Genomic DNA, 72,089 nt, shown 5'->3' with positions numbered 1-72,089 from the left:
TTGTGGAAGCAGGCATATAGAACCCCTTAATCAGTATTTTGTAGAAGCAGGTATATCGCACCCCTCAAACAGTATTTTGTGGAAGCAAGTATATAGAACCCCTTAATCAGTATTTTGTAGAAGCAGTTATATCGCACCCCTCAATCAGTATTTTGAGGAAACAGGTACTGTATATAGAACCTCTTAATCAATATCTGGTGAAAGCAGGTAAATCGCACCCCTCAAATCAGTATTTTGTGGAAACAGGTATATCAAACACCTTAATCAGTATTTTGTGGAAGCAGGTATATCGCACCCCTCAATCACTTTTTTGGGGGTCAACAGGTATATCACACCAGTTGCAATTAGTTGTTCCAATAGCGTTTGTCCCTCTATATAGCTGCGGTATCGCAGCAGAACCTCACACAACTTCTGCACAATACAAATGCACTATAATATACTTTCTATGTTAGAAAGTATATTATAAGTATATCACACCCCTCAGTATATCACACCTATCGATAGCACACCTATACTAGTCCTTAAAAGGACTTTTGTGGTCCTATTAGCTAGCGTTTGGTGTCCCTAATAGTCTGTCCCCGCTCCACAAAACAACCTCTCCCTACACTGGCAAAAAACAGAATATAAAATGGCTGCCAGATCGGGTTCTGTTATAGGGTGTGAGTGTGTCCATGTGCTGAAACGTCTCAATTGGCTGTCCTGTCCCACCTAATGGATGTGTAATTGGTCAAAGTTCGGCGCAATGCCAAATAATATGGCGCATACGAACATTGCCATATGTTCGCATGTTCGGCGAATTGTGAACGAGCAGTTCGCCGCGAAGTTCGCCGCAAAACGACCGCCGGGTGAACCGCAAGACCATCTCTACCAATCATCAGCAGATGGGCAGGGAGAGCAGGAGATTATGAATAACCATGACTCTTCTCAAGTAGATTTGACTCTTTTCAAGGCCTGGGCTGCAATGATTATGATGCTGGTTCTCAGAAACCACTTACTTTTATTTAATGATTGACACACCGCTGAAATCAGCATTTTATTCTGCCCTTAGTGGGGTCAGCATAAAGTTAATGACAGGTTATCTTTAAGGGCATCCCAAACACCACCAGGCAGGAGCTCCCAGAAATCTCAGGGTGTGCCCTGAGGGAAGAAAGGGTGCTCCCTCCATTTACTGCATGGCTCCAGGGAGCGTCAGAGTGTGGACAGCCACAGTGAACTACTGCTACATCTATCTGGATTTAGACTTGTTCACATCCTTCTGTCTCATTGCAGGCAATACATGTGAAGCAGGCACTCTGACGCTTTCTCAAGCCACCACCTGTGAAAGCGATCAAGACTGTAGTAAAAGTCCAGCCAGCCTCTGAGACATCTAAATAGAGCAAATGTGAGCTAGAAGGTTGTCATGTAGGAGCTAGGGTAAACGCAGGCCAGAGGCCCTTCCCCTCCACCTGTAACAAAACTTCTGCGCCTGCATAAGATTTCAATATGAAGGTGACATCATAGGCTAAGGGGACGGAGTTGTGAGCACAAGGGTGTGGTACTGGCAGCAACTGAAGAGGTGGGCTTGGGCTCTTGGAACAGCCGGACTTTGGCTCTTTGAAATATTGATAACGTCCTGTGGGACACTTTGCGCCTCATTTGCTTATTGTTCATTTTCTGGAGGTTAAAAGCGATGATAATGCTAACAAAGGTATGGTCTGAGTGATGATTGAGGGAACTGCAGTGCTTTAGCATTTGCTACAGGAGTTTTCTGATAATGACTAATCCAAATGTCCACTAGATAATGCTAGCCACTGAAGGGGAAGTGTCTAGCCAATCATTCTGAAAAGGTTATCCCTGATTAGTCAACCCCTTTTATTAAGTCCAGCTTCACTTTGGCGCTTTCTGTTCCTCATTGTTTGACAAATCAATTTACCACAAAACAGGTGGAAGTAGTCCTGTATAAGGGATTTTCCTATCCTTAATAAGCAACTAATACAGAAAGAGTGAGTCATTTACAACCAGTGCAAAGAAAAACTGTGATCTAACTTTGGTGCTAGACTAAATAAAATGATGGTTAATGAAGAATGCTCTAGGGACAGCTGAGAACTCCACAGTGGAAAAAAATTAACCAGGTTTAACCACTCGTGAAATTGGTCCTGACAAATAAGGCCGGCTTTTTTAAGTAACTTTTAATTATTCAGTTCAATATAATTACAAATATAACATCATAGTGATTTTCTAAGAATAGGATTAGTGGAGGATTTGATGATTTTCATTTTTAAGCTAAGGCTACATGGCAGACTGCCGAGAAATGCTGTTTTAACTTTGATTTAACACTGTAAACTACCTGGTAGGCCAAATAGTTGCAATGCTATTCGGAGGTTACTATACCTTTATCTGACAGCCATGTCCAGGACAACTGAAGATACATGATGTAGAAGCATTGCTACAGAAATGTATGGCTCTGTTTGCGGTGACCCAGTGGATTACTGCTAAAGGTTATTTGATAAAATTTTAATGTCATGACAATATTAAAAGCACGTATCTCTCTATGCATTATGCAAATGGCTGCCTATGGACAACAAACAGTTAACACTAGTAGTCTGGGTAAGGTTGCCATGGAGATTGGTTGGTGCTACTTCCTCTGGTTAGTAAGAGTGTGTAGTCAGAAAAGAAACAGTCAAGACGTATATGTGTGTGCTCCTGCTAAGTAGGCTTCCCGACCAGCGCCATACTGCTACGTCGCGCTGATTGGATGGATGCAGGAGCTGTGCCTGCCCGATCAGCAGCAGGGGTCTGGCAGTCACTGATATCCAGTCCCCTGCTGTATATGCTGGCATTGGTAAAAATACTGATGCTGGCGCATTAACTCTTTCTGTGCCATGGTCAGCGCTGACCGTGCCATGTGCAGGGTGTGTGGAGGGAGATCGATCCCTCCCCGTCCCCATCGGGTCCCAGTGCTGCGGTGATGGGGACCTGATGGCTGGGACGCCAGCCTGATGCCTTCCTTAGGCATCGTGGCTGCCTTCCTGTAAGTCAATAGATCCACAGGATTTACTTTATGCTGTTGAAGATAAAGCAGGGCGCACCGTAGGGTAATACCGTTGGTAGACAGATAAAATAAATGGTTCCAGTACAGGGCTCACCTTTGATGGTTGTGCTACCTGTAGGCACAACTTTAGTAAAAGCTTGTCAAGACTGTGTACTGGAGTCACGATTCGCTGGTGGATCTGCAGCCGAGGAGGGATGACTTCTTGTCGGAGATACCTGAGGTCTCCAAGAAGTGGTAGGATACAGAGGTAAATAGATAAAATATCCCAGGGTGCAAGAATCCAGTCCAGATGGTGATAGTGAAAAGATACTTTTATTGCAGAAGTACAACGCGTTTCGGGGAGTAGTTCCCCTTCATCAGGTACATAACACTGCATAAAAAGTATCTTTTCATTTTCACCATCTGGACTGGATTCTTGCGCCCTGGGATACTTTATCTATTTACCTCTGTATTCCTGTAAGTCAAGCAGGTTGTAGCTGTATTACAATGTGTAATACACTTACAGCCAATGCATTACAATACAAATTAAAAAAACTAACGTTTAAAAAAAAGTTGAAAAAAAGTGTTTTACATAATAAGTAATTAATGTTCCAAGTAAACAAAAAAACGCCCTATTTCCATAATTGTTTAACCACTACAGGACCACCGCACGCAAGATTGCGTCCTGGCGCGGCCCTGTTATTCCTCCTGGTCGCGCGGATGCGTCCTCTCGCAAGACGCGAGATTTCAGGCAGAGCCGGCCTGCACATGCGCAGTGCGGGCCGGGAATCATTAAAGGAGTATTTCGTCACCAGCCTGCCAGCCAATGATCAGCGCCAGCCGAAAATCGAATCAGAAGCCATATAACACCTTATATTTATAAATATAAGGTGTTAAAAGGCTTGTGGGCTCCTCTGCTGGTCATTTTCGTCGGTTGGTCCCAGCAGAGGAGCACACATCACAGTGAGTACACACCAAACACTACACTCAGCCCCAGATCACCCCCAATTAACACCTTGATCACCCCTTGATCACCCCTGTCAATCACTAGTGAAAGGGAAAAAAGTGATTAGTGTAAACTGTCACTTTTTTTTTCCACTAGTATTGACTGTTAGGTTTTAGGATAGTTTAGGTCCCTTTGTTAGGTAATAAACACTAATAAATGACTCACAAAAGTGAGTGCCCGTGCCAAGCCTGCACGTGAAATGAAACACCAAAAAAGGAAATGGGGCCAGCACAAATAGAAATAAATATAACCTTTATTACAGTCTCAACACGAGACCGGATATAATAAAATACAAGTAAAAGACAATACTGTGGTGGGTATGGGACACACAGGAAGAAAAGCAACACCACTAGTAATATACATATAAATATCAATCTAGATATCCAGGCTAGTAGAATCATATAAGTATAACATAGTATATAAATAAATAACAAAGACCGGATATCCAAAATGGCAGGCAGAATCACAGATAATGAAACCGGATGGAGATCCAAAAACCGGATGGAGATCCCTTTGTTAGGTAGTTAGCGTCGGTTAGCGCCCAGCCCACCGCACCGCAGTCACTGATTCGCTGATTAGCGTATCGCTAATCACCATTGGTACTTTTAAAGTATCTGTAAGTGATCAGAACTTATCACAGTCAGATCTATAATAGTACTAGTGTCACCTTAGTTCGCCCTCCACCCAAAACGCAGTGTTTGCCCGATCAGGCCTGATTGGTCGCCCACATGTGCGTTCACCCATGCCCGCCCCGCATGTGCGTTCACTGCACAATCACTTTACAAGTGCTGCAGCGATAAAAAAATCCGTTTTGATATTTTTTATCAATCGCAGCGGCCTCCGGTACTTCGCTAGCCTCCCATTTGTAAGATAAGCTTGCTTTTTTTCTTGGGTAGTCTCAGGGAATACCCCCTAAATTTAGTTGACCAAATGGCAAGTAAGGGGTATTCTTCTGAAGAGGCCTACAGGCTTCTGACCCAGTCGGATGAGGAATGGGAACCCTCATCTGACGAATCCAGCGGGTCAGAATATGAACCTGTAGAAAGCAGTGGCTCTCTGACCCAAAGTTCGGACGAGGAGGTTGAGGTCCCTAATACCACCAGGCGTACCCGGCCCTGTGTTGCTAGACCACAGGTTGCGCAGGATCCGCTTCAAGGGCAGCAGAGTGGGGCTGGCGCTGTCGGATTACGTGGTGAGGCATACACCAGCAGCACAGCCCATCCTGGACCTAGTACCAGCACTGCCGTACAACATGGTGAAGTGGCGAGCACCAGAAGGGCAGTTGAAGCTGGTACGGTGGAAGCGCTCATCTCCATATTCATCTGTATCGCTGTCCTCAGGACAGCGATACAGATGAATGGAGCAGGGGTGAGGCGTCTCCCTTGCCCATTCCTCTGATAGGCTACAGGCCTAGTGCTTGTAGCCCATCAGAGGCCGGTGCAGGCGGAGCGATGACGACATCGCGTGCGCCGCCCGAGCTGTACAGCGCGGGACACAGGCCGGAAGAGGCCTGCATCGCATCGCTGACAGCAGCATGGAGGTAAGTATATGAGTTTATTGATTTTATTATTTAATTTTATACTATACTGTGGCAAGAAGGGGTGACTATGGGGCCATATATACTGGCACAATATGGGGGCCTATATACTGACACAATATGGGGGGCACTATGGAGAAGAGGGGAAGCACTATGGGGCCCTATATACTGGCACAACATGGGGGGGCACTATGGAGAAGAGGGGAATCACTATGGGGCCCTATATACTGGCACAATATGGGGGGGCACTATGGAGAAGAGAGGAAGCACTATGGGGTCCTATATACTGGCACAACATGGGGGGGCACTATGGAGAAGAGGGGAATCACTATGGGGCCCTATATTTTGGCACAATATGGGGGGGGCACTATGGGGCCCTATATACTGGCACAATATGGGGGGACACTATGCAGAGGAGGGGAAGCACTATGGGGCCCTATATACTGGCACAATATGGGGGGGTCGGCACTATGGAGAAGAGGGGAAGCACTATGGGGCCATATACTGGCACAATATGGGGGGCTTATATACTGGCACAATATGGGGGGCACTATGGATCCCTATATACTGTCACAACATGGGGGGCACTATGGAGAAGAGGGGAAGCACTATGGGGCCCTATATATTGGCACAATATGGGGGCACTATGGAGAAGAGGGGAAGCACTATGGGGCCCTATATACTGGCACATTATGGGGGGCACTATGGAGAAGAGGGGAAGGAGCACTATGGGGGCATCTACTGGGGGCCCTATATACTGGCACGCATTATAGGTGGGCACTATGGAGAAGTGGGGGACAAGAGTACTATCAGGGCATTATATAGGGGCATTTAATACTGGCACCCATTTTGATGCCACTATGGGGAAGGGAGGAAAGGAGCATTATGGGGGTATCCATGTGGTGCAGTCTATAGGGGCATTTTATAGTGCCACATTATGGAGGGCACTATGGATATGGGGAAGGAGCACTATGGGGGCATCTTCTGGGGGGACTATATAGGAGTATTTCATACTGGCACAAATTATAAGGTCACTATGGGCACCTAAGCTCAACTGGTGGCATTAAGTTTTTTTTGTAGTGGCACACAGTACGGGTCATTGGAACACATGAGGGCACTCTGGGGACATTGGCTCTACTGGGGGCACTAAGAGGAGGTATTTCTATTTTTACTGCCACACAACGGGGCATTTTTTGTACTGGTGCACATTATAAGGGGGGGTTCTACTGTCACACATTATAAAGAGAATTATTACTATCGGGGCATTATGGTGGGCTTTATTACAACTGGGTGACTATGGGAGCATTATTACTTGTGGGACACAATTACTGTTGGGGGCACTGTAGGAGCACTATTACTACTAAATGCACTCTGGCAAATAAATAATTACTATTGTTAGGACTTTGGGAGCACCATTACTTTGGGGGCACCCTGGCACAGCATCAGCTTAGCACAGTTCTTTTTGCAGTATAGTTTTTGGGAGCACAGCTTCTCAGTATTGGGGGTGCATGATGGGATGTTAATTGGAAGATGATGGAAAAGTAGGAAACTAAGATGTCTGTCAAACTCTGCAGAGACGTGAGGTGGCTGAAAGAAATTATCACGGTGGTCTGGTCTGAATGGAGAAGATGAAGAAAGAGAACATCTACATCAGAGGAGACGTCACTGGATATAAGAGGTAGGGGGCGCTGTATTAGACTACTTTCACATCTGCACTAGTGATCCTGGCAGGCAGTTCCAGCTGAGAATTCACTGGATCTGGCACTGCTGGATGCAGACAGAATGCCCGCCAGACCCATTAACTATAATGGGGTACGGCAGAGATCCGGCCACAATCTGGGAAAAATGAAGAGAATCAGCGGGACATAAACCGATGCATGCTGTGCTTTGTGTCCAGTCGATTCCTTGCATTTTCTGCCGGATTAGGTGGCCGGATCGTACTAAGACCCCTAGTGTCACCTGGGGACCCCCAAAGAAGCTTGTGTGTTGGCTGAAGCCTTCCTATCTTACTGGTGGCTGGCCCTGCCCCTCAATTGTGCTCCCGGGTTTGTCTCTGCCCCTAGACTGCAAGGGGGTGGGGCCTGTTGGGGGTCATGTGATTGGGCTGCTCAGTCAAAAATGCCCGGGCCTATTTTTTGTCCCAGTCTGGCCCTGCTTACAACTACTGGGTGTCCAAGCTGGACACGTGGACCGAACTTGCACTCTATGCCTTAAAGGTGCTGGCCTGCCCTGCCGCCAGCGTATTGTCTCAGCGTGTATTTAGTGCTGCTGGTGGCATTATAACAGATAAGCGTATCCGCTTGTCCACTGGCAATGCTGACAGGTTGACTCAGATAAAAATGAACAAAGCCTGGATTGCCCCTGACTTCTCCACTCCACCAGAGGAACACTGAGCTAATGAGGAACAAACACACAATTTAAATGTATGCTTTAAAAAGTACTCAATCCACAAGATTCAGATGCACCCTTTTCACCTCCAAAAAAGGGTATATGTTTGAATCTTGTTTTCTCATCCTCCTCCTCCTTTTCCATACAGTATATATGCCCTCAGTACAATGTTTTATGGGGTTCGCTCACCTTCATGCCCTCACCTCCAATGTTTCATACGGTCTGCTCACCTGTAGGCCCTCACTACAATGTTTTATGGGGTTTGCTCACCTTCAGGCCCTCACCTTCAATGTTTTATATGGTCCGCTCACCTGTAGGCCCTCACTACAATGTTTTATGGTGTTCACTCACCTTTGGGCCCTCACCTCCAATGTTTCATACGGTCTGCTCACCTGTTAGCCCTCACTACAATGTTTTATGGGGCTCGCTCACCTTCATACCCTCACTTCCAATGTTTTATACAGTCTGCTCACCCTTAGGCCCTCACTACAATGTTTTATGGGGTTCGCTCACCTTCATGCCCTCACCTCCAATGTTTTATACGGTCTGTTTACCTGTAGGCCCTCACTACAATGTTTTATGGGGTTCGCTCACCTTCAGGCCCTCACCTCCAATGTTTTCCAGAGTCATCTCAACAGCAGGCCCTCAACCATAATGTTTAAGAGGGTCAGCTCAGCAGCAGGCCCTCACCTGTAATGTTTTAGAGGGTAACCAGCAGGCCCTTGCTCCTAATGTTTTTTTAGGGTCACCAGCAGGCCATTAATTATAATTTTTAAAGGGTGTGTATGATGCCCTCCTTTATGTGTAATAAAAGGTGCATTGGAGTGCCAGTTCTTTGTAATTTTTGGCAGCCCTTTTCACTATTACCACATACAGTAAAGTGACACATTTCAGATTTTCAAAAAAATGGCCTGGGCAGGAAGGTGAAAACTGACCCGGGGTAGAAAGGGTTAAAGTGAAGCCTCATCCTGAAAACACCATTCTTAAGACTTAAAGGCTATATACAACTTTTGGGCATTTTTTATCAGTGCATTGTACTCATAATGAGGTAAAAATCATTTGTTTCAATTGATCTTTATTAAAAAATATGTCCTTTTCTCTTTACAGAGCTGAGATGCTGTATTAGCAGGATCTGAATTTTCTCTCTCTTCCATCAGGCAGCTAGCTGACGAGCTCTGCTCTCCGACCTTATAAACACTCATCAAGGGCTCATGCACACAAACGTAATTTCTTTCCGTGTCCTTTATTTTTTTTTGCGGACTGTATGCAGAACCATTCACTTAAATGGGTCCTCAAAAGTTACTCTGTGTGCATTCTGTTTCCGTATGTCCATATTTCGTTTCCGCAAAAAAATAGAACATGTCCTATTATTGTCCGCATTATGGACAAGGATAGTACTGTTCTATTAGGGGCCAGCTGTTTCATTCCACAAAATACAGAATGCACATGGATGTCATCCATATTTTTTTTTTTACGGTCGTGTGTATGAGCCCTAAAGCTCATTCCTTTTCTTACTGATAAGAATGTGGCTTAAATAACTGTTTATGACATCTTAGTAATATAGAGATAAGGTTTATTAGAATGCTGGCACAAAGTGAAAGTAGGATTCACACAGCTTTTTTTCACAATATTTTTAATAAAGACCAACTGAAAAAAATTATTGTTAGCCCAAAACAAGTAATCATAAGAAAATGCCCCTGAATGTGTACATAGCCTTTAACAGCTGCCAAAGAATAACATAACTGAGAGACTACCCCTTAGAGAATGGGCATTTATAGACGGCTTAGAACCATCAGGGCCGTGAATTGGATTCAAGCAGTAAGGTAACGCTTGTTTATGGCATTAAGACTTCACAATATTTTTAATTTTGTCATGACATCTTCACGTGTGTGGAAAAAGAAATGTCACCAAGGTGTTTGCATTTTCATTTTCATTTGCTGGATTTGCCTCCCATAAGAAACAGCCATTCACTGTATTCTGTTATCTTTGCTCAGGGAGGGAAAATTCTTTCGAAAGGGCTAAAAGTCAGATAAAATAAATAAATAGATGCTCACTAGTCCCCTGCCACTACTGTTCAATGCTTACTGAGTTCCCACTGGGCTCCACTTCCTGGTGCTGGCTTGACATGCAGGAAATGCCTGGAGATGCCTGTTTAGCCAATCACTAGCTGAGGGGGGTCACCCCACTGAAAAACCCTGACGCATCGACAATGCTTATTTGAAAACTTTCAAATTCTTTGTGATTTCTACATGTCAAACTTTCAGCTTTTCCATGTTTATTTATTTATTTATCTAATAAAAAGACAATTGAAAAAAAAATATCTATCTCGTAGGATTCTAATATTCATACAATGTTTGCAAAACAGAAAAGTAAGCAACTTACTGAAGTCTATGCTGCAAAACTGTCAAACAGCACAAAAGTTCACTAGCCTCTTAAAATATTCCAGTAGGCTAACGTGGGATGATTTTCCATCATGACAAGGGTGGAAGACAAGGCTTGTAAAAGCAGGTGACTGCAAGAAGCATTTCACATGATTTCCAACTAGTGGGTTTAATGCAAATGATTTACCAGAAAGTACTTTTTAATGTGCTGTCATGGGCGCTAGGGGATGCAAGGGAAGGTATTTAGTGTATGCATAAAGAATTATTCTAACATTGACCGACACACATTTCTTACAACAGATTAAGTAACCCTTTCTCAGCCACATTGTTCTGTGATCCATTGGATTTGATTAGATAGGGGAATGGCTCACATATGAAACAGTTAATATGACTTGAACTTTACAAGCTTAGAAGGACATTGAGTGCCTGGGGCCTACGCTTTATGGCACTTATTTATCCTCTTCTGCGCCAGTCATATAGAGCAAGAGGTTATTTCATTAAAACAATGACTTTCACATATGTGTCCAGAATTCTGGGTCAGTGTTTTTTTGCTGTACGTGAATCATATTGAATGCAGCAACTATTTGTATGGAATAATACGTTTCAAGATGTATTTTTAGATACTTTATTTTACTTTATGATTTACTGTATGATTAACCTTTAATGTTAGCAGTTTCCCCAGGACGCTGCAATAAATATGTTTCAGTGACTTGAGAGACACTGGTACGGTCAATGAGATATGCTCTTGAACCTACATGCCCGGATTTACTAATCCTATAGATGGTGTAAGCTTAGACAGACTGTCTAGACTTCCACCAGATTTATCACAGTGAATCAGACTGGATGATAAATTTGGTGCAGAATTAGACACTTTTATTTACCTTTATACAAATTATCGGTTGACTTACATTGAAACTGAATTTTAAGTCTGAATTGTTGTGCAAAATGACACAATAGGCCACCTCCTTGCCCATGAAGCTCCATCCTCTTTCCCAAGTCAGAAAGAAGTATTCAAACTTTACTTGCACCAAACTGCAGAAATTTAGAGCACTTTTTATACAGCTTTATCTAACAGGATAAATCAGTGTGAAAAGTAGACAGCTTTTAGACAGCTTTAGGCACATGCTGTCACGGCTGAGGATGGGGAAAACCCTCAGCAGTGCGATGCCAGAAGATGTTATTGGCTGCTCGGCCAGGATGACAGAATTAGAGAGCAGGTCACCTCCTATCCAGTCCCTAACTTGACCCTGAATCCTAACCATATGAGCCAACCCTGATGGTGGGAGGGCTCATACACCGGAACCTAATAGTCCCTGCTAGCCCTCAGTGTGGCCCTGAACTAGGAGCAGGTTAAGACGACCTGTTCCTCCTAGGCACTGAGGAACAGGAGTCTCACTGGCCAAGCTGCAAGGAAAAGGGGTACAAAAACAGACCTATGGATATGGCAGGTGAACTGCACTAGTTCCACCTACCTGCCACAGCCTTGCTGTCACGGACGGTGTACAGGAAACAAGACAAAGCAACATGCATATATGACTGAGTGGATCCAAAGCTAAGGAACCAAAAGGGAGACCCCTGCACAAGACCTGAGACTATCCCTGGCTGCTCAGCCTATGCAAAGATCCGAAAGGTGGAGGTTTGCATATCCACGTACCTCGACTATATAACCCCTGAACACCCTACAATAGTGAGGGGACACGACCACCGGCTCCCTACTCCAGACACGGAGGGAGTCAGGGTCACCTGGGATCCAGCAAACAGAAAATAACAGATAAATGTTCAGCACTCAACTTTGTAGCAGACAGGAAAACAAGGTCAGCATGCACACACACTCCAGGAGGAAGTATAAGCCGCCCAGCAATGCACCATGGGGAGGGATTTAAAGGGAAGCAATCAGTCCAACTCCATGACAGCTGAGAGAGGCTAACGAGATGAGGAACTGAACAGCACAACAAAGAGAACTCAAGGAGGAGGTTCTGAAAGGCCTCTGTCAGAGTTTCTCAGCTGTCTGGTTGTGACACTTGCTGACTGGATCCCTGTGCTGACACGCTGATGTCTACACCATACTTAAATGGACACAGCCAACACACATACACACACAGGAACCCAGATCCATAGCTGCATTAAATAACAAAAGGAATACATCAACTGAACATATATACATCTAACATTTATGACCACAAGGGTGGCCCCCACTGGCAGATAGGAAAACACCAGGAGGATGACTCCAGCGAGCATGACTGAAGTACCCCTCAGATACTGGCAACAGCTAAGAGCTAAATAGCCCCAAGTAGCCACACCCACACTCAGACACACCCAGTGCACACACACTAGGAAGGAAGTTAACCCTTCCAATACCAGGGAAGGGAAGAAAGCCACTTAAAGGGGACGTGCACCCATAAATAAACCTTGTGCACAGAAACATTTATGACCACAAGGGTGGCCCCCACTGGCAGATGGTAAACCACCAGGAGGATGACTCCAGCAAGCATGACTGAAGTACCCCTCAGATACTGGCAACAGCTAAGAGCTAAATAGCCCCAAGTAGCCACACCCACACTCCGACACACCCAGTGCACACACACTAGGAAGGAAGTTAAACCTTCCAGCACCAGGGAAGGGAAGAAAGCCACTTAAAGGGGACGTGCACCCATAAATAAACCTCGTGCACAGAAACAGAAACCAGGCACACCTAAATAGACAGGTTGCCAGGTGCAACCGCATGCACAACATAGCAAGCTGCCTCGCAACAGCTCAGGCTGCTATGCTGCCACATAAACAATGTTGCCAGCGGCAACCACAGGTGAGGCAAAATACTTCAGCCCTCACCTGTAGTTGACAAACAGACCTAAACCGCAGTCAACTGCATGCAGTTACAGGAGTCACGACCATGACCATGGTCGTGACACATGCACATTGGTAAATCTTGGCTATGGTGTAAATAATGTTATACTTAGGGATTAGCGAATCGACTTCGGATGTTGTAGAATGCTGTACGGAGCACGTGCTCTGTACAGTATTAGAATGTATTGGCTCCGATGAGCCGAAGTTATTAGTTTGCAAAGTCTCCCGAGACTTTGGATAATAACTTGAGAAATTAATTTCTACTATAATTTTTTTTTTACCAAATTCGAGTTCACTTTCAAATGGTACCTTGGAACCGAACCCGAGTTTGGTAAATGTTTTTTTTTAAGTAGAAATTAATTTCTCAAGTTATTATGTGAAGTCTCTAATATAAAAATTGCGGCACACAGGATATTGGCTTGCGATTTTGGTAGTTTCATTCATGCGATATCATACAAAATTAGTGATCCAGTTACATTATAGGCTCAATTAAATAACCACTCTTGATAATGACCTTCTTCAGCGGTCTTATTATCTGTGATATAATTACATAAATCCCATTAATGATGTAACCAGATGGACATGATTACAAATTTTTAAAGAAAATTCTAGAAAATTATGGAAAAATTGTAGATGTACAGCATGAAGGTGAAAAGGATATACACTAAAAATAAAGATAGGAGGGGAGTATGCAGACCCCGGGAAATAAAGGGATTGTATGATGCAGGAGAAATGCATGTGGGAATAACCACTGAGGTGTTTGCAGGGCATGGTAAACTACATGATTAGAAGGAGATGGTGGAATGAGAGAAGGGAAGATAATATTAGAATGGTTCATGAATTTTGTATGATATCGCATAAATAAAACTTCCAAAATCGCAAGCCAATATCCTGTGTGCCGCAATTTATATATTATTGATTACGACTGTTCAGTCTTTGCGGGCACCAGCAAGTAAACAGTGTGCAGCACTCCACTTCCTCACTATTATGCGAAGTCTCATGAGACTTCGCAAAGTAATAACTTGGGCTCTTCGGAGCCAATACATTCTAATACTGTACGGAGCGCTCGCTCTGTACAGTATTAAAACAAAGTTTTATGTGAATCAACTTTGTATGTTTCATCCGAAGTCAATTCGCTCATCCCTAGTTATACTAAACAAGGAATTTGTTGCTTCTAATTTAAAGAACACAAGTCTTTACACTTACCTTGCTAATATTCATTTTGCAGCATTAAGTCAGTACACAAAATTAATACTCCATGGCGTGACTGTATATAAATTTCATTGTACATGGATACACTCAACATAAGTTAAGGTGGATATAGATGAGAAGATAATCGTTACAATTCGAACGCAAGCGATGGAAAATGAACAAGAATTGTGGCATGTAAATGTTTCTAACAACTGAGTGATCTGACCAAAAATGTTGGTTCAACATTTGTGAAATCATTGATGCCTGGAATGTGCGGGGTCTGGCTGATAGACTTAAAAGGTGCATCGTGTTTGATTAAGTAGCCAGGCATTTACCAGTCATTGTCGGCCTTATAGAGACTCATCTCACTCCAGACAATATAGCACGGGTTAAAAAAAAATGGGCCTCACATGAATATCACACCTGCCTATCAACTTATTCAAGAGGTATAAGTGTATATGCTCATAAGAACGTAGACTACACCCCTTTGAAGCAGAAGATTGATAAAGAGGGAAGGTATATCTTTTTACATGCTAAATAAAATGGGGTTATCTGTGTAATTGCATTTATTTATAACCCTCCCCCCTTTTCTATTGCTGTAATGACAAGTTTGGCAGAATTTATGAGTACCCGTCAGGGTTGTCCCACATTGGTGTTGGGTGATTTTAACAATGTCATGGACGTGGACCTGGATAGAGCATCCGTCTCAGCTTATAAAAGAGTGGGAACTGGGGGACCCACCCTACTAGCCAGGATGTCTCAAGAGATGGCGCTGGTGGATGTATGGTAGTGCTTGTATGGAAATAGGAGGGAATATTCCTGTTTTAGTCGCTCGAACAGGTCCATGTCCAGGATTGATCTGGCGCTTGCAAATGCAGAGTTTTTGCAATTAATAGTGGGGATAGTATTTCGGATCATTCATCCATTTTAGTAACAATACTGAAAAATCTGCAATTGAGGAAGGTAGTACGATTCAGATAAAATTCCCACTGGATAAATATTGTGAAAAGAACAGACCGACATAGTTGAGGCCATACAGTTTTGGAATAAAAATTTCAAATCGACCCAAATACATTTTGTATGGGACGCATTAAAATAATTTTTACAGGGCTGCTATTTGGTTAAAATAAAAAATCTGAAAGTTGAGTTCGCCAGAGAGGGGAAACAACTAGCCGAACGAGTTAAAATAGCAATGGGTGAAGTGTCTAAAGACCAAAATATGTTTGCCGCACTTCGATTAAAGCAAGCTCAGGAGGAATTTAACAATTACTTAAGAAGCAAAGCCCAACAAAAAGTTTTTTTATGGGACAGAGGTATTTTTGCGAGTTGGGTCATACTGGCGGAATGCCTGCGTCTATTGTACGAAATCAAAGACCTGCTAGTAAAATAACGAGCTTGAGAAATAGGGAGGGAAGTTTGCTAACAGAAACAGAGTCTATTAAACCATTATTGACAGAATACTTTGCAAACATATATAAAACCGAGCAGGAAGATAAGGAGGATGCTATTGATTTCTATCTTGATTCATTGGAAATTCCGGCACTTTCCAGAGAGGAAAGCACTAAATTAAATACTCCATTTCAATTAATTGAATATAGGGAGGCACTTGGTACTATTAAGGGGAACACCGCTCTGGGTTCTGACGGCTTACCCATTGAAATTTATAAGAAATATTGAGAGACTCTTCTTTCTTTGTTTCTGATGAGTCGGTGGACGTGGGTAGACTACTACCTTCCATGTCTGAGGCGCTTATCACTCTGATTCTTAAGAAGGATAGGGATGTGTATGAGGTCGGCTCTTATCGGCCGATCTAATTGCTCAATGCAGACTATAAAATATTAGCAAAAATCCTCGCAGTCCGTCTCAAGAGTGTGATTACAAAATTAATACACCCGGATCAGATCGGGTTCATCCCGGGTAGACATATACAAACAAATATCCGCAGGTTATTTGATAACATTCAGTTTGGAGATGGGCGGCTCCGCTCCATCCTGTCACTTGACGCCACAAAGGCGTTTGACAGGGTGGAGTGGAGCTATCTCTGGCAGGTTATAAGGAAGATGAACCTGGGTGAGCATTTTATTAAATGTGTTCAAATATACAGTCGTCCCACCGTGAGAATATTAGTCGATGGAGATTGGTCTATGCCCCTTGTATTAAGCCGGAGAACTAGACAATGTTGCCCACTTTCCCCCCTGCTTTTCGCTATTTTTTTTAGAACCTTTGGCTATCAAAATAAGAACAGACCCGAGTATCGAGGGTTTTGGGGTGGGGGGTATACAGGACAAGGTTAGTCTGTATGCAGATGACGTTCTTATATATTTGAAACAGGGATGGAAGGTGCTGGAATATATAATGACATTAATAAATGACTTCGGAAGCATCTCTGGATATGGATGAATTGGACAAAATCAGTCCTGCTGCCCCTATTTCATATGACCTTTAATATAAATACCAGAGTTACAGTACTCAAACCCCTTGCACACTTTGAATACCTGGGGATTAAGATAGAGACCAGACCACCGGATTACTATAAATTAAATTTGATCCCTTTAATGGAAAAAATTAAGGGCAAAATAAGGACATGGCAAAAGCTACACCTTTCTCAGTCGGATAGGATCGCATTAATAAAAATGGTTTTATTACCACAAATATTGTACCCACTCACCGCCTGCCCAATCTGGATTGGAGACCCTTTCTTCTATGCTTTAGAACAACAATTCAATTATCTCATATGGGGGAGAAAAAGGGTCAGAATACTCCAGAAATATCTATGGTCATCAGAAGAACAGGGCGGATTTTCCATTCCTTATATGCAAGGATATTACCTGGCGGCGCAGATACAGTGGTGTATGGTACAAAGCTTTCCGAATTTTATGCAGATGTTAACAATGGATTTCGAGGGGACCCATCGTGATATATTTACGGTATTGGAGTCTGGTTTTTTTGGTAGCAAGGGAAAATCTTGCCCAATAAGTTATATGCTTCATCAAGTTTGGAAGAAAATCTGAAAGATATTGGATATTAGGAATAGTGTAATTTTCGCTCCAATCTTGCATAATAATAATTTAACAGAGTTGAGGTTTATAGAACATAAATTTTAGGAAAATAGTTAATGCTCTAGGTTTGTGTGCACTGTAGGAACTCTTTTCAGGAAGTGAGATTAACACTATGGTTAAATATAGATATGCACAATTACAACATGCTTTTCGCTCTATTAAAGATAAACACTATGTAATAGTTAAAGAAGATGAATTCACTATTTTTTGTTATACTTTCGAGGTACGAGGGTATCTGTTTCACAAGTATATCAGGAAATCTTATTAGGTTTAGGTAAAGTTGTTAAATTCACAAGTGAATTTAGGTGGCAGCAAGATGCCGGATACAAGAGGATACTTAATTGGCGTAGTATATATAGCAATATAAAGAAAGCATCTATATCCAAAAATCACGGGCTGGTACAATTTAACATCACACATAGGCTATATTATACTCCATTGTTGCTTGGTAGGTTTAAAAACAATGCTGATGATAAATGTCCCAAATGTCATCACGAAAAGGCAGATCTTAAACATATGTTATGGAATTGCCCAGTTATACAAAATTTCTGGGAACAAATATATGAGAAATTACATAGAGTTACTTCCCAAAAATATCCAATGGAGCTATCATCGGCATTGTTAGGACAACTACCTGATGGTAAATAAATACCGTAAATCGCTATGGTTAAAAGGATTAATGATAACCCGGGTTATCATTACTAGAGTCTGGGGCTCTGAAAAGCACCTGGAATATGAAATATGGAAAGGACTAATGAATAAGATCAAGAGTTATGAAAAGATATTATTTGATGGATCCCAAAAGATATCCGATTGGGAACAAACCTGGGAAGACTGGAGATAGGACTCATGATTAATAGAATTTTTTATGATCTGGGGAGAGGTTTTAGTTAAATTCATAGGTCCTGAGGTGATTTCAGAGATAGATAAAATGTGAGGAGGATGTGTGGCGATACTACTGGCGACACTAAGGCAACAACGAGCATATCAAATGGAAATAATAGGGAGGGGGGATCGGGGTTTAAAAATGTATGTCAATGTACACTATTAATGATAATTTTCTATTGTATTATGTAAACGAATTGGATCTAAATGTCAAGTAATGTATGAAAAATCTCAATAAATAAAATCATAAAAAATAAATAAATAATTGATGCAAACAAGTACAATCATTGTTTGTCATTAATGAATACCATTATGTAAATGTAAATCATGCACATTCTTGATGATAGAGAGCCCTGTGCAGGGGTATCAACAATTATACAATATATACAAAAGTTTTGTGTATTAGATTGCGTACTGATATTAGCTGCAGTCCCTTTGTAGAAGTAGGTCCCCACTTCTATCAGTCCAAAACGTATAAATGTGTGTGCTGGTCTGAGAGGAAGACACATGGAGACACGGACAAGACCACTACACAAAGTGGAATCTCTAGGTGAAGACCTACAAGCTGGCGTGAGAAGCATACCCACTACCGGTGGTTCAGAGACTAAGAAGCTGCGCAGGAGGAAGGATAAGGAGGAGATTGGAGGAAGCAGCATAAAAAGAACTAGTGATTTTTTGTGTTACCCTTAAAGAGGACCTTTCACCAGAATAAAACTTCTAAAGTAACTATACAGGCATGTAGAGCAGCGCCCAGGGACCCCCCTGCACTTACTGTTATACCTGGGCGCCGCTCCGTTCTTCCGTTATTGCCTCCGGTATCTTCAAAGTTAGGCTCCACCCAGGGGAACCTGCCGTCGCCTCCTTCTCCCATGCTGCAGCGCTGGCCAATCACAGCGCCCAGCTCATAGCCTGAGAGGCTTTTTTCTCTCTCAGGCTATGAGCTGTTTTTCTAGCTGTATGACTGGTACTTTCACTTTCAGTTTGTGCTGGTCATCTAATAAGCCTTATCTCTAAACTACTAAAAGGTCATAAACACTTATTTAAGCCACATTCTTATCAGTAAATACCAATTGAACAAATTATTTTTTAGCTCAAAATGAGTACAACGCAATAATAATAAAAAAAATTGCCCCCAAAGGAAAATAAAGGAGAACGTGCCAAAATGTATCACTTCATTTCTACTGTCTTCAGAAATATCCACATTGTGGGCCTAATCTTATATCTTGACATACAGCAGGGCCCAACCGTAAGTACCCAGTGGCTTTCAGAACACAAACTGAAAATGTTTCAGGCTCCTTAAGCCCACTCGTAATGGCATTGAGCTGCCTGAATGATAGAGGCCCCCAGAAATTATCCCATTTTAAAAACTAGATCCTTTAAAGCATGCATCTACTGGTGTAGCGAGCATGCTGAGCGCAACATTTTCATAAGGGAAATAATGGGTATATATGGTTTCTAAACATACTGTATAACTATGTCTCACTAACCAAACAGTTGTCCTGCATTTATTTCATTTTGATGCTGTTGCAAAAATCATTCTGGTATGACATAAATTATTGTCGGGAAAACTGTAATATAGTGAAGGGCAACATGTCCAAGAAAATGGAGGACACTGTATCCAACTATATGGCAAATTTGAGTTTGTTCAAAACACCTGAGATGAAAAAACACCTGCAGGGCTATAATGACAAGCTATTTTTCAAAACGATCATATGTCTCTTTAGCCTATAAATCCCTATATGAGGAATATATACCTTATTTTTTGCTTGATAAGACACACCACAGATTTTAGAGGAGGAAAATAAGAAAAAAATATTTTTCATCAGACCTTATATCAGATCCTTATCTCAGACCCCCATAAATACAGTGTCTTGCAAAAGTATTCACCCCCCCCCCTTGACTTTTTTTTCATTTTGCTACATTACAGCCTTAAATTCAATGTTTTGTTAATCTGAATTTTATGTGATGGATCAGAACACTATAGTCTAAGTTGGTGAAGTAAAATGAAAAAAATATATATAAATAAAACTATTGTTTAGAAATAGAAAACAGAAAATTGGCATGTGCGTATGTATTCACCCCCTTTGTTAGGAAGCCCATAAAAATCTCTGGTGCAACCAATTACCTTCAGAAGTCACATAATTAGTGAAATGATTTCTACCTGTGTGCAATCTGTGCCACATGATCTGTCATTACATATACACACCTTTTTTGAAAGGCCCCAGAGGCTGCAACACCTAAGCAAGAGGCATCACTAACCAAACACTGCCATGAAGACCAAGGAACTCTCCAAACAAGTAAGAGACAATGTTGTTGAGAAGTATAAGTCATGGTTAGGTTATAAAAAATATCCAAATCTTTGGTGATCCCCAGGAGCACCATCCAATCTTTCATAACCAAATGGAAAGAACATGGCACAACAGCAAACCTGCCAAGAGACGGCCTCCCACCAAAACTGACGGACCGGGCAAGGAGGGCATTAATCAGAGAGGCGGCACAGAGACCTAAGGATCTGCAGAGTTTGACAGCAGAGACTGGAGTATCTGTACATAGGAAGACAATAAGCCGTACGCTCCATAGAGTTGAGCTTTATGGCACAGTGGCCAGAAGAAAGCAATTACTTTCAGCTAAAAACAAAAAGGCATATTGTGAGTTTGCGAAAAGGCATGTGGGAGACTCCCAAAATGTATGGAGGAAGGTGCTCTGTTCTGATGAGACTAAAATTGAACTTTTCGGCCATCAAAGGCTATGTCTGGTGCAAACCCAACACATTACATCACCCAAAGAACACCATCCCCACAATGAAACATGGTGGTGGCAGCATCATGCTGTGGGGATGTTTTTCAGCAGCCGGGACTGGGAAACTGGTCAGAGTTGAGGGAAAGATGGATGATGCCAAATACAGGGATATTCTTGAGCAAAACCTATACCACTCTGTGCGTTATTTGAGGCCAGGACAGAGATTCACCTTCCAGCAGGACAATGACCCCAAACACACTGCTAAAGCAACACTTGAGTGGTTTAAGGGGAAACATGTAAATGTGTTGGAATGGCCTAGTCAAAGCCCAGATCTCAATCCAATAGAAAATCTGTGGTCACAAGCGCAAACCATCCAACTTGAAAGAGCTGTAGCAGTTTTGCAAGGAGGAATAGCCAAAATTCCCAGTGGTAAGATGTGGCGAGCTTATAGAGACTTATCCAAAGCAACTTGGAGCTGTGATTGTCGCAAAAGGTGGCTCTACAAAGTATTGACTTTATGGGGGTGAATAGTTATGCACATTGACTTTTTCTGTTATTTTGTCCTATTTGTTGTTTGCTTCACAATAAAAAAAAATGAAAAAAGCATCTTCAAAGTTGTGGGCATGTTCTGTAAATTAAATTATGCAAATCCTCAAATAATCCATGTTAATTCCAGGTTGTGAGGCACCAAAATATGAAAAAAGTCAAGGGGGGTGAATACTTTTGCAAGGCACTGTATCAGGACATAACATCAGGCACCCATATCAGCCCTCCATGTCAGAACCCCATCAGCCCTCCATGTCATACCCCCAACAGACCTCAGAACAGCCCTTTTCTTTCAGACCTCAGATCAGCCCTTTTCTTTCAGACCCCAGACTGCCCTTTTCTTTCTGGCAATCCCCAGACTGCTATCCAACTAAAATAAAAAACTTCTCTTACCTCTCCCTCGTCGCAGCTCCTCTCCGGGTCCGGCTTTGCGCTTCCCTGTCTTCTCCGGTCCGCGCTGTACTGTCACCTGACTGCGTGCAGCATCAGGTCATGGTGTGCGCACTATGTCCTGGTACTGTACGGGGACAGGATGGTGGAGCAAGGGCCCTAGCAAGAACACCAGGTAGGGTGAGCATCGTAACCGCTTTCAATGCTTCTTCCACGCTCCCGGCACCTAAAGCATACTAGTGAGCACTTCCATAATGGAAGCGCTCACTAGTGTTCGCTTTATAACAAGCACTTTTTGGGGGGGACAAATTGCATCTTACAAAGCAAAAAATACTGTATCTGTATTACTATAACTCCGCATTTGGAAATAAACTGTACCCTAAAATACTAAAATTAAAATGGCATATCTAATATCCAATTTTCTCTCGATTTTTTTCATCCAGCGTGAGTCACTGTTATATATTGTCATCGCCAGTTCTGTGAGAAGGTCTGGCAGACGTTCTTCTCTACCTCTTGTATGATGTTCTTTGTTTTGGTTTAACTTTCTCATCTCCTTTCCTTCTGCCAGGCACGGCCCCTCCGATCGGTGGATTCATTTTTTGTTGCCCTAGGGCAGATATATGATGACCCGGATCGTTTTGCTCTGGCTGAATCTAAACTGTGTCGTTAGAGTCAGCCATGTCTCCAGCTGTTTGTATTGACAGGGTCTTAGAGAGAGAGAGGAGACTACTCTTTCCTTTCAAATTCAGCCCGCAGTGCCTTCGCCCTCAGTCTGTCTCAATCCCCTCTGAGGAGTAGGCCATGCAGCTGGGTTGGCTTGCCTCTGATAGTAGAGGATTCAGCTCTAAGTGGAGGGTCTGTTTCTGTTGTGGGGGTATAAATCATTTAGCTAATGTTTGCCCCTCTAGGAGATTCATGAAGTTTTCTGAGGGTAATAAAAACAAAACAAAAAAAAAACTCTAAAACCTTTCCATTTGCTACTATTGGCAAGGTTGATGCAGAAATCGAAGGTTTGCTGTTTGCTTGTAGTTCCCGTTTCTCCTACCTGCCAGGGTGGCGTTAGACAGCAAGAACATTGTTTGTGAGATTTCTGTAGATAGTGGAGCAGCTGTCAATCTCATTGATAATCAATTTGCAACAACGCATGGTTTCCAGGTATGCACTTTGGAAAAGGATATACCTGTTTTTGCTATTGATTCCGCTCCACTTTCTCAAAGATCGTTAAAGGGCATAGTTCACAATATCCATTTGACTGTGGGTGACGCTCATGTTTCGTCTTAAGCGGATTACCTACTCCTCTAGTGTTGGGGCTACCCTGGCTCACTAAACATAACCCAACCATTGATTGGCAAATAAATGGTTGGAGTGAGTTTTGCTGAGAGAATTGCTTCACGGTATCTCTTTCAGAGGTTTCTACCAAGACTGTGCCATCTTTTCTCTCTGAATTTTTGGATGTGTTTTCCGAGACTGGTGTCCAGGAGTTGCCCCCTCACCCGGAGTACGATTGCCCTATTGATCTCATCCCAGGTGCCAAGCTGCCAAAATCACGACTATACAATCTCTCCCAACCTGAAAGCGTCGCTATGCGTACTTATATCTCTGAGAGCCTGAGAAAGGGACACATCCGACCATCGAAGTCACCTGTTGCTGCTGGTTTTTTTTTTGTTAAGAAAAAAGATGCTTCTTTAAGACCTTGTCTGGATTTCAGGGAGCTGAACCGTATCACGATTCTTGACCCATATCAGCTTCCTCTGATCCCAGACCTGTTTAACCAGATTGTTGGGGCTAAAGTTTTTTCTAAGTTGGATTTAAGAGGGGCATACAACCTAGTCAGGGTCAGGGAAGGGGACGAATGGAAGACGGCCTTCAATACCCCTGAGGGTCATTTCGAGAATTTGGTTATGCCCTTTTTGGTTTGGTTTGATGAATGCTCCGGCCGTCTTCCAACATTTTGTGAACAGCAATTTTTTATAATTTAAAGGGGAAATTTGTACTGGTGTATCTAGATGACATTTAGATTTTTTCTCCTGATTTCAAGACTCATCGGGATCACCTATGTCAGGTCTTGCTGATTCTTTGGGAGAATACATTGTACACTAAACTGGAGAAATGTGTGTTTGCGCTTCCAGAGATTCAATTTCTTGGTTTTCTTCTCTCCGCTTCTGACCCTGAGAAGGTCCGCGCTGTGCTTGATTGGGAGCTTCCTGAGAATCAGAAGGCGCTGATGCGGTTTATGGGTTCTGCCAATTATTACAGAAAGTTAATTTTGAATTATTCCTCTGTTGTTAAGCCACTCACTGATATGACTAAAAAGGGGGTAGATTTTTCCTCCTGGTCGGTAGATGCGCTTAAAGCCATTTCTAGTATTAAAGAGAGTTTTGCTTCCGCTCCCATTTTGGTACAACCTGATGTCTCTCTCCCTTTTATTGTTGAGGTGGATGCTTTTGAGGTGGGTGTGGGTGCGGTCTTATATATTACATTCATATGTACCCTGCACGTGTAGAGGCACTTATATTATATTTACATTTAGTCATAGACTACTGGTTGCCTACTCTTGACAGGTGCATATTATGTTTTTTTATTTTATTTTAAAATTTAACTTTAATTATTTGCTTTTTTAATAATAAATGGTGAGCGTTTTTGTAATGTCTAACCTACTACATTAAAACTATCTACAGAACCCCAGTGTGTGCAGTTCTTATATAGTTTTTTTCCTTTTTTGCACTATTATTACAGTGGCAGTGTATTAATTGCAAATGCTCTCTTATGGCTGGCTGCTTTTACATATATGTCAAATCTACTAGGATTCAGGTTATGGCACTATCTCATTCCATATTTTATAATGGCTGTTCTATATCTATTTCTTATAGTGTATTTCAGTGGCTTGTTTGCCTTAAATTGTAGCTATTTTTGGTAGCTGTGCAGGTGCTGCATTTGCAATTTTTTACTGTATACTATTAGTCATTCAATACTTGTATTTTGATTCTGGAACAGTATGGTTACTAAATAGACTACCTGCTTGCTACTGCTTATCTAGCTATTATACAGTGGCCATATATTGTTACACTTACTTCCTATGTAGATTCTGCTATATTTCTAATGGCATTGCTTTTTCTTTCTATGCTGCCTAATAGTGGTTTGATATCTATTTCTAGTGATAGATTACTGTAACTATATTGCCCTTGCTTCTGACTGTTATTTATGGCGGTTCATATACTGCACTTGCTGCCTTTCATCGATCCTCTTTCAACTCACTCTATTAGCATGTAACATTGTTATAGCGGCGTTATGGCTTGCTGAACTGCCTATTAACTAGTCAGTTGCTTGCACACTTTGAACTGGGTGCGCTGTAGCCTAAAATTCTAAACACTGCCCCCCGACATGTTTCGCCATACCCATGGCGTGTTCAGGGGATCGGGCAGTCTGCAGTAGCAAGCAGGTAGTCTATTAAGTAACCTAACTGTTCCAGAATCAAAATGCAAGTATTGAATGACTAATAGTATACCGTAAAAAATTGCAAATGCAGCACCTGCACAGCTACCAAAAATAGCTATAATTTAAGGCAAACAAGCCACTGAAATACACTATAAGAAATGGGTGCGGTCTTATCTCAGGGTTCCTCTCCTGCCAAATGGCGACCGTGTGCCTTTTTATCAAAGAAACTATCCTCCAGCCAGACACCTTATTACTGTGTTTACCGACTATAAGAATCTGGCCTACTTGGAATCGGCCAAGCGTCTGAACCCGAGACAGGCCAGATGGTCTTTGTTCTTTTCTAGGTTTAATTTAGTTGTTACATTCGGCCATAGGGTTAAAAATGTGAAGGCGGATGCCCTGTCACGTTGTTTTCCGGGAGGGGGGAACTTTGAAGACCTGGGTCTCATTTTGGCTAAAGGGGTGGTCATCTCTGCTCTTTATTCTGTTTTGGAGGCAGAGGTTCAGGCAGCCCAGGCATAGGCTCCTGTTCTTTGTCCTCCTGGGAGGTTGTTTGTGCCTCTCGCTTTACGACACAAGGTTTTTAAGGAGCACCACGATAGTGTCCTTGCTGGGCACCCAGGGAGTAGAGCCACAGTGGATCTCATTGCTCGGGGATTCTGGTGGCCACCTCTTCGTAAGATGGTTGAGGGTTTTGTGGCAGCCTGCGAGACCTGCGCTCGTGCCAAGGTCCCTCATTCACGGCCATCGGGTTCTCTCCTCCCGTTACCCATTCCTTCCCGTCCTTGGACACATCTGTCCATGGACTTCATTACGAACCTGCCTCGTTCCTCAGCAAAGATTGTGATTCTGGTGGTAGTGGACCGTTTTAGCAAAATGGCACATTTCATTCCCTTTCCTGGGTTACCCAATGCTAAGACGCTGGCGCAAGCGTTTGTCGATCATATTGTTAAATTGCATGGCATTCCTCCAGACATCGTTTCTGATAGGGGCACGCAATTTGTTTCCAGATTCTGGAAGGCCTTCTGTTCTCACTTGGGGGTTTGGTTGTCGTTCTCTTCTGCCTTTCACCCGCAGTCGAATGGTCAGACCGAACGCATCAATCAGAATCTGGAGACATATCTGCGCTGTTTTGTGGCGGAGAATCAGGAGGATTGGTATTCTTTTTTGTCCCTTGCTGAGTTTGCTTTAAATAACCATCGCCAGGAGTCCTCTGATAAGTCACCATTTTTTGGTGCATATGGGTTTCATCCACAGTTTAGGACATTCTCTGAAGAGGGGTCTTATGGTTTACATGATGAGGAGAGATTTTCCTCGTCTTTGTCATTTATTTGGCAAAATATTCAGGGTAATCTGAAGAGAATGAGTGAGAGATATAAGCGTGTGGCGGATAAGAGAGGTGTGCCTGGTCCGGACATGAATGTGGGTGATCTGGTGTGGTTGTCTACAAAGAATATCAAACTGAAGGTTCCCTCCTGGAAGTTGGGTCCTAAGTTTATTTGGCCTTACAAGATCTTGTCCGTCATCAATCCCGTTGCCTTCCATCTTGATCTTCCTCAGACTTGGAAGATCCATAATGTTTTTCACAAGTCCCTATTAAAACCTTATGTCCAACCCACTGTACCCTCCTCTTTGCCTCCTCCTCCGATTATTGTTGATGGTAATCTCGAATTTCAGGTCTCTAGGATTGAGGATTCTCGCATTATCGGCAGTTCTCTTCAGTACCTCGTTCATTGGGAGGGTTATGGTCCTGAGGAGAGGATGTGGGTCTCAGTGGCGGACATTAAGGCCACTCGTCTCATCAGGGCTTTCCATAGGTCTCATCCTGAGAAGGCTCTGAGTCTCCGGAGTCCATCCGTAGAGGGAGGGGTACTGTCACCGCCAGTTCTGTGAGAAGGTCTGGCAGACGTTCTTCTCTACCTCTTGTATGATGTTCTTTGTTTTGGTTTCACTTTCTCATCTCCTTTTCTTCTGCCAGGTGTCACTTATTTAGACTAATCGTCTTCCTTTACATTCCCTCCCATACTGCCTCACTTTGCGGTTTATACTACTTCCTGGATGAAGTGTTCACTGCTGAAGGCTGTTTCTGCTGTTTTCTCAGATAAGTTCTTTACTTTATTGTGTTTCCTTGCTGGCTTGATTCTAGGTGACCCTGACTCCATCCATATTAAGTGCAGGGAGTCGGTGGTCGTGTCCCCTCACTATTATAGGGTTTTCAGGTGTCACCAGACTTAGGTACGTGGGCATGCAATCGTCTACCATCTACCTTGCATGTACATAGCAGTCAGGAAGTGCTCTTAGGGTTTTATAGGGCTCATCTATAAGCTCCTTAGTTTGGGATCAATCTAGTCGCTTGTTTATTCATAAGTTTCAGCTATCTGCAAACTTCACCTGTGACATATATTTGTGCATGTCTAGACAGCCATCTACAGTATTAGTAAATCTTCCCCTGTAAGTCTTGGCTAATCGTGCATGTCCAAACTACAGATTGGCGTGGTATTAAAAAGCAGGAAATGCTCAACCCCATATGCAGTGGTGCATCTATACCGGGGCAGATCCTGCACTTGTGGTCCTCTGATAATGGCAATCCCCAGCCAAAATGCATACAATGGAGGATGCCTGCAGCAGACCACAAGTACCACAATGGACATCCTACACAAGATAGCAAATGTGTAGATGTGATAAACAGTAAAAATTATATAGCAAAAACAAAGATAGGTGCACTCTGGGGTCTTACTAACCCTCATACTGGTGTAAAATTGAGAGATTAGCCAACATATTCTACTTGGAGGACATGTCTGAGCCCGAGCACCGCACCAAGGTTTCTCAAGTAGCTCTGGACCTAACACTAAACCTACCTGGGCCATATGGGCAATACCAGGAGCCAGTGGGCGAATTACAGGAGTGCAAGGTCCGAATCTCCCAGTAACCTCCAGCATGTGACCATGCATACAATGGGAGGAGGGGGAGAGCTCTGAGCCCCACCTAAGACTGGCTGATATAGCCCAGGTCTCACATGTGCACCAGAATGCTGCCTGTGGATGGAAATAAATGCACATTCAGACTAGGATTTTCTACACCTCCAAAAAATTCTATATACAAACTACAGATTGGCGTGGTATTAAAAAGCAGGAAGTGCTCAACCCCATATGCAGTGGTGCATCTATACAGGGGGGCATATCCTGCACTTGTGGTCCGCTGCTAATGGCAATCCCCAGCCAAAATGCATACAATGGAGGATGCCCACAAGTACCACAATGGACATCCTACACAAGATAGCAAATATGTAGATGTGATAAACAGTAACAATAATATAACAAAAACAAAGACAGCTGCACTCTGGGGTCTTACTAGCCCTCATACTGGTGTAAAATTGAAAAATTAGTCAAAATATCCTACTTGGAGGACATGTCTGAGCCCGAGCACCACGCCAAGATTTCTCAAGTAGCTCAGGGTGGGGCTCAGAGCTCTCTCCCTCCTCCCATTTCATGCATGGTCACATGCTGGAGGTTACTGAGAGATTGCTGTGAGTCGGACCTTGCGCTCCTGTAATTCGCCCACTGGCTCCTGGTATTGCCCATACCACCCAGGTATGTTTAGTGTTAGGTCCCGAGCTACTTGAGAAACCTTGGCACAGTGCTCGGGCTCAGACATGTCCTCCAAGAAAGATATGTTGGCTAATCTCCCCCGCCCCCCCCCCCCCCCGTATAGCTGCACCACTGCAAATGGGGTTGAGCACTGCCTGCTTTTTAATACCATGCCAATCTGTAGTTTGTATATTGAATTTTTTGGTGGTGTAGAAACTCCTAGTCTAAATGTGTCTTTATTTCCATCCACAGGCAGCATTCTGGTGCACATGTGAGGCCTGGGCTATATCAGCCAGTCTTGGGTGGGGCTCAGAGCTCTCTCCCTCCTCCCATTGTAGGCATGATCACATGCTGGAGGTTACTGGGAGATTGCTGTAAGTCGGACCTTGCGCTCCTGTAATTCGCCCACTGGCTTCTGGTATTGCCCATGCGGCCCAGGTTGGTTTAGCGTTAGGACCCGAGCTACTTGAGAAACCTTGGCGCAGTGCTTGGGCTCCGACTTGCCCTCCAAGCAGGATATGTTGGCTAATCTCTCAATTTTACACCAGTATGAGGGTTAGTAAGACCCCAGAGTGCACCTGTCTTTATTTTTGTTATATTATTATTCACGCATGTCACCTATACCCAGCACATACTCCAATTCTACTTCTATCTGTAGTATGTGTAACTAGCATTGTGTGAAACTAAGGTATTGTATAGAATACCTTCTATAGTTATTCCAGAATGCCTAGAAATTGTTTGGCAAAGTACAGTACAGACCAAAAGTTTGGACACACCTTCTCATTCAAAGAGTTTTCTTTATTTTCATGACTATGAAAATTGTAGATTCACACTGAAGGCATCAAAACTATGAATTAACACATGTGGAATGATATACATAACAAAAAAGTGTGAAACAACTGAAAATATGTCATATTCTAGGTTCTTTAAAGTAGCCACATTTTGCTTTGATTACTGCTTTGCACACTCTTGGCATTCTCTTGATGAGCTTCAAGAGGTAGTCACCTGAAATGGTCTTCCAACAGTCTTGAAGGAGTTCCCAGAGATGCTTAGCACTTGTTGGCCCTTTTGCCTTCACTCTGCTCGATTGGGTTCAGGTCCGGTGACTGTGGAGGCCAGGTCATCTGGCGCAGCACCCCATCACTCTCCTTCATGGTCAAATAGCCCTTACACAGCCTGGAGGTGTGTTTGGGGTCATTGTCCTGTTGAAAAATAAATGATGGTCCAACTAAACGCAAACCGGATGGAATAGCATGCTGCTGCAAGATGCTATGGTAGCCATGCTGGTTCAGTATGCCTTCAATTTTGAATAAATCCCCAACAGTGTCACCAGCAAAGCACCCCCACACCATCACACCTCCTCCTCCATGCTTCACGGTGGGAACCAGGCATGTAGAGTCCATCCGTTCACCTTTTCTTGCTCGCACAAAGACACGGTGGTTGGACCCAAAGATCTCAAATTTGGACTCATCAGAACAAAGCACAGATTTCCACTGGTCTAATGTCCATTCCTTGTGTTCTTTAGCCCAAACAAGTCTCTTCTGCTTGTTGCCTGTCCTTAGCAGTGGTTTCCTAGCAGATATTCTACCATGAAGGCCTGATTCACACAGTCTCCTCTTAACAGTTGTTCTAGAGATGTGTCTGCTGCTAGAACTCTGTGTGGCATTGACCTGGTCTCTAATCTGAGCTGCTGTTAACCTGCGATTTCTGAGGCTGGTGACTCGGATGAACTTATCCTCCGCAGCAGAGGTGGTCTTCCTTTCCTGGGGCAGTCCACATGTGAGCCAGTTTCTTTGTAGCGCTTGATGGTTTTTATGACTGCACTTCGGGACAGTTTCAAAGTTTTCCCAATTTTTCGGACTGACTGACCTTCATTTCTTAAAGTAATGATGGCCACTCATTTTTCTTTACTTAGCTGCTTTTTTCTTGCCATAATACAAATTCTAACAGTCTATACAGTAAGACTATCAGCTGTGTATCCACCTGACTTCTCCACAACGCAACTGATGATCCCAACCCCATTTATAAGGCAAGAAATCCCACTTATTAACCCTGACAGGGCACACCTGTGAAGTGAAAACCATTTCAGGTGACTACCTCTTGAAGCTCATCAAGAGAATGCCAAGAGTGTGCAAAGCAGTAATCAAAGCAAAAGGTGGCTACTTTGAAGAACCTAGAATATGACATATTTTCAGTTGTTTCACACTTTTTTGTTATGTAGATAATTCCACATGTGTTAATTCATAGTTTTGATGCCTTCAGTGTGAATCTACAATTTTCATAGTTTGAATGAGAAGGTGTGTCCAAACTTTTGGCCTGTACTGTATATTAAAATAGGATTAGGGTTTTAGCAAAGCATAATATAATAGGGTTATGGTTAGGATTTTGCATAGTATAAATACAGTCCTGATCAAAGGTTTAAGACCACTTGAAAAATGGCAAAAAAATCATATTTAGCATGGCTGGATCTTAACAAGGTTCCAAGTAGAGTTTCAACATGCAACAAGAAGAAATGGGAGTGAGACAAAAAATTTTTTGAGCATTCAATTTAATGAAAACAACGAATAAACAGAAACAGGATGTTTTTCAGCTGATCAAAAGTTTAGGACCACACCTCCAAACCCCCCCCCCCCCCCCCCCCCAAAACAGAAATCCAACTTCCACACATGAACTCAGTAATGAGTAGCTCCGCCGTTATTGTTTATCACTTCAAAAATGTGTTTCGGCATGCTTGATGCAAGCGTGTCAATGAGGTGAGTGGGAACATTTCTCCAAGTGGTGAAGACGGCCGCACGAAGACCATCTACTGTCTGGAACTGTTGTCCATTTTTGTAAACTTCCCTTGTCATCCATCCCCAAAGGTTCTCAATTGGATTTAGATCAGGGGAACACGCAGGATAGGCCAAAGAGTGATGTTATTCTCCTGGAAGAAGTCCCTTGTCCTGCGGGCATTGTGTACTGTAGCGTTGTCCTGTTGAAAAACCCAGTCTTTACCACGCAGACGAAGACTCTCAGTCATGAGGAATGCTCTCTGCAACATCTGGACATAGCCAGCGGCCGTTTGGCGCCCCTGCACTTCCTGAAGCTCCATTGTTCCACTGAAGGAAAAAGCACCCAAGACCCTCCACTGTGACGCGTAGAAACCATCTCAGGTGGGATCTGCTTGTCATGCCAGTAACATTGGAAACCATCAGGACCATCAAGGTTAAATTTTTTGTCATCAAAGAATAAAACTTTCTTCCACCTTTGAATGTCCCATGTTTGGTGCTCTCTTGCAAAGTCCAAACAAGCAGTTCTGTGTCGTTCAAGGAGACAAGGTCTCTGAAGACGTTTTTTGTTTTTGAAGCCTTTCAGTCTCAGATGCCGTCTGATGGTCATGGGGCTGCAGTCAGCACCAGTAAGGGCCTTGACGGACAGCCAATTGGATCCTGCGGCTCAGTGCTGATGAAAATTTTTGGGGTCTTCCACTTGACTTGACTGTTTTGTTCCATAACCCTCAGGATCATTTAAGAAATTCCAAATGACTGTCTTACTGTGTCCCACCTCAGCGATGGCGCGTTGTGAGAGACCCAGCTTATGCACTTCAACAACCCAACCACGTTCAAAAAGACAGAGTTTTTTTGCCTTTGCCATCACAACGTTTCACTACCTGACAGAAAATGACAATAAATCCACATCTTTGCACAGATTTGGCCTTTTAAAGGCATGTGGTCCTAAAATTTGGATCAGCTGAAAAACAGCCTGTTTCAGTTTAATTGTTATTTTCAATTAATTGAATGCTCAAAAATTGTTTTGTCTCACTCTCATTTCTTCTTGTATGTTGAAGCTCTATTTGGAACCTTGTTAAGATCCAACAACGTAAAATATGATTTTTTGCCATTTTTCAAGTGGTCTTAAACTTTTGATCAGGACTGTATATAAATATATACTATACAGTTGCAAGAAAAAGTATGTGAACCCTTTGGAATTATATGGATTTCTGCACAAATTGGTCATAAAATGTGATCTGATCTTCATCTAAGTCACAACAATGGACAATCACATTCTGCTTAAACTAATAACACACAAATAATTAAATGTTACCATGTTTTTAGTGAACACACCATGTAAACATTCACATTCAGTGCAGGTGGGAAAAGTATGTGAACCCTTGGATTTAATAACTGGTTGAACCTCATTTGACAGCAATAACTTCAACCAAATGTTTCCTGTAGTTGCAGATCAGACGAGCACAACGGTCAGGAGTAATTCTTGACCATTCCTCTTTACATAACTGTTTCAGTTCAGCAATATTCTTGGGATGTCTGATGTGAATCGTTTTCTTGAACTCATGCCACAGCATCTCAATTGGGTTGAGGTCAGGACTCTGACTGGGCCACTCCAGAAGTCGAATTTTCTTCTGTTTAAGCATTTACTTCTATGCCTTGGGTCGTTGTCCTGTTGCAACACCCATCTTCTGTTAAGCTTCAGCTAGTGGACAGATGGCCTTAAGTTCTCCTGCAAAATGTCTTGATAAACTTGGGAATTCATTTTTCCTTTGATGATAGCAATCCGTCCAGGCCCTGACGCAGCAAAGCAGCCCCAAACCATGATGTCCCCACCACCATACTTCACAGTTGGGATGAGGTTTTGATGTTGGTGTGCTGTGTCTCTTTTTCTCCACACATAGTGTTGTGTGTTTCTTCCAAACAAATCAACTTTGGTTTCATCTGTCCACAGAATATTTTGCCACTTGCCAGTACTGCTGTGGAACATCCAGATGCTCTTGTGTAAACTTTTTTTTTGGACAGCAGTGACTTCCTCTGTGGTATCCTTCCATGAAATCCATTCTTGTTAAGTGTTTTACGTATTGTAGATTCACTAACAGGGATCTTAGCATATGCCAGAGACTTTTGTAAGTCTTTAGCTGATTGAACCTCATTGAGCAGTCTGCGCTGTGCTCTTGCAGTCATCTTTACAGGACGGCCACTCCTAGGGATAGTAGCAGCAGTGCTGAACTTTCTCCATTTATAGACAATTTGTCTTACCGTGGACTCATGAACAACAAGGCTTTTGGAGATACTTTTATAACCCTTTCCAGCTTTATGCAAGTCAACAATTCTTAATCGTAGGTCTTCTAAGAGCTCTTTTGTGCAAGGCATCATTCACATCAGGCAATGATTCTTGTGAAAAGCAAACCCAGAACTGGTGTGTGTTTTTATAGGGCAGGGCAGCTGTAACAAACACCTTCAATCTCATCTCAATGAGCGGACTCCAGTTGGCTGACACATCACTCCAATTAGCTCTTGGAGATGTCATTAGTCTAGGGGTTCACATACTTTTTCCACCTGCACTGTGAATGTTTACATTGTGTGTTCAATAAAAACATTGTAACATTTAACTCTTTGTGTGTTAGAAGTTTAAGCAGACTGTGATTGTCTATTGTTGTGACTTAGATGAAGATTAGATCACATTTTATGACCAATTTGTGCAGAAATCCATATCATTCCAAAGGGTTTACATACTTTTTATTGCAACTGTAAATAAAATATAGTATAGTAGGGTCAAACCTAAAAAATATTTGACAACAAACAATTCATTCTACAGTCTGTAATAATTAAGGGAGTTGCCTATGATTTTTGTGATCCTCCACTCAGAGGTACCTGTGAAGAAATGTATACTTACTTGTTCCCTGCCAATCTGTTTCAGCATCATGGCTCTGAGGCAGTCATCACTGGACTTCTGGTCCCTCTCTGTCAATTTCCATATAGATGAGGCCACATGCACTACTGCATCCAATGACTAGCCTCAACTGTGACTAGTCCCCAAGTGGCACGATACCCAGCAGTAATGTGTCACTTGGGGACATGTGACTGCTGAGGCGTCATTGGCTGCAGCGGCAGACATGACCCCATCTGTAGGAAAGTTGGCAGATGTGAACAAGAATTATAGTGATGACAGCCCAGGAGCCATGATGCCAGAATGGATTGGCAGGGAGCAAGTAAGTATAGATTTCTTAGGAGGTACTGCTGGGTGGGGTGATTTGACCTCTTAATGATCAGGCCTAAAAAGGCCTTAATAACCAGCTAATTTTTTTCATTTTTTCCTCTCTGCATTCTATCAACTTTAATTTTTTTCATTAACATGGTTGTCTGATGACTTGTTTTATGTGTGACAATTTTTTTTTTTTTTTTTTGTGTTGTTTCGGGGGTAAATATAAATAACAGTATAATAAAAAATATTTTATTTTACTGTGCAGATATAGAAAAAAGCTATTTATGGCTTTTTTGATATTTTGTCCACTATTAATGTTTTATGCTAAATAATCTGATAAGGCCTCAGGCACACAACTGTATATTAGATGAAGATTACAATAAACATAAATATCTGGTAAGGCACCATCGCCTTATTTTCTTCACCTGGTTAAGATGTCATAGGTGATTCGTTCCAGAGAAATATTTGCCTAATGCTGGTGAAAAAAACATTTTGGTGGAGCAATTGGAAATGTTTGGAAGGTAGATCAAATAATCAGCAAAATATATTTGGAGAGATTTAGGAAATATATGGTATGTTGACGGACTTTAACCACTTCAACCCCGCTAGCTGAAACCCCCTTAATGACCAGGCCACTTTTTACACTTCTGCACTACACTATTTTCACCGTTTATTGCTCGGTCATGCAACTTACCACCCAAATTAATTTTACCTCCTTTTCTTCTCACTAATAGAGCTTTCATTTGGTGGTATTTCATTGCTGCTGACATTTTTACTTTTTTTGTTATTAATCAAAATTTAACGATTTTTTTGCAAAAAAATTACATTTTTCACTTTCAGTTGTAAAATTTTGCAAAGAAAACGACATCCATATATAAATTTTTCGCTAAATTTATTGTTCTACATGTCTTTGATAAAAAAAAAAATGTTTGAGTAAAAAAAATAAAAAAAAAATATGGTTTGGGTAAAAGTTATACCATTTACAAACTATGGTACAAAAATGTGAATTTCCGCTTTTTGAAACAGCTCTGACTTTCTGAGCACCTGTCATGTTTCCTGAGGTTCTACAATGCCCAGACAGTACAAACACCCCACAAATGACCCCATTTCGGAAAGTAGACACCCTAAGGTATTCACTGATGGGCATAGTGAGTTCATAGAACTTTTTATTTTTTGTCACAAGTTAGCGGAAAATGATGATTTTTTTTTTTTTTTTTCTTAAGTCTCATATTCCACTAACTTGTGACAAAAAAAAAAACTTCCATGAACTCACTATGCCCATCACAAAATACCTTGGGGTGTCTTCTTTCCAAAATGGGGTCACTTGTGGGGTAGTTATACTGCCCTGGCATTCTAGGGGCCCAGATGTGAGAGAAGAAGTTTGCAATCAAAATCTGTAAAAAATGACCGGTGAAATCCGAAAGGTGCACTTTGGAATGTGTGCCCCTTTGCCCAACTTGGCTGCAAAAAAGTGTCACACATCTGGTATCGCCGTACTCAGGAGAAGTTGGGGAATGTGTTTTGGGGTGTAATTTTACATATACCCATGCTGGGTGAGATAAATATATTGGTCAAATGCCAACTTTGTATAAAAAAATGGGAAAAGTTGTCTTTTGCCAAGATATTTCTCTCACCCAGCATGGGTATATGTAAAATGACACCCCAAAACACATTCCCCAACTTCTCCTGAGTACGGCGATACCAGATGTGTGACACTTTTTTTGCAGCCTAGGTGGGCAAAGGGGCACACATTCCAGAGAGCACCTTTCGGATTTCACAGGCCATTTTTTACACATTTTGATTGCAAACTACTTACCACACATTTGCGCCCCTAGAATGCCAGAGCAGTATAACTACGCCACAAGTAACCCCATTTTGAAAAGAAGACACCCCAAGGTATTTGTTAGCGGTTTTTCTCCGGCAGGTTATGATGGTTATATTATGAGGCTTCAGACCTCCAAACCCATGAATATTTCCCTGTGCAACGAATATCCCCTTTGCTTCTGATCAGAGAGATAAGACAGCCCAGACTCAACATAGGTTGTCAATATCTGAAATCTTTATTTTCCAGCACATAATTATAGTGTTTCTTGGGGGTGGGAACATTGTGTCCTTCCAGGTACAATTGCACCAATCCTCAGAACTCAGCAGGCATTTGGGAAACATGTGTTTGTGAATATACAGTTGAAACTTTGATAAACAATGCTGACATCTGCTATATACAATACATGAAAGGGTTATTTTACATTGAACAGGTTTCTTCTCTCCATGCTAACAAGTTAAATAGGAAATCGCAGGTTCCTGTGAGGTGAGGTGTTAAATAGCCCTTTGGTCAGGAAGGCTGCTGTTGTGTCCCGGACTGGCAGGGTGTGATATGTTAATGCGAGGTACTGTATTTCCATAAGAGATGAGGCTTGTATAATATATGTGTCTAATCTGTAATGTATCAAAAGTAAGATTATGAAAATCCCTTTCAATCCAACCATTGATCCCAACTTATATATATATATATAAAAACGGGATCACTGTATGTTTTCCTCCATCTAAGGTTGTGTGTGTGTGTGTGTGTGTGTGGGTATATGTATGTATGTATGTGTGTATATATATATATATATATATATGTATATATGTGTGTGTGTGTATATGAGACAATAAAGACTATGAAGGAGATTAAAAAAACCTTCTGTGTAATTTGGCGCACAGTAGGAAAAAATCTCCTGCATAGTGAAAAGAGAGAAGAAAGAAAAGTAAGGAAAAAAAACACAAAACATAACATAGGCCTTTGGAATCAGTGTCATTCTGAGAGTAGCACCATGTGTCCTCCTGGATATGTTTCCTGTGTGTTTGCTGGAGTCATGCATGCTCTACACATAGATAGGATGTTTGGGATGCACTGAGCACAACAGCATAGAGTTATCATGCACATGATTACCCCCACTATGGTCACCGTCAGCCGTTGAATGAATGCTGTTCCAGGCAACCACCCAAAAAACCAATCCCACCAATTTTGACTAATATCCCTCTTGATGTCTTTTGCCAGTTCGCTCACTGCCTTAATGTGGTCTTGTATTGATTTTGCATGGTCACTGAGATTGAAGCAACACATGCCTTCAAAGGAATCACATCCCATATTATGCTTAAGCAACAGATAATCTATAGTCAACCGATTTTGTAAGACTGCCTGTCTAGTGCCCTGGAGATCTATCAATAGTTCATACAGAGCACTAGATGTGTGGTTTAACCCCTTTGCAAGTGCACAGGCGATCTTACTCAGCTGTCTATGATTTGCTGTTGCAAGGCCTGGGACTCCTACTAGGGATACGGCCAGAGAGACATACTCAGCTTCAGAGAACAGATGTACTGCTGAGTCGCAGTCGCTTGGAAGAGCCTCTCCCAGGGACCTAGGGACTCGGGAGTGGTCAACCAATCTTGGGGGTAGGATCATTGAGAGCCGGGAAAGTGTACATGGCCCCCCCGTTATATTCCCTGGGACATATGTCCAGCTACGAGTCCCACATGTCAGTAACCATCCCTTAGGGAGCTGGACATTTTTCCCATAACTAGGTTGTATTATGGTATGGGTACAGGTCATGTTGTTGGTTACTGACTTGCACTGGCGAAGGCCTAAACAGGTGGCGTTGTATTCTGTGGTGTATGTAGGCTGGCGACTTGGTTGTGTGCACATAGGGATGTGACTTCTACTGCAGGTCATTTCATAGCAAACTTCAGCGGAGGATATATATCCTGTATCTACCTCAACCATTTGTTTTGTGAGTGAATATGAAGAGCTGTTGCTACAATACGCGTATAAGTTTGGATGTGCATATACATCAGCATCCTCCACACTTGTGTCGTTCCATGCTGTACTGTAATACATTCTTAGGACACTCACTGGAGTGGGAACAGCTAAGAGGCAGGTAGAAAACAAGTCATATGAGTTGTAGTGATCTGTGATGCAAAAATCCGAAGAATTTAGTATATTGGTGGCAATAAATGCCCATATATTGTCCTTTGTGTCTAACAGATTTGGGGTTAATCGTAGAGTGGAGACCCGAATGTCTCTTGTGTCTCTCACTTCCTGGGGTGATGAGGGGCAAACTGAGGGTAGGTCCTCTGGATAATGAGCACATGTTGCTACAAGCCAAACAGTGGCTACTAGCATTGTTCCTACTACCAAGAGTACTACTGCTGCACGGATGTGAGGCCTTCCAGGGGTATGAGTGTATAACGGCATTGTACAGAACACTGATGTTTCCTTCTTCAGTATGGCTTGATCCAATTGGAACCTCGTCTGGTTCTGGTCACTTGGGCACAGGGCTCAATGGTGGGGCTTCCTTTAGTCTGGATGCGTGAATCCAAGCAGGGGAGTCGTCTGTCAGTACTGCAGTTCTGGTCACGGCCTGGACTGTCACAGGGGGTCCATAGGGTGGGTCCAGCGACTTCAACTTGTGTAGGGCCTTTACCAGGACTCTGTCTCCAGACTTGAATGGGTGGGTTGGTGCACCTGTTGGCAAAGGAAACGAGAGCGAAATATCACCATAATCACTGTTTAGTTTATCAATCAGTTTTGCCACATATTCCTCCTGTATCTGCTGCAAGTCTCCAGGCATAAGAATTAATGGACTCTTTGTCCATGGGGTTGGGAAGGGTCTCCCCATCAAAATCTCAAAGGGAGATAGCTTGGTTCTTGGGTCTGGAGTCATTCTGACTTCAGCAAGAATAGCTGGCAAGTACTGGTCCCACTTATGGTAGGTACCCTCAGTTGCCTTTCTTAGTTTGTCCTTCAGTGTGCGGTTCATTCGTTCAACGACTCCTGAACTTTGGGGATGGTATGGTATATGGAACTTCCAATCTATAGCTAACTGGTCAGCTATGGACTGAGTTACCTTTGCTGTGAATGGGGTTCCGTTGTCAGAGCTGATTCTGACTGGGCATCCCCACCTGGGAATGATTTCCTTACACAAGATTTTAGCTACAGTTTTTGCATCCTCTTTTCTTACCACGAAAGCCTCTGGCCATCTGCTGAATCTATCAACAATTACCAAAAGAATTTTACACCCATTTGTTGCTTTTGGCATGTGTGTAAAATCAATTTGCAGTTCCTGAAATGGTCCTTGTGGGGGCAGTAAATGTTCATGACGGCCTACCTTCTTCCCCTGAACATTGTTTCTAGCGCAGGTTAGACATCTTGAAATCATACTTTCCGTAACTTGCTTTAAATTCTCTGCACAAAACCTTTTACTTACTTCCTCAATTGTTTGCTTGAGTCCCTTGTGGCCTAAACCATGTATTTGGAGTATAAGAATGGGGGCTGCTATTTGGGGAATCCCTACTACTCCTCCTTTTGACCATAAACCGTTAGCGTCTTTGGTCAACCCTTGAATCTCCCAATACGCAATGTCTTCTGATGTTGCAAATGTTTGGAGCTGGGACAACATTATGTTATTTTCAGGTGTGAGCGGTACTAGCGGGGAATTTACCAAAACCTCGGTCGCGCAATTTTGTGCGACATGGGAGGCTGCTTTTGCATGCCTGTCTGCTAACCTGTTCCCCTGGGCAACTAGTGTCATTGAGGTTGTGTGCGCCTGACATTTAATGACTGCAATGGCCTCTGGGAGTTGAATTGCTGCAAGGAGATTTGAAATGAGTTGTGCATGCGCTACTGGTTTGCCTGTTGCTGTAGTGAACCCTCTATGCTGCCATATTACCCCAAAGTCATGACACACCGAAAATGCGAATCTAGAGTCCGTGTACACATTCACTCGCTTACCAGCCATAATTTCGCAAGCTCTAGCAAGTGCAATCAACTCTGCAGCTTGTGCTGATGCGACAGCGGCTGGCATGGCCTCAAGAACTCTATCGGGCAACTGCACAACTGCATAACCGGCATGAAATGTGTGATCATCCGGTCGGGTGCAGGAGCCATCTACAAAAACATCTTCTGCATCATGAAAAGGAACACTTTGTAGGGTGGGGCGGGGGCTGGTAGCTATGTGAATTCGTTCTGCACATTCATGTTGTTCTAAAATCTCATCTTGTGGGCCCTTTAGCCCTAGAAGAGAGTTCAAAAACAGCATTGGTGCAGTTGTTGGTGCACAATAATGGACTTGGAGCCCTGGGGTGGTGGTAAGGATCACATCATATCCTGCTAACCTTTGGGCAGTCATGTGTTGTGTGGACAGGTTCTTTAAAAGATGTAGGACAGAGTGTGATGTGTACAGTGTGGTATTGTGTCCCAGTGTGATCGAGCTTGTCAATTCTACAGCCATTGCACATGCTGCCAAGGTCCTGAGACATGGTGGCATGCCCTGCACAGTGACTGGGAGGAGTTTGGATATATATGCAACAGGTCTCAACCGTCCTCCATGGTCTTGAGCTAACACAGCGGCTATGGTTTTGCAATTTTCACGTGCATATAGGTGAAATGGGAGATTGTATTGTGGAATGCCCAATGCAGGGGCTGAAACGAGAGAAATTTTTAACATCTCAAAAGCATCTATCATTTCAGCGGACCAAACAATATTCTGGGGAGCAGTGAGGGAAGTGGAAGGTCTGAGGAAAGAGTCCCAGTGTGAACAATCTGGGATCCATAATCTGCAAAAGTTTACCATACCCAGGAAGCTCATCAACCCTGACTTAGTTTGTGGGCGTGGCAGACTAATTATTGTGTGGATGCGATTTGGTGCGAGCAACCGAGAGCCAGGTGTGAGAATCATACCAAGGAAGGTAACACTCTTTTGACAGAACTGGATCTTTTTCTTAGAGACCTTCTGTCCCTCTGCTCCCAGAAAACACAGCAGTGACAGTGTGTCTTTCTGACATGCTTGTTCAGATGGACTACATATTAATAAATCATCTACAAAAGATAATAATGTGGAACCATGCTGCGGATGCCAGTTTACAAGGATTTGTTGGAGAGCGGTAGAGTAAACTGCAGGTGCATCAATTAGACCTTGTGGCAATCTGCACCAGGTCATTTGACGTCCATTGAAAACAAATGCCATCAGTGGCTGTGTCTTCTCATCCAGTGGTACGCTAAAGTATGCATTGGAGAGATCGACCACACTGAAACATTGTGTTGTGGCTGGGATCTGGTTTATGAGTGTAGTCATGTCGGGCGTCACAGGTGTTATGGGGAGAATGATTTCGTTTATTGCTCTTAGATCTTGGGTGAATCTGTAAGAGCCATCTGACTTGATTACAGGATTGACTGGTGTATTGTACGGGGAAGTGGTGAATTTTAGCACGTTCCGTTTGAGGAATGCCTCAATCATTGGTGCTAGGGCCTCTTCCTTTGCCTTTTGGATGGGATATTGTTTCAGGTACACAGGCGTATGTGGCTTGACAGTAGCCTTATACGGTGTGCAGGGGAGAAAACCAACATCAAAGGAATCTTGTGCCCATGTCTCTTGTGGAATCTCCTCAAGAGAACTGGGAACAATTTCCTGCTGACAAGTGAGAGTATGTATACAGTCAATAGAGAATCCTCCTTCCTTGTTCGGCAGGAGAGAGATGCCTAACTTGATCATTAAATCTCTTCCTAATAAATTTGCAGGACATGTTGGCAAAATAGCAAAAGAATGATCTGTTAAAAATTCCCTCCACTGATTATACACCTGGACGGGTGGGGTACGTCTGGTTGGTGTTAACACTCCGTTTATTCCCACAGAAGGTTCGCCAGGATAAGTTTCTTTACCTGTCCACTGCCTGATGACTGAGATTGTTGCTCCACTATCGATTAAAAAATATTCTTCCCTATACCTCAGTGGGTATCTATCATCTGCTAAAATTAGTTTGATCATGGGCTTTTCTTCTGCAGTGCAGGTTAAATCATACATGGCGACGGAGTTTGGGCACCTTCATTGCGGGTTTGCTGCATTCATTCCCCACTGAATGGGATATTTAATCTGTGTTTGCCGGGTCTGTATGGGTATTTGCTGAGCCTGGTCTGGGGGAGGGTAAGGGCAATTTCTAATAAAATGCCCCGGTTGTTTACACCTAAAACATACACGTGGGTTTTGTCTAGGTCCTATGTGCTGCTGGAAATCGCGCTTGTCTGTATATCTACCCCTATTTTCATGGTGAGGGCGGGGCTGGGAGAAATGTATATCATGAGCTGATGATTTGCTGGTCTGCCTTTGGACCTCAAAACATCCTGCTGAGTCTTTTTCTATAGCTTGTCTCATGGTTTGTGTTGGGGTCAATGTAGGCCAACTATCAACAATCATTTTATAAGTTTTTGCGACTTCTGGCAGCAAATTTGCAACAAATGTCTGTGTATACACTAAACCCATATCATCTGCAGTTGCCAAACCTGCCTCCTCTATCCAAATTTGTCTAAATCTCTTTGAAAAATCTGACACACTTTCCCCAGATTTTTGTTTACACGCTGTGGCTATCCCAATATCTTTCCTATCGCCATGCATCTTTTTTAATTGTGCCAATACTTGAGTCCACATTGACTCTATCTGGACAGAAGTCCGTAAAGGATAATTGGCAGGCGTGATGTCTGCACTGGGTATTGCAAGAGTGTCACATGTTTCAAAATTAAAACCACCTTCTGCTGGATCCTGATATCCTGTGACCCCCTCTAAAATCAATCTGTAATCCTCTACAGTATACTGCTGTCCCTTACACATCCTTTTCAAGTATGATACAGTGGCTGCGGGGGTTTTTCTAGGGTCTGGTGAATTCTTAATAATATCATTTAAGACAGTGGATGGTAATGGCTTCATTATCATTTGATTCCCCATTATTACAAATGGAAATGTTTCAGCTGCTATGGGAGGGGTATCTTCTAGTTCTAACCCCTTAATTTTTGCAGCCCTTGCATATATTGTTCTACTGGGCTGTGCAGACTGTATAATAGGCTGGCTAGTATTCTCAGACAAAACTTGTTCCTCAGGTTCTGTAAAGCCAGGAACCTGTGGTAGAGTCAAGTGTGCGCACATCTCATCATCTGATTCTGTTGTTAATTTTGTTGCTACGGGATACAATGGCACGTATGGGGGTGGGGCAGGAGTTGGAGTCACAATGGGGATTCTATTTTGTTGTTTTGTATTTGAACTGCACAAGTCAGTCCAAAACGTTTGCACTGATATCCATGCTTGGCCACAAGTTTTCATATACATTTTATCCCAGTGAGGGTCACCTTTGTACCATGGAAAAGTGTCTATGTCATTCAGACATAGGCCCTTGATCATGGCCATATGAAAGTCTGAAAAAGACCCTTCTTTTGGGAATGGGTCAGTACATTTCATTCCTTCTGTCCATTTACACATATTATCAACCCAAGGATTAGTATAAAATGGACCTAAACACCTCTGGACAAACATTTTTGGACTTTCCCCCAATTCATTTTTAGGAGACAGTTTCACCATAGAGTGATTTGCAGCAGACTTGGGGACATGATTTACAGTTCTAAATTTAAAATTCAGTTTCTTTTTGGGATCCTTCTTACCATAGGAATTGCCCATTTTTTATTTTTTTTTACTTAGCTAAAATATACAGTGAGATCAGCTGAATTTGAAGGTTTATCTAAGGATAATTATGTTTGTGTTCAGTGCGAAAATACTTACTGATAAACCTTATGCTTATCAGTTTATGTGTTTTTTTTTTTTTTTTTTTATCCTATTTCTTCTAATTCAGGTTCATAACTACTCCTGAATTTATGGCAGATATTTAACTATTCTGGATGGTATTACTTCTAATTCAGGCTCATATTACTCCTGAATAGGGATGAGCGAACTCGAACTGTATAGTTCGGGTTCGTACCGAATTTTGGGGTGTCCGTGACACGGACCCGAACCCGGACATTTTCGTAAAAGTCCGGGTTCGGGTTCGGTGTTCGTCGCTTTCTTCGCGCTTTTGTGACGCTTTCTTGGCGCTTTTTGAAAGGCTGCAAAGCAGCCAATCAACAAGCGTCATACTACTTGCCCCAAGAGGCCATCACAGCCATGCCTACTATTGGCATGGCTGTGATTGGCCAGAGCACCATGTGACCCAGCCTCTATTTAAGCTGGAGTCACATAGCGCCGCCCGTCACTCTGCTCTGATTAGCGTAGGGAGAGGTTGCGGCTGCGACAGTAGGGCGAGATTAGGCAGATTAACTCCTCCAAAGGACTTGATTAACTGATCGATCTGCAGCTGTGGATCATTGAGCTGCTGATCCTCAATTGCTCACTGTTTTTAGGCTGCACAGACCGTTTGTCAGTCTCATTTTTCTGGGGTGATCGGCGGCCATTTTGTGTCTTGTGGTGCGCCAGCACAAGCTGCGACCAAGTGCATTTAACCCTCAATGGTGTGGTTGTTTTTTGGCTAAAGCCTACATCAGGGTGAAGCTGTCACACCAAGTGCATTTAACCAGCAATAGTCTGTTCATTTTTTGGCCATATACAAAATCAGGGGCAAGCTGCGCCTGTCACCAAGTGCATTTAACCCTCAATGGTGTGGTTGTTTTTTGGCTAAAGCCTACATCAGGGTGAAGCTGTCACACCAAGTGCATTTAACCAGCAATAGTCTGTTCATTTTTTGGCCATATACAAAATCAGGGGCAAGCTGCGCCTGTCACCAAGTGCATTTAACCCTCAATGGTGTGGTTGTTTTTTGGCTAAAGCCTACATCAGGGTGAAGCTGTCACACCAAGTGCATTTAACCAGCAATAGTCTGTTCATTTTTTGGCCATATACAAAATCAGGGGCAAGCTGCGCCTGTCACCAAGTGCATTTAACCCTCAATGGTGTGGTTGTTTTTTGGCTAAAGCCTACATCAGGGTGAAGCTGTCACACCAAGTGCATTTAACCAGCAATAGTCTGTTCATTTTTTGGCCATATCCCAGTCTAATTCTGTCACTAAATCCATACCGGTCACCCAGCGCCTAAATACTAGGCCTCAAATTTATATCCAGCTAAATCTGTCCCTAGTGCTGTAGCTGGGCGAGTTATTTAGTGTCCGTTCAAGCACATTTCTTGTTCTGGGTTGAAATACAATTCCCAATTTAGCAATTTCATAATTTAGTGGTTCCTGCTATATCAGAGCTCTTTGAAATCTATCCCAAAAAGGGTATATAATATTGAAGGTGCACATAGGGTCATTCAGAGTAACTTCACACACACCCGCTACTGTGTATTTCCAAGTCTAATTCTGTCACTAAATCCATACCGGTGACCCAGCGCCTAAATACTAGGCCTCAAATTTAATTCCCTCTAAATCTCTCGTTACCCACCGCTGTACTGTTGTTGCTGGGCAAGATATTTAGTGTCCGTCAAAGCACATTTTTTGTTCTGGGTTGAAGTACAATTCCCAATTTAGCAATTTCATAATTTAGTGGTTTCTGCTATATCAGAGCTATTTGAAATCTATCCCAAAAAGGGTATATAATATTGAAGGTGCACATAGGGTCATTCAGAATAACTTCACACACACCCGCTACTGTGTATTTCCAAGTCTAATTCTGTCACTAAACCCATACCTGTCACCCAGCGCCTAAATACTAGGCCTCAAATTTAAATCCCTCTAAATCTCTCGTTACCGTTGTCCTGTTGTAGCTGGGAAAGTTATTTAGTGCCCGTCAAAGCACATTTTTTGTTCTGGGTTGAAGTACAATTCCCAATTTAGCAATTTCATAATTTAGTGGTTCCTGCTATATCAGAGCTATTTGAAATCTATCCCAAAAAGGGTATATAATATTGAAGGTGCACATAGGGTCATTCAGAATAACTTCACACACACCCGCTACTGTGTATTTCCAAGTCTAATTCTGTCACTAAATCCATACCGGTGACCCAGCGCCTAAATACTAGGCCTCAAATTTAATTCCCTCTAAATCTCTCGTTACCCACCGCTGTACTGTTGTTGCTGGGCAAGATATTTAGTGTCCGTCAAAGCACATTTTTTGTTCTGGGTTGAAGTACAATTCCCAATTTAGCAATTTCATAATTTAGTGGTTTCTGCTATATCAGAGCTATTTGAAATCTATCCCTAAAAGGGTATATAATATTGAAGGTGCACATAGGGTCATTCAGAATAACTTCACACACACCCGCTACTGTGTATTTCCAAGTCTAATTCTGTCACTAAACCCATACCTGTCACCCAGCGCCTAAATACTAGGCCTCAAATTTATATCCAGCTAAATCTGTCCCTAGTGCTGTAGCTGGGCGAGTTATTTAGTGTCCGTTCAAGCACATTTCTTGTTCTGGGTTGAAATACAATTCCCAATTTAGCAATTTCATAATTTAGTGGTTCCTGCTATATCAGAGCTCTTTGAAATCTATCCCAAAAAGGGTATATAATATTGAAGGTGCACATAGGGTCATTCAGAGTAACTTCACACACACCCGCTACTGTGTATTTCCAAGTCTAATTCTGTCACTAAATCCATACCGGTGACCCAGCGCCTAAATACTAGGCCTCAAATTTAATTCCCTCTAAATCTCTCGTTACCCACCGCTGTACTGTTGTTGCTGGGCAAGATATTTAGTGTCCGTCAAAGCACATTTTTTGTTCTGGGTTGAAGTACAATTCCCAATTTAGCAATTTCATAATTTAGTGGTTTCTGCTATATCAGAGCTATTTGAAATCTATCCCTAAAAGGGTATATAATATTGAAGGTGCACATAGGGTCATTCAGAATAACTTCACACACACCCGCTACTGTGTATTTCCAAGTCTAATTCTGTCACTAAACCCATACCTGTCACCCAGCGCCTAAATACTAGGCCTCAAATTTATATCCAGCTAAATCTGTCCCTAGTGCTGTAGCTGGGCGAGTTATTTAGTGTCCGTTCAAGCACATTTCTTGTTCTGGGTTGAAATACAATTCCCAATTTAGCAATTTCATAATTTAGTGGTTCCTGCTATATCAGAGCTCTTTGAAATCTATCCCAAAAAGGGTATATAATATTGAAGGTGCACATAGGGTCATTCAGAGTAACTTCACACACACCCGCTACTGTGTATTTCCAAGTCTAATTCTGTCACTAAATCCATACCGGTGACCCAGCGCCTAAATACTAGGCCTCAAATTTAATTCCCTCTAAATCTCTCGTTACCCACCGCTGTACTGTTGTTGCTGGGCAAGATATTTAGTGTCCGTCAAAGCACATTTTTTGTTCTGGGTTGAAGTACAATTCCCAATTTAGCAATTTCATAATTTAGTGGTTTCTGCTATATCAGAGCTATTTGAAATCTATCCCAAAAAGGGTATATAATATTGAAGGTGCACATAGGGTCATTCAGAATAACTTCACACACACCCGCTACTGTGTATTTCCAAGTCTAATTCTGTCACTAAACCCATACCTGTCACCCAGCGCCTAAATACTAGGCCTCAAATTTAAATCCCTCTAAATCTCTCGTTACCGTTGTCCTGTTGTAGCTGGGAAAGTTATTTAGTGCCCGTCAAAGCACATTTTTTGTTCTGGGTTGAAGTACAATTCCCAATTTAGCAATTTCATAATTTAGTGGTTCCTGCTATATCAGAGCTATTTGAAATCTATCCCAAAAAGGGTATATAATATTGAAGGTGCACATAGGGTCATTCAGAATAACTTCACACACACCCGCTACTGTGTATTTCCAAGTCTAATTCTGTCACTAAATCCATACCGGTGACCCAGCGCCTAAATACTAGGCCTCAAATTTAATTCCCTCTAAATCTCTCGTTACCCACCGCTGTACTGTTGTTGCTGGGCAAGATATTTAGTGTCCGTCAAAGCACATTTTTTGTTCTGGGTTGAAGTACAATTCCCAATTTAGCAATTTCATAATTTAGTGGTTTCTGCTATATCAGAGCTATTTGAAATCTATCCCTAAAAGGGTATATAATATTGAAGGTGCACATAGGGTCATTCAGAATAACTTCACACACACCCGCTACTGTGTATTTCCAAGTCTAATTCTGTCACTAAACCCATACCTGTCACCCAGCGCCTAAATACTAGGCCTCAAATTTATATCCAGCTAAATCTCGTCCCTAGTGCTGTAGCTGGGCGAAGTTATTTAGTGTCCGTTCAAGCACATTTCTTGTTCTGGGTTGAAATACAATTCCCAATTTAGCAATTTCATAATTTAGTGGTTCCTGCTATATCAGAGCTCTTTGAAATCTATCCCAAAAAGGGTATATAATATTGAAGGTGCACATAGGGTCATTCAGAGTAACTTCACACACACCCGCTACTGTGTATTTCCAAGTCTAATTCTGTCACTAAATCCATACCGGTGACCCAGCGCCTAAATACTAGGCCTCAAATTTAATTCCCTCTAAATCTCTCGTTACCAACCGCTGTACTGTTGTTGCTGGGCAAGATATTTAGTGTCCGTCAAAGCACATTTTTTGTTCTGGGTTGAAGTACAATTCCCAATTTAGCAATTTCATAATTTAGTGGTTTCTGCTATATCAGAGCTATTTGAAATCTATCCCTAAAAGGGTATATAATATTGAAGGTGCACATAGGGTCATTCAGAATAACTTCACACACACCCGCTACTGTGTATTTCCAAGTCTAATTCTGTCACTAAATCCATACCGGTGACCCAGCGCCTAAATACTAGGCCTCAAATTTAATTCCCTCTAAATCTCTCGTTACCCACCGCTGTACTGTTGTTGCTGGGCAAGATATTTAGTGTCCGTCAAAGCACATTTTTTGTTCTGGGTTGAAGTACAATTCCCAATTTAGCAATTTCATAATTTAGTGGTTTCTGCTATATCAGAGCTATTTGAAATCTATCCCTAAAAGGGTATATAATATTCAAGGTGCACATTGGGTCATTCAGAATAACTTCACACACACACGCTTCTGTGCATTTCCAAGTCTAATTCTGTCACTAAATCCATACCGGTCACCCAGCGCCTAAATACTAGGCCTCAAATTTATATCCCGCTGAATTTGAATACAATACATTGGGCCAAATAATATATTTGTTGTTGTGGTGAACCATAACAATGAGAAAAACATCTAGTAAGGGACGCGGACGTGGACATGGTCGTGGTGGTGTTAGTGGACCCTCTGGTGCTGGGAGAGGACGTGGCCGTTCTGCCACATCCACACGTCCTAGTGTACCAACTACCTCAGGTCCCAGTAGCCGCCAGAATTTACAGCGATATATGGTGGGGCCCAATGCCGTTCTAAGGATGGTAAGGCCTGAGCAGGTACAGGCATTAGTCAATTGGGTGGCCGACAGTGGATCCAGCACGTTCACATTATCTCCCACCCAGTCTTCTGCAGAAAGCGCACAGATGGCGCCTGAAAACCAACCCCATCAGTCTGTCACATCACCCCCATGCATACCAGGGAAACTGTCTCAGCCTCAAGTTATGCAGCAGTCTCTTATGCTGTTTGAAGACTCCGCTGGCAGGGTTTCCCAAGGGCATCCACCTAGCCCTTCCCCAGCGGTGAAAGACATAGAATGCACTGACGCACAACCACTTATGTTTCCTGATGATGAGGACATGGGAATACCACCTCAGCATGTCTCTGATGATGACGAAACACAGGTGCCAACTGCTGCGTCTTTCTGCAGTGTGCAGACTGAACAGGAGGTCAGGGATCAAGACTGGGTGGAAGACGATGCAGGGGACGATGAGGTCCTAGACCCCACATGGAATGAAGGTCGTGCCACTGACTTTCACAGTTCGGAGGAAGAGGCAGTGGTGAGACCGAGCCAACAGCGTAGCAAAAGAGGGAGCAGTGGGCAAAAGCAGAACACCCGCCGCCAAGAGACTCCGCCTGCTACTGACCGCCGCCATCTGGGACCGAGCACCCCAAAGGCAGCTTCAAGGAGTTCCCTGGCATGGCACTTCTTCAAACAATGTGCTGACGACAAGACCCGAGTGGTTTGCACGCTGTGCCATCAGAGCCTGAAGCGAGGCATTAACGTTCTGAACCTGAGCACAACCTGCATGACCAGGCACCTGCATGCAAAGCATGAACTGCAGTGGAGTAAACACCTTAAAACCAAGGAAGTCACTCAGGCTCCCCCTGCTACCTCTTCTGCTGCTGCCGCCTCGGCCTATTCTGCTGCTGCCGCCTCGGCCTCTTCCTCCGCCTCTGGAGGAACGTTGGCACCTGCCGCCCAGCAAACAGGGGATGTACCACCAACACCACCACCACCACCTCCGTCACCAAGCGTCTCAACCATGTCACACGCCAGCGTTCAGCTCTCCATCTCACAAACATTTGATAGAAAGCGTAAATTCCCACCTAGCCACCCTCGATCCCTGGCCCTGAATGCCAGCATTTCTAAACTACTGGCCTATGAAATGCTGTCATTTAGGCTGGTGGACACAGACAGCTTCAAACAGCTCATGTCGCTTGCTGTCCCACAGTATGTTGTTCCCAGCCGGCACTACTTCTCCAAGAGAGCCGTGCCTTCCCTGCACAACCAAGTATCCGATAAAATCAAGTGTGCACTGCGCAACGCCATCTGTAGCAAGGTCCACCTAACCACAGATACGTGGACCAGTAAGCACGGCCAGGGACGCTATATCTCCCTAACTGCACACTGGGTAAATGTAGTGGCAGCTGGGCCCCAGGCGGAGAGCTGTTTGGCGCACGTCCTTCCGCCGCCAAGGATCGCAGGGCAACATTCTTTGCCTCCTGTTGCCACCTCCTCCTTCTCGGCTTCCTCCTCCTCTTCTTCCACCTGCTCATCCAGTCAGCCACACACCTTCACCACCAACTTCAGCACAGCCCGGGGTAAACGTCAGCAGGCCATTCTGAAACTCATATGTTTGGGGGACAGGCCCCACACCGCACAGGAGTTGTGGCGGGGTATAGAACAACAGACCGACGAGTGGTTGCTGCCGGTGAGCCTCAAGCCCGGCCTGGTGGTGTGTGATAATGGGCGAAATCTCGTTGCAGCTCTGGGACTAGCCAATTTGACGCACATCCCTTGCTTGGCGCATGTGCTGAATTTGGTGGTGCAGAAGTTCATTCACAACTACCCCGACATGTCAGAGCTGCTGCATAAAGTGCGGGCCGTCTGTTCGCGCTTCCGGCGTTCACATCCTGCTGCTGCTCGCCTGTCTGCGCTACAGCGTAACTTCGGCCTTCCCGCTCACCGCCTCATATGCGACGTGCCCACCAGGTGGAACTCCACCTTGCACATGCTGGACAGACTGTGCGAGCAGCAGCAGGCCATAGTGGAGTTTCAGCTGCAGCACGCACGGGTCAGTCGCACTACAGAACAGCACCACTTCACCACCAATGACTGGGCCTCCATGCGAGACCTGTGTGCCCTGTTGCGCTGTTTCGAGTACTCCACCAACATGGCCAGTGGCGATGACACCGTTATCAGCGTTACAATACCACTTCTATGTCTCCTTGAGAAAACACTTAGGGCGATGATGGAAGAGGAGGTGGCCCAGGAGGAGGAGGAGGAGGAGGAGGAAGAGGGGTCATTTTTAGCACTTTCAGGCCAGTCTCTTCGAAGTGACTCAGAGGGAGGTTTTTGGCAACAGCAGAGGCCAGGTACAAATGTGGCCAGCCAGGGCCCACTACTGGAGGACGAGGAGGACGAGGATGAGGAGGAGGTGGAGGAGGATGAGGATGAAGCATGGTCACAGCGGGGTGGCACCCAACGCAGCTCGGGTCCATCACTGGTGCGTGGCTGGGGGGAAAGGCAGGACGATGACGATACGCCTCCCACAGAGGACAGCTTGTCCTTATCCCTGGGCAGCCTGGCACACATGAGCGACTACATGCTGCAGTGCCTGCGCAACGACAGCAGAGTTGCCCACATTTTAACCTGTGCGGACTACTGGGTTGCCACCCTGCTGGATCCACGCTACAAAGACAATGTGCCCACCTTACTTCCTGCACTGGAGCGTGATAGGAAGATGCGCGAGTACAAGCGCACGTTGGTAGACACGCTACTGAGAGCATTCCCAAATGTCACAGGGGAACAAGTGGAAGCCCAAGGCCAAGGCAGAGGAGGAGCAAGAGGTCGCCAAGGCAGCTGTGTCACGGCCAGCTCCTCTGAGGGCAGGGTTAGCATGGCAGAGATGTGGAAAACTTTTGTCAACACGCCACAGCTAACTGCACCACCACCTGATACGCAACGTGTTAGCAGGAGGCAACATTTCACTAACATGGTGGAACAGTACGTGTGCACACCCCTCCACGTACTGACTGATGGTTCGGCCCCATTCAACTTCTGGGTCTCTAAATTGTCCACGTGGCCAGAGCTAGCCTTTTATGCCTTGGAGGTGCTGGCCTGCCCGGCAGCCAGCGTTTTGTCTGAACGTGTATTCAGCACGGCAGGGGGCGTCATTACAGACAAACGCAGCCGCCTGTCTACAGCCAATGTGGACAAGCTGACGTTCATAAAAATGAACCAGGCATGGATCCCACAGGACCTGTCCGTCCCTTGTCCAGATTAGACATTAACTACCTCCCCATAACCATATATTATTGGACTCCAGGGCACTTCCTCATTCAATCCTATTTTTATTTTCATTTTACCATTATATTGCGAGGCTACCCAAAGTTGAATGAACCTCTCCTCTGCCTGTGTGCTAGGCCTAAATATATGCCAATGGACTGTTGCAGTGGTGGGTGACGTGAAGCCTCATTCTCTGCTATGACATGCAGACTGATTCTCTGCTGACATGAAGCCAGATCCTCTGTTACGGGAGCTCTCTCCTCTGCCTGGGTGCTGGGCCTAAATTTATGACAATTGACTGTTGCAGTGGTGGGTGACGTGAAGCCTGATTCTCTGCTATGATATGAAGACTGATTCTCTGCTGACATGAAGCCAGATTGTCTGTTACGGGACCTTTCTCCTCTGCCTGGGTGCTGGGCCTAAATTTATGACAATTGACTGTTGCAGTGGTGGGTGACGTGAAGCCTGATTCTCTGCTATGATATGAAGACTGATTCTCTGCTGACATGAAGCCAGATTGTCTGTTACGGGACCTTTCTCCTCTGCCTGGGTTCTGGGCCTAAATTTATGAAAATTGACTCTTACAGTGGTGGGTGACGTGAAGCCTGATTCTCTGCTATGATATGAAGACTGATTCTCTGCTGACATGAAGCCAGATTCTCTGTTACGGGACCTCTCTCCTCTGCCTGGGTGCTGGGTAGTGTTGAGCGCGAATATTCGAAAAGCAAATTTTTTTCGCGAATATCGCAACTTCGCGATTTCGCGAATATTTCGAATATAGTGCTATATATTCGTAAAAACGAATATTCGTTTTTTGTTTCCCCCCCCCCCCCCCACAAAATTACAGTACACATATAATTGATTGTTTCCCAAAGGTCCAACAGCTCAGATCTTACTCACATTGCCTAGAAAGTGATTGAGGCGCGAATCTTCGTAAGGCGATTTTATTAGCGCACATGCGAATATCGGCACGTCCCAGAACAGAGGCAAAGGGCTTTGCATTCATACATTAGTGAATTGAGTTGCGAATCTTCGTAAGGCGATTTTATTAGCGCACATGCGAATATCTACACTTGTCCCAGAACAGAGGCAAAGGGCTTTGCATTCATACATTAGTGATTGAATTGAGCTGCGAATCTTCGTAAGGCGATTTTATTAACGCAAATGCAAATATCTACACTTGTCCCCAGAACAGAGAGGCAAAGGCCTGTGCATTCATATAGTATAGCACCATATTCGCGAATACGTAGAACTTCGTAAAATTCGATTTACGAATATTCGTATTTTTTATTTTACTTTCCACCTTACAGATTACATTGATCTGTACTCTGTCAACTACTGTCATCACCCCCCACTGTATCTCGATTGATTCCCAAAAGTCTCACATTCCCTAGAAAGTGATTGAGGTGCGAATCTTCGTAAGGCGATTTTATTAGCGCACATGCGAATATCTACACTTGTCCCAGAACAGAGGCAAAGGGCATTGCATTCATACATTAGTGATTGAATTGAGTTGCGAATCTTCGTAAGGCGATTTCATTAGCGCACATGTGAATTTTGCATAGCATATGTATTATGCGATAATTCGAATTATCGCATATGCGAAATAATAACGAATTTGAATAATCGCGAATATTTTACGAATATTCTTTCGAATATTCACAAAATTTCGCGAATTCGAATATGGGACATGCCGCTCAACACTAGTGCTGGGCCTAAATTTATGACAATGGACTGTTGCAGTGGTGGGTGACGTGAAGCCTGATTCTCTGCTATGACATGCAGACTGATTCTCTGCTGACATGAAGCCAGATTGTCTGTTACGGGACCTCTCTCCTCTGCCTGGGTGCTGGGCCTAAATATATGCCAATGGACTGTTGCAGTGGTGGCTGACGTGAAGCCTCATTCTCTGCTATGACATGCAGACTAATTCTCTGCTGACATGAAGACAGATTCTCTGTTACGGGACCTCTCTCCTCTGCCTGGGTGCCGGGGCCTAAATATCTGAGAATGGACTGTTCCAGTGGTGGCTGACGTGAAGCCTCATTCTCTGCTATGACATGCAGACTAATTCTCTGCTGACATGAAGACAGATTCTCTGTTACGGGACCTCCCTCCTCTGCCTGGGTGCTGGGCCTAAATATATGCCAATGGACTGTTGCAGTGGTGGCTGACGTGAAGCCTCATTCTCTGCTATGACATGCAGACTAATTCTCTGCTGACATGAAGACAGATTCTCTGTTACGGGACCTCCCTCCTCTGCCTGGGTGCTGGGCCTAAATATATGCCAATGGACTGTTGCAGTGGTGGCTGACGTGAAGCCTCATTCTCTGCTATGACATGCAGACTGATTCTCTGCTGACATGAAGCCAGATTCTCTGTTACGGGACCTCTCTCCTCTGCCTGTGTGTGTGCTGGGCCTAAATATATGCCAATGGACTGTTGCAGTGGTGGCTGACGTGAAGCCTCATTCTCTGCTATGACATGCAGACTGATTCTCTGCTGACATGAAGCCAGATTCTCTGTTACGGGACCTCTCTCCTCTGCCTGTGTGTGTGCTGGGCCTAAATATATGCCAATGGACTGTTGCAGTGGTGGCTGACGTGAAGCCTCATTCTCTGCTATGACATGCAGACTAATTCTCTGCTGACATGAAGACAGATTCTCTGTTACGGGACCTCCCTCCTCTGCCTGGGTGCTGGGCCTAAATATATGCCAATGGACTGTTGCAGTGGTGGCTGACGTGAAGCCTCATTCTCTGCTATGACATGCAGACTGATTCTCTGCTGACATGAAGCCAGATTCTCTGTTACGGGACCTCTCTCCTCTGCCTGTGTGTGTGCTGGGCCTAAATATATGCCAATGGACTGTTGCAGTGGTGGCTGACGTGAAGCCTCATTCTCTGCTATGACATGCAGACTGATTCTCTGCTGACATGAAGCCAGATTCTCTGTTACGGGACCTCTCTCCTCTGCCTGTGTGTGTGCTGGGCCTAAATATATGCCAATGGACTGTTGCAGTGGTGGCTGACGTGAAGCCTCATTCTCTGCTATGACATGCAGACTAATTCTCTGCTGACATGAAGACAGATTCTCTGTTACGGGACCTCCCTCCTCTGCCTGGGTGCTGGGCCTAAATATATGCCAATGGACTGTTGCAGTGGTGGCTGACGTGAAGCCTCATTCTCTGCTATGACATGCAGACTAATTCTCTGCTGACATGAAGACAGATTCTCTGTTACGGGACCTCTCTCCTCTGCCTGGGTGCCGGGGCCTAAATATCTGAGAATGGACTGTTCCAGTGGTGGGTGACGGGAAGCCAGATTCTCTGCTATGGAACCTCTCTCCAATTGATTTTGGTTAATTTTTATTTATTTAATTTTTATTTTAATTCATTTCCCTATCCACATTTGTTTGCAGGGGATTTACCTACATGTTGCTGCCTTTTGCAGCCCTCTAGCTCTTTCCTGGGCTGTTTTACAGCCTTTTTAGTGCCGAAAAGTTCGGGTCCCCATTGACTTCAATGGGGTTCGGGTTCGGGACGAAGTTCGGATCGGGTTCGGATCCCGAACCCGAACATTTCCGGGATGTTCGGCCGAACTTCTCGAACCCGAACATCCAGGTGTTCGCTCAACTCTACTCCTGAATCTATGGCAGATTTTTTTAACTATTGATGGCCAATTTTATACCTTCAATTTCAGCATGAACTCGCATACAATCTATACATAATCTATACACTAAATTCAACCTTATACATATATATAACGACTAAAAATGCTTAAGCAACTATACAGCTATATACAGGTTTAGCAAAGGATATTCGTTGCACACAATACTGTTTTTCTTCAGGAATATCAGATTCCTGCGGGATTTCAGATCCCTCTATTACTTTAGGAATATCAGATTCCTGGGAGACGCTTATCAGAAGCGCTTACCGGGTTCAAATAATCCACTCTTACAGTATAGGGCAGTAATAATATATATCTTAAATATAGAATCACTTACCCGATACTGCTTTGGTGGATCCCACCTTCTGACACCAAACTGTTAGCGGTTTTTCTCCGGCAGGTTATGATGGTTATATTATGAGGCTTCAGACCTCCAAACCCATGAATATTTCCCTGTGCAACGAATATCCCCTTTGCTTCTGATCAGAGAGATAAGACAGCCCAGACTCAACATAGGTTGTCAATATCTGAAATCTTTATTTTCCAGCACATAATTATAGTGTTTCTTGGGGGTGGGAACATTGTGTCCTTCCAGGTACAATTGCACCAATCCTCAGAACTCAGCAGGCATTTGGGAAACATGTGTTTGTGAATATACAGTTGAAACTTTGATAAACAATGCTGACATCTGCTATATACAATACATGAAAGGGTTATTTTACATTGAACAGGTTTCTTCTCTCCATGCTAACAAGTTAAATAGGAAATCGCAGGTTCCTGTGAGGTGAGGTGTTAAATAGCCCTTTGGTCAGGAAGGCTGCTGTTGTGTCCCGGACTGGCAGGGTGTGATATGTTAATGCGAGGTACTGTATTTCCATAAGAGATGAGGCTTGTATAATATATGTGTCTAATCTGTAATGTATCAAAAGTAAGATTATGAAAATCCCTTTCAGTATTCCGTGAGGGGCATGAGATGCTTGTCTGAGGCCAAGGAGATGCTTGTCTGAGGCCATGAGATGCTTGTCTGAGGCCAAGGAAAAGGAGTGCCACGTTGAAGTCATTGGACCATGGACACAGGAGTGTTTATATTTAGGGCATTTGATTTACAGAATATGAGGAAAAGCGGTGTCCAGGTTTGTAATTAAGATCAGCTGATCATCCACAAAAGCTACCATTGTATGTGTCAGGCCACCTATTATACCTGGGGACTGCCTATTTTTTTGTAACAGGGTTTCCATGACCAGCACAAAAAGAGTGGGCAACAATGGGCAACCCTGTGTCTCTCATTTTGTCGAATGGAGGAGTTAGGATTCCATTAACTTGGACACTAGCTGAGGAACAAGCATATAAAGAACTAGTAGCAGAAATATATTGCAACTTACTTTGTCAAAAACCTTCTCAGCATCTGTGCCAAGAGGGGATAGAGTTATTTTATGAGTTTTTGTGTAATGTTTAGTATTAAATATACCATCTCTATGTGGAAAAAATCCACTTCTTGATCTTGATGTATACGTTTGGGTAGTAGAGACCCAATGTAGCATGTAGCTAGCACAACTAAAGGGAACAAAAGGTGGCTCCATAGCAAAAACAGGTGCAATGAGACTTCTTGTGTCTATATGCAGAGGGGAACGGAGTAGGTGGCCCTTGGTAAGTCTGTAGGACTTGTATGCTTCGTAATAGTGAGATCACAGACGTCCATGCAAGCACTGTGCGATCTGCATTACACAAGTCTGTAATGGTGGCCCGAAAAAAGGTGAAGAAGCCTCAACTTCAATATCGTCATAAGAAGCGTTGGCTCGAGATTGCTAAAAAGTTTGATCAGTGAACAGTAAAAGATTGGAAATGGGTGATTTCGATCGATGATATGAAAGTCAATAGAATGGGCTTTGATGGGAGCAAATTGGTCTGGAAGAAACAAGGGAAAAGGGAGCTAACGGATTGAGAAATTGAAGAACTGTCAAGTTCTGTGGAGGAAGCCTGATGATATAGGGTTGTTTCACAGCCAAAAGCATTGGATATTTGACCAGGATCGATGGTGGTCTCAATGCTGAGCTGTATGTGAGAATCCTACAAGATTAGTTATTTTGTACACTCGAGTACTATGGGTATGAAAAGGAATACATAGTGTTCCAGCAGGACAATGACCTGAAGCATACGTCGAGATTAGCAAAGAAATGGTTCAATGACAATGAGATGCTGGATTGGCCCTCACAGTTCCTAGACCTCAACCCAATTTGTGGGTAGAGTTGAAGAAAAAGCTGTATTCATGCTTAAGTGAGTCAACCAGTATGCACCAAAACATTGGGAATGTGTAGAAGAGACCTGGGAACAGATCTAAGTCGAGATATGCTTGAATCTGATCAAGAGCATGCCTAGAAGGATTCAGGCAGTTTTGAAAGGCAAAGGTGGATTTACAAAATGCTAACAAAATAATACAAATACAAATTTTGAATCTTAGGAGCAAAACAGTAACAATCCATTTACATGACAAGAATCTGCATAACTAATCATATGCAAAATAGTTGCGAGTCCAATTTATGTATGAGATAGCCAAGATGATAAAATTATGATAGTCTCACGTTCGAAGCTCTAGTGGATGGTGATGTATGAAGTTTGAAACTCGTAAGTGTATATAGGCTTTTATATTTTCAATTTTCATGGTGGCCCTAACAGCCTCAAGTAACAACTATATTCATCAGAGAAACAAAGGTGTTGGCCTGAATTATCATCAGAAGAATCAGATTCCTAATCCAAAAAATACTTTACATTCATCGAGATAATTATCTATATCAGAATAATCCAAGTTGGGTGGGTGTTTGGGAAGAAGAGGTAAATGCCTTAGGAGAGTTAGGCAGAATCCTCTGTTCAATAGCAAAAGTAACTGTGTCTGCAATTAAAGATTTCACGCTATCTATAAATGGGGGGGAGGACTCCTCAGTAATGACTTTTTCCATACTTTTAACACATAGAGGCTTCTTAAGTCAGAGAATTTTAGCAAATAGTGCATTTCTTGCTAAAAAAATTCCTTGCCCTAATATCAACACATTATTACACACATAAACATTTTAATGCTTTTATGAACAAATAAGCTATAAGATATCATATAGAGTAAAGCAGGAGAGGAGATATGCCAGGTTAGGCTAGGTTCACATCACCTTTTCGTTTTCCGTTCTGTCATAAGAACAGAAAAATAAAACGGATCCTTTATTTTGAGCATCCGCTATGCTCAATTATGCTTATTTTGCACCCATTTGGCTATTTCCATCTCAGATCTGTTATTTTAGACAAATACCGTACTTTATGGAGGATTTTTTTGTTGTTGTCTAAAATAACACATCTCAGATGAGATAACAATTAGCATAACTGAGCATAAGGGATGCTCAAAATAAAAGATCCTTTTTTTTGTTTCTATTCTGATGGATCAGGAGAACAGAAAATGAAACAGTGATGTGAAACTAGCCTTAGGGGCTTTACTAGGACCAGATCAGGTCCACAAAAAACAGATCCGCAGAAAATACGGATGACGTCTGTGTGTATTACGTATTTTGCAGAAAGGAACAGCTAGCCCATAATAGAACAGTACTATCCTTGTTCGTAATGCGGACAATAATAGGACATGTTCTATTTATTTTTTTTCGGAACGGAAATACGGACACGCAGAACAAGAATACACACAGAGTAACTTCCGTTTTTTTTGTGGACCCATTAAAAGGAATGGTTCAGTATACAGTCCACAAAAAAAACGGAACGGACACGTAAAGAAAATACGTTTGTGTGTATGAAGCCTTAGTGGGACCTCTGAAGGTAGACATGCCTCCTTAGTTATGACTCAGGTGCATCACAGACACACAAAATTGCCGAGAGATATGAATTCCCCAGCTGGGGAAGAGACCACGCTGGGCAAGATCTACTTATGTCCTGCCTCATAGGAGAGTCTTCCATGTGTCCCGAGGGAAGGAACCAACTGAAGCAGGTAAACGGGAGAAGCCTTTTAAATAGGGTTGAGCGAACACCTGGAAGTTCGGGTTCGTCGGGTTTGGCTGAAGTTTGCCGCAAAGTTCGGGTTCGGGACCAGAACTTGACCCCGAACCCCAACCCCATTGAAGTCAATGGGGACCCAAACTTTGGGGCACTAAAATGGCTCTAAAAAAGACATAGACAGGGCTACAAAAGGAAGCAAAATAGAGGTCAGAGCAGGGAATTGCCCTGCAAACAAATGTGAATAGGGAAATTGTGGCGAAACCAACTTCGCCACTGGGTTTTGGAAGGGCCAGGATTATGGGCCTCTTGCCCCAGGATTATGGGCGCTCTCATCAGCCAGGCCTCCTTTGTTCACAAAGGACTTGGACTAACTTGAACCCCTGGTCTAATTCGTGCCATTTTGGGATGTTAAATGTGTATTGAAAAGGGTGGGAAATTGTATACATTGAGTAGTGAGGTCTGTTCCATTGTCTCTCTGTGTGTATTGGCGATGTCCTTTGTCCTGAGAGATAATTGAATTACTTCTCGGTTGTCTCCAGGACAGAGGATATTGTGTATTTGCCTGCCTGTGATGATTGCATCAACCCAGTGTGAGGTAATTCTATCACGGGCAGAGGGGAGGATTTTGTGTGGGAGTGTCTGAGTGTATTGTACGTGGTTATTGGCTGTTTTTACAAAACCCTGTGGGTGGTAACCTTGTTGGAAGATGTGTATAAAATGATTGTGTGTTAAAATAAAGAGGCTGCTTTATACCTTCATGAAGTTTTGGCTCATGTTTGGGAAATGGGATAACTACACTCTTGGGGATTGCTACATCACAATACTCCCCTGAGTATAAGCTCTTGTAAGAGCTTGTTCATGGTTCCTGCTCTCTGGATGTAGGAGAGGTTCACCCACTGGAAGCTGAAGCCCGGTCTTGGGTCCAGCATGGGTGGAGGACGGTGAGACCCCAACCAAACTGCGGCAGTTCGTGGAGTCTGCAGTGCGTACGTGTCAAGTGGAGCGCTTGGAGTCCTCGGAAAGCACTAGGAGCATCTATCGACGGATGTACCCGGTCGGGGTGCCAGGAGATCCGTTACAGAAATGAATTAAAATAAAATAGAATTTAAACAAAAGTTAAAAATAATGATCTTGAACTAGAAGGCGGAGGTCAAAATGGAGTAGGAGGTTGAGGAGGCAGTGGATATGGCGGTGTAGGTGGAAGCGGTGGTGGAGGAGGAGGAGGTAGCCAACACTATTTTTGTATTTTGTTTTATTTTTTTGCTTAATTTATTTATTTTTTATAAATTTGGAAAGACCACAAAACATTGGGAAATATAAAAAAGAAAATAAAGAGAAAGTACGCTGGAGTATGACAATGGCTGGGTGCAGCCGGAATACTTGTATATTCTGCACAAGGTACGGACAAGTCCTGTGAGATCCATGCCTGGTTCATTTTAATGAACGTGAGCTTGCTACATATCAGCTGGTGGTGCTGGTTGTTGTGGCGTGCTGACAAAGCCTTTCCACATTTCGGCCATGCTTACCCTCCCTTCTGAGGTGTTGGCGGTGACCCAGCTGCGTTGGCGACTTCTTCCTCCTCCTCTGCCTTCGCCTTGTGCTTCCACTGAGCCCCCCGTGTCAGGTGGGAATGCCATAAGCAGCGTACTGCTTATACTCGCGCATCTTCCAATCACGCTCCAGTGACAGAATTAAGGACGTCACTTTGTCCTTGTAGCGGGGATCCAGCAGGGTGGCCACCCAGTAATCAGCACTGGTTAGAATGTGAGCAACTCGGCGGTCGTTGCGCAGGCACTGCAGCATGTAGTCGCTCATGTGTGCCAGGCTGCCCAGAGGCAACAACAAACTGTCCTCTGTGGGAGGTGTATCGTCTGTGTCCTCTGTATCCCCCCAGCCATGCTCCAGTGATGCCCATGAGCTGCTTTGGGTGTCACCCTGCTGTGAACATGGTTCCTCCTCATCATCCTGCTCCTCTAGAACTGTGCCGTGCCGTGCCGTTGTTATCTGGTGGTTTGCGGTCTAGGCTGTTAGAGAGACACCTGTCCCCTCCAGGTTCTGAGGGAGCAGGCTGCCTCGATTTCCCTTTCACCATCTTAGGGATATTAGGGTATTTTCAGCCCAGGCACGGGACACGTTATTCCCACCTTAAGGGTCTGAACGTGAGCATAGCAGTATAGGGAGAGCTGGTAGGGATTTGCCAGGAGGTGACCGTTATCCTCAGCTTCTCGTCTAGAAACTTGTTTGTTTACTTTTCTGTGTATCTGATATCCTGTCCGCCGTGACACACATCCTCTTCCATCATCACCCGAAGCGTTTTTTCAAGGAGACATAGAAGTGGAATAGTAACGCTGAGGACTGCGTTATCGGCACAGGTCATGTTGGTGGAGTATTCAAAACAGCGCAACACGGCACACAGGTCCCGCACTGGCCAACCGGGAAAATTCCAGTTAGGCCGGTAGCCTTGACTGCCGCATGGCCGGCCGTGCCGACAGCAAGGATGCTCCTTGGCTGGTGCAGACTATTACACAGAGTGACTGACAGAGAGAGGAGCCCATCCCCCAACAGCAGGCTCCAGCACGGACATTGCCCGGAGCCTGACTCCTCCCACACATGTGACTGATCACATGATCATGACATCACGGAAGGTCCTTTAGCCTGCTAGATGCTGCTTGTGCAGAGCATTGGCATTGCAAGGGGGGTGCGGGGGCTGCACCGGGTCACACCAGCAGGGCCAGCCAGCAACTTGCACACTTCTTTAGCAATATCGCATATCGTTATCGCATCCTGTTTGGGAAAAGCTGGTCTACTGTGATCAGTTACGAATCCCAGGCATAGTCAACTGTATTGCCATCCTCAGGAGAGGATGTGTCTGGGATTCAAACCGATGACCTTCTGTATCAAAGGCAAAGCACTTACCCACACAGCCATAAGAACTGCAAATAGACCTCTAGCACAATTCCCTTAAAATATCGCATTGCATATCGTTATCGCATCCTGTTTGGGAAAAGCTGGTCTACTGTGATAATATAAACAATGGGGGTTCTACAAAAGAGCTATTCGTGTTTCAATGCTGAGGGGCTGGTATGCAACTTTTTCCAGGGCTGGTTTGTATCCCCAGTCCGGCCCTGGTCCCACATGGAGGCCCACTTGTTGGTGGTGAAGTGGTGCTGTTCCACAGAGCGACTCACCCGTGCGTGCTGCAGCTGAAACTCCACTACCGCCTGCTACTGCTCGCACAGCATGTGCAAGGTGGAGTTCCACTTTGTGAGCATGTCGCATATGAGGCGGTAAGCGGGAAGGCCAAAGTTATGCTGCAGCGCAGACAGGCGAGCAGCAGCAGGGTGAGAACGCCAAAAGCGCGCACAGACGGACCGCACTTTCTGCAGCAGCTCTGACATATCGTGGTAATTTTTCAGGAACCTCTGCACCACCAAATTCAGCACATGCGCCAGGCAAGGGGTGTGCATCAAACAAGCTAGGCCCAGAGTTGCTACGAGATTTTGCCCATTATAGCACACCACCAGGCCGGGCTTGAGGCTCAGTGGCACCAACCACTCATCGGTCTGTTGTTCCATGCCCGTCCACAACTCCTGCGCTGTGATGTTTTTTTCCCCCAAACAGATTCAAACCAGCCTGCTGACGTTTCCCCCTGGCTGTGCTGAAGTTGGTGGTGAAGGTGTTACGCTGACCAGATGAGAAGGAGGTAGAGGAGGAAGCGGAGTAGGAGGTAACAGGAGGCAAAGAAAAACGTCCTGCAATCTTCTGTGGTGGAAGGACATGCGCCAAACTGCTATCCGCCTCAGGCCCAACCGCCACTGCATTTACCCAGTGTGCAGTTAGGGAGATATAACGTCCCTGCCCGTACTTACTGGTCCACATATCGCTGGTTATGTGGACATTGCCACAGATGGCGTTGCGCAGTGCACATCAAATTTTTTTCTGCCACTTGGTTGTGCAGGGCGGGGATGGCTCGCCTGGGAAAGTAGTGGCGACTGGGAACCACGTACTGTGGGACAGCCACCGCCACCAGGCACGTAACGTAGGAAGTTATGCTGCCAGTGCCAGCCCGCCTGCCCAGCCTCTTGCCTCCTGCCTCCAGCCTGCTATGATCTTAAGTACAGGCTGCTGGATCGAACATATCTATAGTTAAACATTGCTTGCCTGCAGTTACAGTAGATACCATTGGTACAGTGTGCGGGGCCCGGTGTAATAGAATACAATCACTGCACTGGGCCCCCGCTGCCATTTAAAAACTAGTGTAGATGCCAGCCCACACCCCCTGTATTGGGGGTCATTCACAGTGGCTGACACTGTTATGGGGAGGATCTGTGGTTGTCAAATAGCATAAGATACTATTTATCTGTCATCCACAGATCCTCCCCATAGCAGTGTCATGCCATCCACAGATGCCCCCATAACAGTGCCATCCACAGACGCCCCCATAACAGTGTCAGTCACAGATCCCCATAACAGTGTCAGCCACAGACCCCCATAACAGTGCCATTCACAGACACTCATTATAGTGGCATCCACAGGCTACCATTAGTTCAAAGCCCACCAAAAGCACACCTTTTGGTTCAATTTTTTATTTTATTATTTTCCTCTTCAAAAACCTCGGTGCGTCTTATGGGCCGGTGGATCTTATAGGGCGAAAAATATTGTAAATACATTATTTCTTTAATTTATAAAAGCCTCTATTTATTTCTTATGCATTTTCACAACCCACATGAGATAATGTGGAAGTAGGGTGGAAGGGATGATTTGATAATCACCCATTTATTATTTTACAGCTGTCATTGTTCTGGTTTATCAAATTTATGTCTCGTCTGCCATACGTGAAGAACAGAATAAGTAGTCAGTTACTCACTATGTAAATATCAGTAGCATTATGTTATTTGTAGAAATAAAAATACATGTAGTATTGTGCTTATTCTATTGACATCAAGTGACACAAGCTTGGCATAGATGAGAAGGTTCTAGTTAAAAAATAATAATTCACTAATGAGTTCTGAAGCATTTGGCTGAATATGAGCAGATAATATCACCCGAAACACTTCAGAATTTATCCTGCTGCTTTTGTCAGCAGTCACATCATCAATAAATACAAGAGAACCAGTTCCATTGGCAGCCATACATGCCCACGCCATGACACTACCACCACCATGCTTCACTGATGAGGTGGTATGCTTAGGATCATAAACAGTTCCTTTCCTTCTACATAATCTTCTCTTCCCATCACTCTGGTACAAGTTGATCTTGGTCTCATATGTCCATATGATGTTGATCAAGAACTGTAAAGGCTTTTTTAGATGTTGTTTGCCAAACTCTAATCCGGCCTTCCTGTTTTTGAGGCTCACCAATGATTTTTATCTTGTGGTGAACAGAGGGTATTCACTCTGGTGAAGTCTTCTCTTGATTGTTAACTTTGACACACATACACTTACCTCCTGGAGAGTGTTCTTGATCTGGCCAACTGTTGTGAAGGGTGTTTTCTTCACCGGGGAAAGAATGTTGTTTTCCGTGGTCTTCTGGGTCTTTTGGTGTTGCTAAGCTCACTGGTGCGTTCCTTCCTTTTAAGAATGTTCCTGTTGAGGAAGGGTTGAGACGCATGCATATATATACATATATTCATGCAAACACGTGCATGCATGTATGATATATATGCATGCATTAATCACATTATAGGAGGATGTGCGCAGATGCTCCCAGCATCTGCGCACATCTGCCCTTAGTGGCCCACAGGGGCTCATGGAGGCCCTGTGGGATACATGTGTCCCTTATAATGTAGGGGCCGTGCCTGTGCCCATTATAATATAGGGACCGTGCTATATATAGATAGATTATCTATATCTATCTATAATCCCCTTATATAATCATGTGCCCCCTTTCTATGTCTCTAATGTTAATGTATACATGTGTAATGGATGTGCCCCAAGCATCCATACGCATGTATATTATATATATTCCCCCCCCCCCCCTCCTACACCTGAAACCAGGTGCATCGGTGTGAATGTGCCCCAAGCATTCACACCGATGCAATCTGGCTAATTGCATCAGAATGACCGGACAAGGTTCCGATCATCCTGATGGATACAAAGAGCTCAGATTCAACAGAATCTGAGCCCTTTGTTGTAATTATCTCCAGCGCCGCTGGAGATAATTACGCATGATAGAAGAAGGGGAGAAGCATTCCGCACTGTCCGGAATGCTAGGTGCAGCAGGCGGGAGATCAAAGGCTTCTCCCGCCTGTCTGCAGCGCGTCCCCGATGTGCTGGCCGGCGCAGTGACGTCATATCACTGCGCCGGCCCACGTGGATGATGGGGGCGCGGGAGTGCGGGCCGCCGGGGTTAAATGCCGGCGGCCCCGGCACTCCAGCAGTGAGGGTGAGGGCCCCCACCTGGAAGAAGGACCCCTGCCACCAACCCCCCCCCCCCCCCGAAGGAGACTGAGACCAGCTCCCCCCATGAGAGCGCAATCGGCGCTCAGGGAGAAGAGCCGTGCCGTCCCCCACCTGGAGACCACCTCTGGACGCAACAAAACATTAAGTATCACCCCCGTAGCACCCCCTACTATCCCACCAACGCCTTAACCCTTGTCTGTGCCTGTGCCCCTGATCCCTGTACCACCCCTATACACCACCTCCCCTGATTAACCCTTTCCCTGCCAGGCTTTACCATACCCCTTAACCCCTACCAGGCCAGGCATATAACCCTGATTCCTGGTTCCCTGCCTTGGACCCTTTACCCTCCCTGATTCCCCTGAGTGACCCCAATCCCCTGGTTAACCCCTGCCTTCCCCTGGTTAACCCCTGCCTTCCCCTGCATCCCCTGGACAACCCCTGATCCCTTGGTAACTACATTTGCAGGGTATACTGTGTAGCCCTGCAATACTGTATTTGTGTCGGTGGCCTGCATGGACCCTTGCAGTGCCACCGTTAACCCCGTAGGGACAGTGAGTAGACAGACGGGTGGGTTATTGTTATATACTTGTATGTATGAACTGTATAGTTAGTTTAATGGGTGGAATTTGGGAGCGTGTAGTGTAGTTTAGGATTGTATATATTTAGTGCTGTATTGTTAGTGTATTGCGTGCTTAGTGTATTGTAAGTAATAAATACTGTGTTACTTGTAACTATCTGTGTAACGTGTAGTTATTGGCGATAGTTAGTTCAGTAAGGCGCATGCAGCTAGCGTAGTGATTAGTGTAAAGCATAGCGAAGGCATTGTGTATTTATTATATAAAGGCATAAATAGGCGGAGTCATCAATAGACGGCCCCTCCTATTTAGGAATATTAATTATCGATATTCGCATAATATTGGTGATTAATATTCCCCCTTTACAGTTCCAAACAGTTATTTTGGCCATGCCTGTTTTTGCTATCTCTCTGATGGGTTTGTTTTGTTTTTTTCAGCCCAATGATGGCTTGTTTCACTGATAGTGACAGCTCTTTGGATCTCAACTTGAGAGTTGACAGCAACAGATTCCAAATGCAAATAGCACACTTGAAATGAACTCTGGACCTTTTATCTGCTCATTGTAATTGGGATAATGAGGGAATAACACACACCCGGCCATGGAACAGCTGAGAAGCCAATTGTTCCATTACTTGTGGTCCCTTAACAAGTGGGAGGCACATATGCAAACTGTGATAATTCCAACACCGTTCACCTGATTTGGATGTAAATACCCTCAAATTAAAGCTGATACTCTGCAGTTAAACTGAACCCGTCACGTGGATATTTGATTATAATCTAACTAATTATATACAATCATTAACTACTAAAAAGTGCCTTAGATGTATTCACTTACTGGTGTGATAGATGGTTACCTCATAATATACACACAAAGATGCCACATGCCGCATGCTAATGAGCTGATTTGAGTCCAGCGTGATGTCATTGAGTCCAGCGTATATTTAATTCAGAGCAATAGCCACTCCCCTGCCCACTTGCTGCTGATTCATATGGAAAAAAACTGTCATTCAGCAGCAGGTAGGCGGGGAGAGTCAGGAGCTCATAAATATTCATGACTCATCATTATCAGCTGGAGCTTTTCGATACAAGATGTTGGCAGATTGACTGGGTCAATTAAAGAAAGTGACCCAACATTTTGCTAAGAGAATCAGTCACTTATTTATGTTGCCCTTAGTTAGGACACCATAAAACTGGTGACAGGTTCCCTTTAAAGCACATCTTGTTCGTTTTATTTCAAATCCATTGTGGTTGTTTATAGAGCCAAAAATGTTAGAATTGTGTCGATGTCCCAATATTTATGGACCTGACTGTATATAAAAAGCAGGCAATAAAAACTAGAAACCTTGACCGTAGTAACCAATGACATGGTTGCTTTTAAGGGTCCTTTCTGACGACCTTACCTTTTACATTTTTTTACATACTATAAGTCATACAATGTACACCATATTAACAAACTGTACATACTGTAGATACGTGGCATGCTGAAACATTTAACAAAATGTTGCGCGATGTTGAGAAATTTAGCACATCGTTAGATATGTTTACAGATGATTCTTCAGTAATTTGAAACATTTTAAAAAGTCACTGAGGTCAATTATTAAGACGGCATTTCTACACTGGTCTTGATATCACCTTGCATCACTAGAGGATGGGATTAATTCCTTGTCATAAATAAAACACACCCTCCTTGATTGAAATCTACTCCATCTACTTGTGGCTGGCATATATATGACAGCAAATGTGCTAGGGCCAATAGTCCGGCCCATATCTTACTCTGTCACACCCCACCACATCCTTTTTGGAAAGTGAAAATGCCAACATCTTATCTTTTAACTCTATGGGGAAGTATTATTGATGTCATGTAGACAGCTTGAAGGGTTTGTCCCACAAAAAATATTCTACAGTTTTCAAACCAGCACCTGGATCCCAATGCTTTTATAATTGCATGTAATAAAAATATTGTATAGCGCCACCTGCTGTTAGTTTTTTCTTATTTCTTTGACCTGCTCACTGGCATGGTCACACATGCTCAGTTTCATCCGTCAACTGTCTCCTGAGCTGTGATAGGGAGAGCAGAGACACGCCCCCTTAGCTGCAGCAGGAAATACACTCCCCTTGAGCTGCCAGCTTGATATAAATCTAGCAGAGCAATAAATGGGGAGATCTCTGGATCCATGTAAGGTACAGGGCTGGTTCTAGCTTTGTTAGAAAGAGGTTGTCATGTAGGACATACCGGTATATGATTTCTGGTTTTCATTTTTTACATTAGTCATGGGATAACCCCTTTAAGAATTAAACTAGTAGATGTGATGTATTTATAACAGAATGCCATGCTATATGATAAATGTAGTGTGTCTTGCTAAACAAGGTAAATGCTTTTGTCTAACTTTAGAGTACTTTCACACTTACGTTAGAGGATTCCCACAGGCAGTTCCGTTGAAGGAACTGCCTGCCGGATCCCGAAATCCGTATGCAAACGGATAGCATTTGTTTCCGGATCTGGATCGATCTGACAAATGCATTGAAATACTGGATCCGTCTCTCCGGTGTCATCTGGAAAAACAGATCCGGTATATTTTTTTTTTTACATTTTTAAAGGTCTACACATGCGCAGATCGGGAAACTGGATCCGGTTTTCCGGAACACTTGGTACTGGATATGGCATAGATACATTTCAATGGAAATTAATGTCGGATCCGGCATTCCATCAAGTGTTCCGGAATTTTGGCCAAATACCGTAAGAGGGACTGAAAACATCCTGATGCATACTGAACGGAATGCTTTCCATTCAGAATGCATTAGGATAAAACTGACGGAACTCAATGCGGGAAAACTTTAATGCTAGTGTGAAAGTACCCTTACATCACCTCTTGCTTGGCTTACTTTGGACCAACTTTATTTTGTGGCACATTTTAAGTGATGTCCTTTCTGCTTAGACACTCTCCTTTCCCTGTAAGTCACACCCGTCATCTAATGATGTGTAAAAGGTGTCTAAAACACATAATAAATCTGGGGCAGGGCATGTACATCAGCTTTTTGGTGCAAATTGAGCCAGAATTCTGACACATTACCCTAATCTTCCCTTAAGTCTATTTAGGAGATTTGAAGCCCTGTAGTGGAAAAATGGATACATTGTCTCTTGCCAATATATTTCTTCTCTGCAAAGTTATTGGACAAAGGTAAATGGATAATACTGATTAGTGGTACTGTATGTACGTGGAAAAAGAGGATCATGAATCCACCTTGTGTCAGCCTGTAAAGGTGAAATGCTTTAGAATTTGAAACAGATGGCACAGATATTAGAAATTCAACAAAACACAAAGAGTTTACCCTGCCAACAGAGTTGCCAGCATTAGATCCACCGAAAATAATTTAAAAGAGGAGACAAAATAATCCAAGCTAGAAGAAAAATAGACGTATTTAACCTGTCTATGGTATTTTCTACTATTCCCAGGATAGGTGAAAAATATGTAATCCCCAGGGGTCTAACTGCTTGGACCCCCACTATTCACACCATTCACACAAGCAGTAGTGTGCATGCGTGACCACTACTCCATTCACTGTATATTGTACTGTACAGATACTTGTGTGTTGTACTCTGCTATCTCGGTCAGTCCTGTAACCAGAAATTGGAGCTGTAGTCCAGCATGAGCTCCAGTGCTCCATTCACTTGGAGTTATTTAATAATAATATTTCTCTGTCCACCACGGTAACATCACTAAGGTGGACCTACATGCTCAGGTCCATCCATCAGTTGCCACCAGATGGTTCTACATTTAGAAGCTGTGACAGTTAGGCCTCTTTCACACGGGCGTTACCGGAAAATGTGCGGTTGCGTTGCGGGAACACGCAAGATTTTTCCGCACGAGTGCAAAACATTGTAATGCGTTTTGCACTCGCGTGAGAAAAATCGCACATGTTTGGTACCCAAACCCGAACTTCTTCACAGAAGTTCGGGCTCGGGATCGGTGTTCTGTAGATTGTATTATTTTCCCTTATAACATGGTTATAAGGGAAAATAATAGCATTCTGTATACAGAATGCATAGTAAAATAGCACTGGAGGGGTTAAAAAATAACTAAAAAATTTAACTCACCTTAGTCCACTTGA

General features: G+C 43.6%; 1 protein-coding gene across 1 annotated transcript; it reads right to left on the bottom strand.

The window, feature by feature from the left end:
• Positions 1 to 37,665: 37,665 nt before the first annotated feature.
• On the bottom strand, positions 37,666 to 57,548 carry LOC122925667. Its single transcript, XM_044277018.1, has 2 exons — positions 57,360 to 57,548; positions 37,666 to 39,475 (listed from the first exon to the last, which is right to left on the bottom strand). Exon 2 carries the CDS (start codon positions 39,203 to 39,205, stop codon positions 37,766 to 37,768), a length of 1,440 nt encoding a protein of 479 aa, XP_044132953.1. The 5' UTR covers positions 39,206 to 39,475; positions 57,360 to 57,548; the 3' UTR covers positions 37,666 to 37,765.
• Between the last annotated feature and the right edge of the window lie 14,541 nt (positions 57,549 to 72,089).

Source organism: Bufo gargarizans, chromosome 1, assembly GCF_014858855.1.
Source record: "Bufo gargarizans isolate SCDJY-AF-19 chromosome 1, ASM1485885v1, whole genome shotgun sequence".
In the NCBI taxonomy this organism is placed as follows: domain Eukaryota; kingdom Metazoa; phylum Chordata; class Amphibia; order Anura; family Bufonidae; genus Bufo; species Bufo gargarizans.
The sequence above is the reverse complement of the archived record's forward strand: the minus strand, read 5'-3'. Positions and strand labels throughout refer to the sequence as shown.

Bases quoted from the DNA above. Each gene is read 5' to 3' on its own strand.
- LOC122925667 (XM_044277018.1), bottom strand. From the start codon at position 39,205: ATGCCGTTATACACTCATACCCCTGGAAGGCCTCACATCCGTGCAGCA.